This window comes from Silurus meridionalis, chromosome 29 (assembly GCF_014805685.1).
Source record: "Silurus meridionalis isolate SWU-2019-XX chromosome 29, ASM1480568v1, whole genome shotgun sequence".
Lineage (NCBI taxonomy): Eukaryota > Metazoa > Chordata > Actinopteri > Siluriformes > Siluridae > Silurus > Silurus meridionalis.
Window position 1 is genome coordinate 3673867 of NC_060912.1, and position 59545 is coordinate 3733411.

At 37.3% G+C, this 59545-nt stretch overlaps 1 protein-coding gene across 3 annotated transcripts; it reads left to right on the forward strand.

Moving 5' to 3' along the window:
- Positions 1 to 305: 305 nt before the first annotated feature.
- tuft1b (tuftelin 1b) lies at positions 306 to 57430 on the forward strand. Of its 3 annotated transcripts, XM_046844332.1 has the most exons (13): positions 306 to 398; positions 15306 to 15377; positions 31327 to 31401; positions 35932 to 36012; positions 36087 to 36173; positions 39414 to 39479; positions 41716 to 41805; positions 46976 to 47074; positions 48936 to 49153; positions 50940 to 51045; positions 51380 to 51463; positions 54317 to 54408; positions 56831 to 57430. In XM_046844332.1, the coding sequence occupies exons 1-13, from the start codon at positions 345 to 347 to the stop codon at positions 56901 to 56903; spliced, it is 1197 nt and encodes a 398-aa protein (XP_046700288.1). In that variant the 5' UTR covers positions 306 to 344; the 3' UTR covers positions 56904 to 57430. The 3 variants fall into 3 exon arrangements, with proteins under 3 accessions (XP_046700288.1, XP_046700289.1, XP_046700290.1); XM_046844333.1 differs by lacking the exon at positions 15306 to 15377; XM_046844334.1 differs by lacking the exons at positions 15306 to 15377; positions 31327 to 31401.
- Positions 57431 to 59545: the final 2115 nt, after the last annotated feature.

Sequence of the window (59545 nt, forward strand, 5' to 3'; positions counted from 1 at the left end):
TATTATCAGCACATTTAGCAGTTATACTAGTTACATTATGGAATTGATCCAAACGGGTCAAGGTCACAGAAAGTGAAAGGTCTTGAACTACTTTTTATTTGTGTTTTTTTGTTTGTTTGTTTGTTTGTTTGTTTATTTCTGGCATACAGGTTAGACAGGTTATATACAATTTGTATTACAGAAAAAAACATTTCACTGGGAGCTCCACGTCACTCCTGGGAGGCGGGGCGTGCAAGTGTGCAACGCAGTTTCTCAGCTGCAGCACACACACACACACACACACACACACACACATAGACAGCACAGCAGCTGAAGTGAGCAGTATTTGCTTGTGTGCTGTGCAGATGGAGGCTTCACACAGAGCACAGCAGGAGGTGAATAATGCTAAAAAGGAAATTGTAAGTATTTTTCCACTGTCTTCTTTTCAGCAGGATTTTCTCAGAATTCACTCAATAATAGACTTCAAGCTAAATTTGGATTAAAAAACCTCTAAATTGAATCTTCAGTGCAATGTAAAAGGATGACCAAGCATCTGAACTGATCCTTACTCTGATTTTTTCAGCTCATTTCAGATCTAATCATTATTACTGTTTATTATAAGGATGTATGCGTTGTTTGTGGATTTAGAGAGAGCGTACGACAGGGTGCCGAAATAGGAGTTGTGGTATTGTATAAGGAAGTCAGGTGTGAAGAGAAGTATGTGAGGTGGTGCAGGACATGTATGAGTACAGTGTGACAGCAGTGAAGTGTGCAGTAGGAACAACAGACTGGTTGAAGGTTGAGTTGGGACTGCATTAAGGATCGGCTCTGAGCCCTTTCCTGTTTGCAGTGGTGATGGACAGGTTGATGGACGAGGTCAGACAGGAGTCTCCGTGGATGTTTGGGGATGATATTGTGATTTGTGGTGAGAGTAGGGAGCAGGTGGAGAAGAGCCTGGAGAGGTGGAGGTACATGCTGGAGAGAAGGGGAATGAAAGTCAGTAGGAGTAAGACAGAGTACATGTGTGTGAATGAGAGGGAGGGCAGTGGAGGGTGCGGTTTCAGGGAGAAGAGGTGGAGAAGGTGGAGGAGTTTTTGTACATGGAGTCAACTGTGCAATGTAATGGAGAGTGTGTTAAAGCAAAATGAAGAAAAGTGTGCAGGCAGGGTGGAGTGGGTGGAAGGCCAAGGAGGTTTATAGATGTGGTGAGGGAAGACATGCAGGTAATTGGTTTAATAGAGGCAAATATAGAGGACAGGGACTGATGTTCCGCTGTGGCGAACCCTAATGGGAGAAGCTGAAAGAAGAAGAACATTATAAGGATGTGTGTGTGCTGTATATAGTGTGTCCTTATAACACTGTTCGATTCTCTCCATAACAACTAAGCCCTGTTCATTTTTCTCCTTAAATTTCACTTAATAAGCACAGAAGAAGCTTTTCCTCGAACACCTTTCATTTGAATAACTCCTAAATGACATGGGATTCGTGAGATACACGATATTCTTCTTTGTGTCTTCTTTTCTCTTCCCTTTTACACCCTTTCAGTGGTTTCTCACATTCTTTAGAGTCGAGGCTTTGAGGATCAGAAAACAGGGAACAGTTACTTTTATGGAAACAGTTGAAGGGTCTTTAAGAGTTTTAAGCAAACACAGCAGTGTCGGGCTGTGCATTTGGTACCTGGCCTTCAGTGAGGACGTACGTGACTTAATCCACCTCTTAATACCACCACTATCACGTTGAGATTATAGAAAGCATTAATACTATACAAAAACGCAATATAACAAAGCGTGGCATTACAGAGAGAGAGAAATTTCACATATGGAGGGTGAAAACCATTTTACTAAAGCAAGAAACCCAGTTAAGTCTCCGAACCTCTATACTACAACCTCAACTGTGCACCTACAACATCTGGAGCAGTTCAGTCAATATTTGTCTAATAACCTGACAAAAACATAAAACATTTTTATAAAATACAACCTACTCACCAGAGATGCAGACTCATAATCTGTAGCGCTCCTCAGTGGCTGTAATCCAGTGGTACCGCTCGTATTTACTGGTCTGGAGGTGAAGAACAAACCCTTTCCCGGGCTGAGACACACTAGCTAGCTTCGGGGTTGGCCGACCTCCTCACGATGTCTAGCTTTTCTGAAAAATGTATTTTTAAAGTATGTCCGAGAGCAAATCAATGTCTCTTTCTTTGTAGGAGTAAAAAGTTTAACTCAGATGTATTCATGTGTGCAGATCGCTATATGTTTTTTGCCAGTCATACTTGGCTGTAACAGTTTCCCTCTGACCAACCAATCAGAGGAGGGAAAAATGCTGACGCTGTTCTGGGCCAGCTAGCTGCCCTGTGAGGAGAATATGAAATCTGATTGGTTAAAGAAACAGAACCGTTGCTAATATTCTCTATGGCCAAAGAGCCAGCAGTATTAACTTTGAAGGCCCTGGGCAGATTAGATTGACATGGCAGCACATAGAGGCTGAAATCTGATTGGACAAAAAAATCCAACATCCACATCCACGTACTGGAAGCAGTGCAGCCAAGAGAAACGCTACGAAATAAAGAGCATAAACTTTTGGGAATAAATTAATACAATATTATGGAACAAATATTAGAATTTAGGTTGTAAATGTAGGTCTGTGCTTCTGATAGTGTTTAGGCAGCAGAGAAGGTTTTGCTGGCCCTGACCACACGCCACTGAAACACAGAGATCACATGGATTACATATCACAATTGATTAACTACAGCATAACCTGCAGACCTCTATCAGCTGGTGTTACAGAAAATGACCACCCACATCATACAGTATATACTCATGCTTGATTTATCCTATTTGAAAGATTGAAAAATGAAAGATTTAAATATAAAATCGAGTTTAAAATGAATTAAACACAACATACCTATGAATCAGAGCTAAATATTTGTCAAAAGCAGCTGCTTTATACTACTAAACACATTCACACTATGCATCGGAATAAACAGTATGTTGAAGATAAATCTAGTTAGCCTGCTCTCACACATCAGTACATGGACTGGCACAAAATTGATTAAATTCATTTTGATTTGTAGAGCACTTTTTAGCTTTACATAGATAAAGCAGTTATAATGTAAAAAAATAAATGAATATACACGTTTAGTGCGAAGAAGTTTGTTCCTTATAATTGTAAGTTTATCCCTAATGAGTGAGCCAGTGGTGACTGTGGCAGGGAAAATTTCCTGGAGATGGCATGAGGAAGGAAACTTGAGACATCCACCGCTGGCTTTGCACCCATTGCTTATAGGTGTGAATGTGTGCTTTCATGGTGGTAGGGTAGGTGGTGATAAGATGTTGGACTTCTGATCAAGAGGTCATGGGTTGAAATTCCAGCAGTCTTGAGCCCTTGAGCAAGGCCCTTAACCCTCAAAGCCAAATGCCATAAATGTAAATGGTGACCTGTTATTTACATATATAGCATCTATTCCATTCTATTCTAAAACCTGCATAGATTTAAGATTCACTGATTAGAATTAGCATAAACGTTGACATGGTGATTAATCAATTCAAAGAAGTGGGCATCAGATACAATTTGGCATTTGTATCACGCTATACCGTCTCTAATACATTTGCATTGGTAAAAAGTGATGTATTTATATATACAGTGAAGAAAATAAGTATTTGAACACCCTGCTATTTTGCAAGTTCTCCAGCTTAGAAATCAAGGAGGGGTCTGAAATTGTCATCGTAGGTGCATGTCCACTGTGAGAGACATAATCTAAAAAAAAAAAATCCAGAAATCACAATATATGATTTTTTAAATATTTATTTGTATGATACAGCTGCAAATAAGTATTTGAACACCTGAGAAAGTCAATGTTAATATTTGGTACAGTAGCCTTTGTTTGCAATTACAGAGGTCAAACGATTCCTGTAGTTTTTCACCAGGTTTGCACACACTGCAGGAGGGATTTTGGCCCACTCCTCCACACAGATCTTCTCTAGATCAGTCAGGTTTCTGGCCTGTCGCTGAGAAACATGGAGTTTGAGCTCCTCCAAAGATTCTCTATTGGGTTTAGGTCTGATGACTGGCTAGGCCACGCCAGAACCTTGAAATGCTTCTTACAGAGCCACTCCGCCACTCCTTGGTTATCCTGGCTGTGTGCTTCAGGTCATTGTCATGTTGGAAGACCCAGCCTCGACCCATCTTCAATGCTCTAACTGAGGGAAGGAGGTTGTTCCTCAAAATTTCGCAATACATGGCCCCGGTCATCCTCTCCTTAATACAGTGCAGTCGCCCTGTCCCATGTGCAGAAAAACACCCCCAAAGCATGATGCTACCACCCCCATGCTTCACAGTAGGGATGATGTTCTTGGGATGGTACTCATCATTCTTCTTCCTCCAAACACGTTTAGTGGTATTACGACCCAAAAGTTCTATTTTGGTCTCATCTGACCACATGACTTTCTCCCATGACTCCTCTGGATCATCCGAATGGTCATTGGCAAACTTAAGACGTGCCTGGACATGTGCTGGTTTAAGCAGGGGAACCTTCCGTGCCATGCATGATTTCAAACCATGACGTCTTAGTGTATTACCAACAGTAACCTTGGAAATGGTGGTCCCAGCTCTTTTCAGGTCATTGACCAGCTCCTTCCATGTAGTTCTGGGCTGATTTCTCACCTTAGGATCATGGAGACCCCACGAGGTGAGATCTTGCATGGAGCCCCAGTCCGAGGGAGATTGACAGTCATGTTTAGCTTCTTTCATTTTCGAATGATTGCTCCAACAGTGGACCTTTTTTCACCAAGCTGCCTGGCAATTTCCCCGTAGCCCTTTCCAGCCTTGTGAAGGTGTACAATTTTGTCTCTAGTGTCTTTGGACAGCTCTTTGGTCTTGGCCATGTTAGTAGTTGGATTCTTACTGATTGTATGGGGTGGACAGGTGTCTTTATGCAGCAAACGACCTCAAACAGGTGCATCTAATTTAGGATAATAAATGTAGTGGAGGTGGACATTTTAAAGGCAGACTAACAGGTCTTTAAAGGTTCAGAATTCTAGCTGATAGACAGGTGTTCAAATACTTATTTGCAGCTGTATCATACAAATAAATAGTTAAGATATCATATATTGTGATTTCTGGATTTTTTTTTTTAGATTATGTCTCTCACAGTGGACATGCACCTACGATGACAATTTCAGACCCCTCCATGAATTCTAAGTGGGAGAACTTGCAAAATAGCAGGGTGTTCAAATACTTATTTTCCTCACTGTAATTATCAGTAGCTGTACAATACTTTTATTGTTTAGAAAGTGACCAATAGTTTGTGACTATTATATGTAAACTGGGGAAGGGTTCTCCTCGCTAAACTGTTTCTCAAGTACGCACTGCTGATATGACGTATCACAACGCTACGGAGATCGAGGCGTGTCTTGAGAGTCACAAAGAATACAGATTAACATGGCAGAGGTAGAGCTGCATCTTAATGGAGACAGAACAGGAAAATATAAAGTTTTATTTAATCTTTTTTTCTTTTTTTTTTCCTGTTTACAAAGGCCTATTTGTGAAAGGGCCATGTGTTAGAGGTCAGAAGGCAATTAAGAAAATGTTTGATTTGCTGCCTGTCTGAACCACAGAAACAAAAGCGAACTATCTGTACCATTGTAAATTGTATAAAATCATATTTTTTTCATTGCGTCGCATTGAAATAAATCAAATCGGAATCGGATTGCAATGCATCGTAATGCGGGTGAATCACATCGGAGATGCTTCATATGTATATTTAATGTACCGTATTATTGGCTACGCTTCGAAATGCGAAATGCATCAGCCTCAGTAATGAAGATGCACATCCCTGGAATAGAGTGCTTGTCAGACTGAAGTGGAACCTGATGTGGTTTTCTGCTGTTTCACCCTACTGAAGGTTTTGCCTGTTGTTTATTCTGAGATGCCTTTCTACTTAACACAAATATAAAGAGTGATTATTAGATTTACATGCAGCCTTCCGATCAGCTCAGAGCAATCTGGCCATTTTTCTCTGGTCTCTTTCATCAGCATTTTGATCCACAGTACTGATGCTTACTGAATGCTTTCATTTTGTTTTTTGGAAACTACTGCATCTAAAATAAATGCTGGATATTCAGTTCTTTATGGGAACTTGTACAGTGTGCAAAGAACCTTAATAAAGAGCTGTATTGTTTAAACCAGAGGTCCCAAACCACAAGAATGTTCCTGGGAAAAAGTCTATAGATATGACTCTGTATTATTTATTGTACATTTTGCCCTATAAGAGACATTACCTAAACTTGTCAGAGTCTAATTATATATCTCAGACCTTCGGTCAGCCTTATGCTTCATTTCCTTTGTAGCAGCTTTAATTCAATCAGTCACATTGATCACAAGCAGAGCAGAGCCTAGAAATGAAATTGAAAAACTGATGTCTAATAATAGTTTTTTGCAATTACATTAAAAAAATCTGCTCACATAGATTATGTACATTATATGGACACACGTTTGTGGACACCTGGCTATAAGATTGGTATGTGCTTTTTGAACATTCCATTCCACATTTACACATACACAACATACCCGTTCTACATTTGCCATTAAAATAACCTCCATTATTTTGGTAAGATGTTCCACTAGATTTTGGATTGGGCTTGTGGATATTTGTGCTCCTTCAGGGTTCCACAAGGAAGCCTGGGATGCAGTTAGCATTCCAATTCATCCCAAAGGATTTTAATAGGGTTGAGGGCTCTGTAGCAGAAGATCTTCTAAACCACCCTATGTAAACCGTATCTTTAAGGAGCTGGTTTTATGCACAGGGGCATCATCATGCTGGAACAAGTCTAAGGCTTATAGCTCAAGTAAAGGAAAAAGGTTCATCCTACCAAATCCAAAGACTTTGTATAGAATTGTGTCTCCAACATTGTAGTAACAGTTTGGGGAAGAACCACATATGGCTGGAAAAGTCAGTGTCCAAATACACTGTATGTATAGTGTAGAGTACATTTGAAAGAAGAATTTGTTCAGTTATTTATGGTGGAATGCAAATAATATTTAACTTTTAGTTGCACACTGTCCTGCCTGCGTGGAATGACAACCACCTAGTCATTATTTATAATGACCGTGACATGCAAACGGGTTGTTCCTTTCGTCCATGTTGCTTTTGGAATTAGAATAAATAAATAGTTTCTTGCATGCTAAGCTCCTAACTATTACGACAGTGTTTTAGTGGCACATAAAAAAAAATAGAAAAATCTAAGATCACAAGATTAAAGTCGTAGCAATGATATAATAAAGTAGAAATATTTTTTCTTACAAAAATTACGAGAATAAATTCAAAATAGGTTGAGAATAAAGTCATAGAACTCGTTGTTTTCATAAAATGGATGGGGAGGATTTGGATAAATCCCACATTAGGTTGGGATTCTTTGTCTTTGGAACATCAGCAGTCATGTAGAAGAAACATTAGACAGAACTTGAGAAAATTGCCTCTTTTGTGCAGTCTGAAATGGTGAACAGTGGTCAGTTCCAAAGATAGTTATATCTGCGTGCTATTTGAAAAGGGAATGATGTTTCTCAAGAGACTAAGAGGATGATGATAAAAGAAATCGACCCTTAAAGAGTTGTGACTTCTTTCTCAAAATATTATGGCTTTATTCTTATATTGCAACGACTTTTATATCGTAAATTAAGATTTTTGGAAAATTTTGTACGTGACACTAAAACGCCATTGTATCTAACCATAACTGAGGATACACTGAGAAAAAATGCCTGAAAAAACAAAACAATAACGATATAATTCGATCATAATATATGCAAATCTACAGCGTAATTTCTTATATTATCGGAATGAATATTAATTGCAGGAGCTGTGTTACGCTGTGTTGTCCTGACGGTACAGAGACAATCGGTGTGCTCAAAAGGAATGATTTTTTTTTTTTTTGCGGATAAACATTCAGGCTTAAAGGCACATTCAAGGCATTTTTTTGACTGCATGCACATTAAAATGGAATGCAAACCTGTTCATCAGTCAGTGACATTTACACAAAAAACACTTGAGTGCATTAGTAGAGTACATTCAAATAATAATAAAAAAAAAGAAAAAAAAAAGATTTATAATAACTATTTTGTAAAATCTAAATTGTATGGATGAACATGTACTTCATGTCAGTATTTTCCCTCAAGCCATCATGTTTTCTCCTCAACACACTGAACTGTTCTGTACAAAACTCACACACTCAACTGTGTGTTACCGAACTGAACTCAATTCATTCCACCACCCATATTAGATTTACATTTAATCATATTAAACTGTTTACATGATGTTTTGCACCCCTTGAAATGCTGCTACTGCAGTTTTTGCACAACATTGTCTTCAAGTGTTTGTGTATCTCTCCCACACTGTCTTGAGTTGTTTGTCTGCACTGTGTTTTGTCTGCACTGTTTGCACTCGATTGCACGTGATGCACTTTTAAAGTGAGGACACTTACTTTAGTCCTTAGCTTTGTGTTCTACTATGTAGCTCTATTTTGTGTGATGAAGCACCAGGGTTCTGGAGGAACATTGTCTTATTTTAATGTGTACTACGTCAGCTATATATGGTAGAAATAACAATAAAAGCATCTTGACTTGACTTGAAGTATAAATCGAATCAGTTGTTTTAATTGTAATATGTCATTTAGGGTTTTTTTTATCATTTGTTTTTAGTATTTTTTGTTGTTAAACATAATAACATGCTAAACAAAATGTTGCAACTGGTATATAAGAAAACCTAGTCTTATCAATGTGGCTTGACTGTTCTTCAGAGTGGTGTCGAGAACATTACACAAACAGTAACAGTAAAAAAAAACAGTAGAAATCTCATCCACATACATTCTACTGATATTATCTATCTATCTATCTATCTATCTATCTATCTATCTATCTATCTATCTATCTATCTATCTATCTATCTATCTATCTATATGTCTGTCTGTCTGTCTGTCTGTCTGTATTTTGACAGACACATGCATGTTCCTTTTGCTTATATGCAATTAAGTACATACTGTAACAGTATTCATTTATCATACTGTCACCTTAGGCAATAACAGTAGGTTTTGGATCAAATATATGAAGCTCTGTAATGTTCCGCTTCACACGTTTCTGTTTATATTTGAGAACATTATATACATGTAGGTTAACCTTCCTCTTATTTTAGCTTTCTGTTACTATCTCTTATGTTAAGTCGGTTATGACCCATGTCTTAAATCAGCCCTAAAATACCCTCAAAACAATTATTTATCATCCAATATGTTTCTTACCTCTTGGTAAGGCTTCCTTATCCATGAAAAGATTGGTTTGAATATTTTTGGTGTGGCCCCCTGGGCCTTACTTTTGACAGTATACCTCTTATTTTCAGTCAAAAAAATGGTAAAAAAAAAAAAAAAAAGTGAACCTTAAGATAATTATTTTAATAAATAAAAGATTATGTTAACTGACTATTACTTAGAGTTATTAGAATACCTCTTAAACAAATTTCTTTTATTTATTTTTTTATTTGTAATATTAACTATAGTAACATCTATGGTGTTACAGATCAAGTTTGACCCATATATCTTTATATATTTATACTTCATGGAAAAGACAAAAAAATTGTCTTTTTCAAAAATAGAACTTTATTATATACAGTGAGGAAAATAAGTATTTGAACACCCTGCTATTTTGCAAGTTCTCCCACTTAGAAATCATGGCGGGGTCTGAAATTGTCATCGTAGGTGCATGTCCACTGTGAGAGACAGGAACCCTTTGACCTCTGTAATTGCAAACAAAGGCTACTGTACCAAATGTTAACATTGACTTTCTCAGGTGTTCAAATACTTATTTGCAGCTCTATCATGCAAATAAATAGTATAAAAATCATACATTGTGATTTCTGGATTTTCTTTTTTAGATTATATCATTGAGACCCCATGAGGTGAGATCTTACATGGAGCCCCAGTCCGAGGGAGATTGACAGTCATGTTTAGCTTCTTCCATTTTCTAATGATTGTTTCAACAGTGGACCCTTTTTCACCAAGCTGCTTGGCAATTTCCCCGTAGCCCTTTCCAGCCTTGTGGAGGTGTACAATTTTGTCTCTAGTGTCTTTGGACAGCTCTTTGGTCTTGGCCATGTTAGTAGTTGGATTCTTACTGATTGTATGGGGTGGACAGGTGTCTTTATGCAGCTAACGACCTCAAACAGCTGCATCTAATTTAGGATAATAAATGTAGTGGAGGTGGACATTTTAAAGGCAGACTAACAGGTCTTTGAGGGTCAGAATTCTAGCTGATAAACAGGTGTTCATATACTTATTTGCAGCTGTATCATACAAATAAATAGTTTAAAAATCATATATTGTGATTTCTGGATTTTTTGTTTTTTAGATTATGTCTCTCACAGTGGACATGCACCTACAATGACAATTTCAGACCTGTCCATGATTTCTAAGTGGGAGAACTTGCGAAATAGCAGGGTGTTCAAATACTTATTTTTCTCACTGTATATTACAAAATGAAAAGCAGAACAAGTAATAATACAAAGTGTAGTTTTGCAGGGTCAAACAAACAACAATTGTAATGGTATACAGCAGTGGAAAACTTGCAAGCTTGTGGGGTGTGTTGTTTACTACATCTTTAACATGTCTTTTATTGTCTTTAGTAGTTGCTATTAAGTGTGCTGATGATTGTGTTTGGGCTGTGTAATGCACATTGTTTTCAGGTGGTGATTCGTTTTGTCTTTGACAAAGCAGACGAGCATTTAACACTGCTGTTTCAGCAGGCAACACCTTTCCCTTTGCCTCCTTAAATGTAAGCGTAGGTTCAGCCAATATGTAGTGCTTTATCCACAACCCTGCATACGTCTAACTGATCTCCAAAAACGCAGTGCACAGACAAAAGTTGAAGCTCAGCAATATAGTTTGAGATGCTTTGATTAGGTTTCTGCTTACAATCGTGAAACTGAAAACGTTGGACGATATCTGATGGTGCTGGTTTGCAATGACGTTTAAGGCAGCTACAATGCTGGCATAATTCACCGCCGAGGGCTTTTTACACACACCTAAACTTCTACAAGGAACACCACCCACCATTGCACAACCTTTCCAGGAGTCCTAGTAACATCCTCCCAGTTCTCTTAAAGGAACCCCACCATTGCAATACTTAAACCAATACACTACAATTAATATAGACAGTCCCGGACGATTATTGATAAAACCCGCTGCTGTAGTCAACGTGAATGTACACTTAACACGGTAACGTGGCGAGGTGCTAATGCAGTGACTGAGGAAGATTTTAAAAGAGATAAGGTAATGATCTGAAATAGCTTCAGACTGTGGAATGGACTACTTTTTTATTTTTTTCAATCCAAATGTTAATAACAAATCAAGAGTGTGTCCACCACTAAGAGTGGGTCTTATAACATTCTGATTAATTCCAACTGAATCTAGATTGAACACAACTGCTGCTCTAAAGGAGTCTTCCTGATTATCAAAATGAATATTTAAGTCACCAACAATTACTGCTTTGTCTAAAGAAGGAGCAAGATTTGTGATGAAATCTGCAAATTCTATGAGAAAATCAGAGTAGGGCCCTGGGGGTCTATAAATAAAAAGTGTCCTGCTTTTGGACACTTTGGATATTTTATGGACACTTTGGATATTTTATGTTGGTGTAAAGAACTGCAAATGTTTTACATTTGTGTTTAGTTTTTTGTGTGAAGCTTAGATTATTATTATTATAAATAGCTGCGACTCCACCTCCTCTGCCATTTAGACGGGGTTGGTGTATGTAACTATACCCAGGAGAACTCGCTTTATTAAATGCTACATATTCATTCGGGTAAATTCACGTTTCTGTCAAACACATTATATTAAACTCCTGGTCAGTAATGATTTTGTTTATATTCTGCGCTTTTGGCGTGAGAGATCTAATATTTAACAATCCTATCTTTAGAGCAGAGGCGCTGGCTGTGCATTCAGTCCTATTTAATTTCATGTTTATTAAGGTTACTTAAACAGACTTTCTGACAATTTCTACATTTTGGTTTCGCTCGGGGGAAAGACACAGTCTTAATATGGTGGATCCTGAGTGACAACTTTTTTAGGTTTCTCAGCGGGTGCTTCATTCAAGAGAGCAAACCTTTTGGACAAATGAAGAGGAGAGGAATGGTGCTTACGTGGGTGAGCCTTAGAGGAGCCAACAGAAAGTAGAGAAAAAACTGTAAAAATGTAAACGCCGATACAAACACGAAAACGCAAACGAAAAATCAACAGTAAGCTATGTCACACGCAGTGGAGAGGAATAAGTGTAGCTGCTGTTCATAATATTAACAAGCACATGTTAATAATGGGCATTTGATCAGATGTACTGGAGCACAAGGTTATGATATGTGATGTGTGTTATGTGTAGTACTCACTAAAAAGATACGTCTTTAATCTCCGCTTAAACTGGGAGAGTGTGTCTGAGCCCCAGGAAAACTATTCCAAAGTTTACGAGCTAAATGTGAGAATGTTCTACCGCCATTAATGGACTTTGCTATTCTAGGAACTACTAGAAGTACAGAGTTTTGAGATCTGAGAGAGTGTAAATGATTGTAGCATATTAGAAGGATGGGAAGAAACATGAAAGCCAAACCATTTAGGGCTTTGTAAGTAAGTAGCAATAGTTTGTAGTCGATTCGAGACTTAAAAGGTAGCCAGTGTAGGGATGGTATGTTTGTTATATGGTGATATTTTCCATATCCACCATGTGAGAACTCAGAGGTTTGGCTGCTGCATTCTGGACTAACTGTAGTTTGTTTATTAATGATGCAGGACAACCACCTACTAATGTATTACAATAGTCCAGTCTGGAGGTCATAAGTGCATGGACGAGCTTTTCTGCATCAGATAGAGACAACGTTTCTTAGCTTAGCAATATTTCAAAGGTGGCAGAAGGCTGATTTGTAATATGGGTGATATGATTTTCAAAAGTTGCTGTCTAATAACTCCGAGGTCTTTTACCGTAAAGTAGTAGTTACCAGAGGTGGCAAAAGTACACACATCCATTACTTAAGTAGAAGTACAGATACTCATGTTTTAAAATACTCGGGTAAAAGTTGAAGTACTGATTATACCTTTTTACTTAAGTGAAAGTAAAGAAGTCTTGGCTCTGACATGTACTTAAGTAAAAAGTAGTTATTACTTCTACATGTTTTAGTTGTTTATTGGACCTCACATCATATTAATATTTGACAGACAGACAGATAAATAGTGTAGATAAATATAGATCATATTTACAGCATGTGATATATATGTAAGCATATGTACAGTGATTAAATATAAAGGCTATAACAGTGCAGAGACGTGTGGACATCATTAAGAGCCTTTGCTATGTTTCCACACGGACAGTTAATAAGGTGATACCGGAGAAAGTGCACCTCTTCAAGTCAAGAAGCTTTTATATATATATATATATATATATATATATATATATATATATATATATATATATATATATATATATATATATATATACAGTGCCCTCCACAATTATTGGCACACCTGTTTAAGATGTGGCCGTGGACTTCTAAAAATTCTCCTTTTTTTTAAAACAACATAGAACCCAAATGCAAAAAGAGAAAATCCAACCTTTATTTAAGTACATTACTTTGGTGGTAAAAAAAATCACACATTTAGAAAAAAAAAAAAAACTTGAAATCATGTGTGCCACAATTATTGGCACCCCTAACAATTCCTCTGAAAAATTAAATTTTTTTTTAAATATATATTTTTCTGTAGTTGCTAAGGTTGGTCAGGGTATCTAGGGACTTTTAATTAGTAATTCATGATTTCCTGTTTCCCTGGGGTATAAATATGACGTTACACAGAGGCCTAATTCTCTTACCCATTTGTCAACATGGCAAAGACAAGAGAACACACTATTCAAATAAGGCAGATGTGTGTCGACCTTCATAAGTCAGGCAATGGCTACAAGAAAATAGCCACTCGCCTTAACTTGCCGGTATCTACATTATGAGGAAAACCCACAAAACGCCCTCCAGAGGATGAATTGTGTAAAACATGAGGGATTTGGTGTTTCATTTGAGACTTTGTGCAAAAATAAAACAAAAGTTTACTGATTAAAATTATTTTTCGGTGGAGTTTATTTATTTATTTTATATCTAAGAAAGGAGGGACGTCGTGAATAAGTGTATGTTTTGCTGGAGGTTTTAATTTCGCCTCTTTATATTTAGTTATTTATTTATGTATTTATACTTTTTATAAAAATGGTAAAAACAGAAATGCGCGCTGAATTGATGGCATGTTAATAACATCTAGTGCCGTTTACAATCATTTTAATTTTGACATATATATATATATATATATATATATATATATATATATATATATATATATATATATATATATATATATATATATTAATACAAAACGAATTAAAAATGTTGTTACCTAATGAATGTATCCAGGCTGAAGATCCACATATAGAACACAAGCAGAGAAAAGATGATGATGATCATGAATGTGTCTGTTCTCTGTCATGTTTACATCACTGACTCCCTCTGTCTCATCCACATTAACCCCAAACTTCTTACTGCCTTCTGAAATGGATTTGGTCTCGGACATACTAAAAAATATTTAAAAAAAACTAGTTGCGGTTGTAGTGTAAAGGTTTGGATTTGTCTTAACTGGGTTTCTTGCTTTAGTAAAATGGTATTCACCCTCCATACGTGAAATTCCTCTCTCTCTCTGTTATATTGCATTTTTGTATAGTATTGATGGTTTCTGTAATTGCGATGTGATAGTGGTGGTATTAAGAGGTGTATTAAGTCGGGTAAGTCCTCACTGGAGGTCCAGATACCAAATGCACGGCCCGCCACTGGTTGAACATATATAAGGACACATAGATCACATGATTTTAAAAGAATTATTATGTCCGGTACAATGTGATAGAAGGGTATCTGCAGGGGTGAAAGGGAAAGTTTATAAGATGGTGGTCTAGAGACAGTGGCACTGACAAAAAAACAGATGCTGCGATTTCCAACAGGAGTGACGAGGATGGAGAGGATTAGAAATGAGTTTATTAGGCAGATTGTGAAACTTGACTTGAAGTTTAGAAGATAAGGTCAGAGAAGCTAAAATGAGATGTTTTGTTCATGTTAAGAGGAAGGACATATCGGTGGAGGAATGTTGAGGATGGAGGAAAAGGGGAAGGAGGAGGTTTATGGATGTAATGAGGGCATGTAGGTGCAGGTGGTTGGTTTGAAAGATGCAGAAGTAGTGGACAGAGTGGTATGAAGACGGATGATCAGCTGTGATGACCCCTAACAGGAGCAGCTGAAAGAAGAAGAAGAAAAAGAAGATGATGCAGATGATTCGGGAGCTCAACCTTTCTTTGTGAAGGTGGTGTTACAGTTGACATATCTGACCCATTCCATGTTTACTTAATTCATCTTTTTTTATATCATTGTTCAGAAAGCTAATCATACAGAATTTTAATTATTTTATTCCGCACTGCTTTTCACTATGCAAATAAATGCTTGCTTAACCTGACACTCTTCCACGTCAGAATGAAAGACAAACATCCATACATACACAAACACTCCACATGCTGCCAATGTCTCATTGTCATTTATGTTTTCTGTTTCGCATCCTTTCTTTTCTAAATAATGTATGCATGATTGTGAGTATATACACACACACACACACACACACACACACACACACACACACACACACATTACATGGACAAAAATATTGTGACATCTGACTTTTCCGGCCATATTTGGTTCTTCTTCCCCAAACTCTAAAAGTTCCCTTCACTTGAAATAGGAAACCCAAACCGGTTCCTGCATAACAATGTTTTTTGTGCACAAAGTCAGCTCCATGAAGATATGCTTTACTTGGGTTGGAGTGGAAGATCTTGAGTGGTCTGCTATAGAGCTCTATAACCCTATTGAATACGTCTGGGCTGCATTGGAACCCTCACCTCCTCCCACTAAATCAGTACCTGACTTTTCTAACACCCTGGTGGAACCACAAATCCCCACTCAGTATAGTGGAACATTTTCCCAGGGCAGTAAAGAGTCTTATAAAAGCAAATGTGGAATAGGATGTTCAAGAAGTACATAATTTTATGGTCAGGTGTCCACAAACTTTTATCTATATATTGTGCATCCTCAAGAGTGGAACAATATACCAAATGATATAGTCTTTTTGTATTAAATCCTGCAGTCAAGGAGACAGTGATGTACAGTATTATTCTTGGATTTTTGGTGTATTATTCTGTAGTCCAAACTTAAACATGAAGTCACTTGTGCAGGTTGAGACAGAAAAAAGCGTAAGAGAACTATTTTGATCTGATTGCTCAGGACTAAGATCATTGTGTTTATGTAAGTCGCTTGCCGTGGCTAGCCCTCACTCACTTCTGCATAATAAAGCACAAGACTTAAGCAAATCTTCAAATGAATACAAGCAAATTACAGTATTCACCCATTATCTATTTAATCTGGCACCAGACAGTGTTTTTTTTTCTTTCTTTCATTTAATAAGTGTCTTCAGGTGGGAGAGACTGTCTACAAGAAGGACAAATTAACAATGGTGTTGAAGAGAATAAAAACAAGAAAGCGATTTACTTCTGTTTATTTAATATAATTGCTTTTACTTGTCACATATACATTACAGCACAGTGAAATTCTTTCTGGCTCAGAAGCCGGGTCAGAGTGCAATGCAAGTTCAGCTATGATACGGGACCCCTGGAGCTCAGAGAGTTAAGGGTCTTGCTTAAAGGTCCAAGAAGGCAACTTGGCGATACCAGGGCTTGAACCTCTGACCTTCTGATCAGTAAAGTTCCCCCATAAAATATACCAGGAAGCTTCCCACCACTTCCCGCATATACCAGGAAGCTGGAAGCTGGGGTCAGAGCACATGGTCAGCCATTGTACAGCACCCCTGGAGCAGAGAGGGTTATGTACCTTGCTCAAGGGCTCAACAGTGGCAGCCTGGCAGTGGATTTACCACTGGAACACCACTGCCCTAATAAAGAGAATAATAAAGCAGGAATAAAGCAAGTTTAGTAGACCATCAGATTGGAGTTCCACCTCACCAGCCTGAAGATCCATAAAGTTTCCTTTTGAGTCTGGTTCCTTCAGGGTTTCTTCTTCATGTCATCTCAGGAAGTTTTTCTTCATCACAGTTGCCATTGGCTCCCTCATCGGGGATAAACTTACAAATTACAAAAACATGCAAAAACTTACAAAAACATGTTAACTTTTATTTTAATTAATTTTTATCAGTGGTGACAGAATGCAGTCGGGGTCATTTTCATTTAAATGGCATGAAAATAAAATAGACAAGAAAAAAAAAGACAGTAAAACAGCATCAATATTTAAAATTCCTGGCTCTTTATATTCCCATGGTAAATGTGTGTTTTCTTGTGTGGCTTTGGTTTTTAGGACTTTATAGTTGCTTTAGGGAAGATATGTGAAAAATTATGTGCTTAAATGGGTATGCTTAAATAAATTTTAACTCCACCCATTTACCCAAAGCTCCGCCCCAAAACAACATTACAATGACTGTCGTTCACCTGCTTGTATGCAAAATTACCATTCAAATTATAAAAGTAATTATAAATAATGTAGGCGTGGAGGGGTGTTGTGGGTGTGTGTCAATGAAATGACTGGCTGCTTTGAGACAATATTTGTTGTGAAAAGCGCTATAGAAATAAACTTGACTTGACTTGACTTGAGGACAATGCAAAAGAGGAAAAAAAAAACTGGACCAGATAACAGGTTTCCAAACTGCAATTTTTTTTTTTTAAATACACTTGTTCTTACATTATGGCTAATTTCTATACATTTTCATCTATTATCTGTACTAGTAAGAAATTAAATATATTAACTATTGCTATTGCCTTGTTGAGGGGAAAAAGTACAACTTTACACTCTCTCATTACAACTGAGGCGGTTTAATGCACCTTGTGTAACTCCGAGGCTGAAATCCAGCACTGCTCAGGCCCGACCTGAGAAGTAAATTCTGATTGAAACAAGTTTGTAATAAATGGATCAGGTGCAAATTACAAGGCAGTTTGACACCAGTTTAGTTTTGCATGTGTACATGTTCAGGAATATGCATTACGTGTTGTCTAATATTGTAATAAATAGTCATCTCAACAATTTAAGTGTATAGTGAGTGTACGCAGATATATCAGCGTTACCCTTCCATTCTGTTAAGGACAAATAGGAACATAGAACTGTAGGAAACATGGTAGCAGTGGTGCTTTCTGAGGACTTAGAGCATATACCCTGAATAGCCACAAAAGCCCTAAAGCTGCCTGAGAAGTATGATCAAGAAAAGTGAAAGCACAATATAAATAACACTGCAAGCAACAATTTACACAATTAGTTGTCAGCACTACTTCATATCAGTTGCAGTTCCATTTATAGTAGATGTACCATATAACATTATGTCTACCAAATAGCAATGCCAAGACAATGTATTGCCAGGTACACAGCTAGCTATAGGCATGTGGGCTATTTTTTTATTCAAGCATTCAGTCAGTCAGAATGTTCAATGTTTCTACTGGTTGCGAAAACATCTTTGAAGCCAACACGATTCCAATTTTTAAAAAAGTAGGACGTTGTGACTGATCTGTCATTGAAAAATCATTTAGTAATGATAAATGTACTGTTTATGCCTAAATACAAAGCTACAAAAAAACTACTCTTTCCTGTTTGATCAGAGCTGTAGGGCAATTATTGCATGTTATATGATGATTGACAGCAGTGTCTCCCTGGCAACATCAACAACTTGCTGGAAGCACAAATTCAGAGGTGGTAATTACATTTCGTTCAGTGAGAAAAGGTCTGATAAAGTGGTAGCTCAGTAGTTAAGGCTCTTTTCAAGAAGTTGGTGGTTGAAGCCCCACTATTGCCAAACTTCTGCTCTTGAGACTTTCAGCAAGGCCCTTAACCCTCTGTGCTCCAGGGGTGCTGTATCATGGCTGTATCGGTGGCCATCTTAACTTTTTTTCCATGCCACTCGGTATTTAAGCACATCAAAGACATTTACTCAGGTACAGATTACCTCACTATTCTCTGACAGAATAATCTTGCCTTGCATCGTGTTCTTCAATAGAATAATTCGTCCCTGTTCCTGCCAATGCCTATCGTCCTGACAGAATAATCTGGCCAAACGTGGACCACGCGGATGTACCAAACCATTGGGCTTGCCCCGCCTCAAACACAAGGGAGGAATACAATGTTTCTTGGTCAGGGTGAAATCAGAAGACTTAGAATTAGGAATTATTAAATTAGAAATTAGGAAATGCTGTTTGGTAGCCTTTACATCACCTGTAAAGAATACAGAAATACAGTCTTAGCAGTTCAAAGAAATGGAGAAAGCTGTGTGTTGCAGGGGTTTATTCACTAAATATGAATTATTGCTATGATATTCATAGAATATCATAGACTGTCTTTTACCTATCTGTCATCTGTATATACACTGTATAACTTTTGTACAGTTGTGCATACAATGTTCCTTTCTCATACTGTAAATTTATGTATCCCATATTTCTTTATATATTATGCCTTATACAAGTTAAAGGAGCACTGACCTCAAGCTTACTTTTGTTGTTTGGTTTGTGCAGCAAGATAACGATCCGAAACCCACCACCAAGTTCACTTCTGAATAGCTAAAATTAATTTGGAGTGGCCTAGTCAAAGTCCAGACTTAAATCCGATTGATATGCTGTAGCATAAACTTAAACAGGCCGTTCATGCTCAAAAACCCCCCAATGTGGCTGAATTAAAACAATTCTGTAAGGAAGAATGGGCCGAAATTCTAAAGGACTCAATGGCAGTTTATTAAACACTTAATTACAGTTGTTGCTGCCACACAACCAGTTATTAAGGTTTGGGGGGGAATTACTTTTCACATAGGGCATATCAGGTTTAGGCAGCTTTTTTTACTTAATAAATAAAATCATTAGTTAAACCTAGCATTTTTTATTTACTCTGGTTCTTTTTGTGTAATATTACTTACTATTAATTCAAATATTGGAAAAACTTACAAACAGGAAAATCTTTTTCACAACACTGTATATGTTTTTATTTGTACAGTTTGTGTCCTGAAGGGGGAGCTGTAAAAAGGGTTATGATTGAAGGCTGGGTTACAGTGTGACCTCGCCTCTGCCATGTAATATGATCGGTATTTACTTTGACACACAGAACATGCTCAGACTATCAGCAAGCAACATCCAGATGTCTAGTCTGAGGTAAGGTCCAAAACTCTACGTCTGCTGAGGCGGCCTTTGTTAAATAATAATTGAAGTTTAATTTATGCTTTTTTATGTCTATTATTCTGTGCGGATGTGGATGTGGGTCTACCTGAAGGATTTTATTAATATAAATGATTGATTACAGTTTTAATTAGTGTTCTGAAGCTCGTCTGTGAAGGACAGGAGTGTAGATGTTCTTTTTGTTTTAAAGCCGGTCTAGAATTTTAAAAAGGAACTACAACAAGAAGGCCAGGTAATCTAATGCTATCAGTGTGTGTGTGTGTGTGTGTTTGTGTGTGTGTGTGTGTGTGTGTGTGTGTGTGTGTGTGTGTAACAACAGCCTTATACCTATATCCAATCACATTACAAATATAACTGTTATGTACAGAGCAGCTATAATAATATTGATAATAATAATAATTATAATTATTATATAATATTCAGTTATAGAACATAGTTAAAAAAAACACATTTTATTAAAGCCATTAAACGCTTAGATAGAATGCGCATATATGTGTATATTGATAAATATTTTTGAGGATATTGATAATTGTTTTGAGGATATATCTATTGATAATGGATTGTTATTATTCTTTTTATTACTCTTTTGCTGAACAGATTGTGCTGTAAATGCTGAATAGATCTTCTTTTCATTCCATGAGGAATGTTCTCTGCCCTGACTTTGTATGTGCAGTGAATAAATATAAAGATTAGTCCGAACATAAATCCAATTACACTGGTGCAGGAAAAAGACTTGCTCAGCAATAGACTCATAGGAAAGGAATCATTCAGGACAAATTCATCCGAACACACAAAACATTATACGGCTTGTATTTTGCCTTTAAAAAAATACAATGTTTAATAGAAAATTAAACCTTAATTAATTGAGAATATCTGGAATGTTGCAAATTTTTTTATAATATTACAAAAGATGTAAACTAAATATGAAACCCATCTGTAGACATCATTATTTAAAGCATTAAATGCTCTCGTTATAATGGGAATCATTTTAATTGCATGTATTTTTTTAAGAAGAAGAATTATATGCCAATTGAACAAAAAAAAGTAATTTAAATGTATTAAAAATAAGTGTTTAATATAGGTTTCTGTGTAATATGATTGAATGTTTCTGTTTAATATATTATTCCTATTTTTGGTGCGTCATATAAAAGAAAATATTAGATTTATTCAAAATAATTGTACTAAATTTAAGTATTTTTACTTGCTGTTTGTATGTGGCACAGTCACAAGAATGTTTAATGATTAAATATTACTGGTAATTATAAAAGGAGAAAAAGCTGATGAGGAATACTGAAACGGAAAATAAAGTTAGGTGAAGCTGTGCTTTACATTTTTCTGCTACAGCAAACTTTTCAGTACAGACGTCTTTGTGTTCTCAGGAACAGAACCTGCAGACGTGTTTGGTTGTGTCAGAACAAGTAAAGCGAAGGACTGTTTATAGTTTTAATATTGAAAGTTATTAACAGGATTATATTTCTTTTAAAATTCCTCTAAAATTAGCAAAACATACGATGTATTGTTTTTTTTAATACATTTACATTTAGGGCAGTTAGCAGACGCCTTCATCCAGATGGACGTACAAAAGTGCTTTATCAATGAATAAATCAACACATATAAATACGTATTGTATTAGGATGGCATGTGGCCAGAAGCACTTATAGGTAAATTATTAAGGCTGAAGTTGAGCCTCATCACACCGTCATGTCTGATTGTTGTCGTATAAACTTGTACATTCAGCTCAATTCAGTTCTATTTCTAGAGCACTTTTAAAAGTAGATATTGTCCAAAAGCAGCTTTACAGAGTTAAAAAGGTTATAAAGTTGGAATGTATACATTTTAGTGCCTATACAGTACGTGTAAAACTGCCTCTAAGCAAGTTTGTTCCTTAAAAGTTTATCCCCAATGATTGAGCCAGTGGCAGCAGTAGAAGAAGCCTTGGGAGAAAGTTTGAGAAAAAACAGATTTAAAATGGAACCCGTCCACATCTGGGTGGCACCAAATGTCTATTCATTATAGTTCCCATCATTGTCGAGGTGTACTGTTTAGTAATGGGCGCTTAAATGCCAAACTGTTCGTGTAAACTGCGGTTCTAAAGCATTGTAGCAGGCTGTTGATATAAATTACAATCCAAATCCATCCTCGAAGTTCTTGAGTTGTTCAGTAACTTCATGGATCTTCAGGCTGTTAAGGTGGAACCATCCTCAGGTGCATAGAGTGTCTACAATTGAAGAGAACTCCATCCAGAGGTAGAGCATTGAGATGAATCAGGCAGATCCGAAGTAAAGAAAGGGACAGGAGCACTGGTCACTGGTGCTCACTGTTACTCTTTGTTTATCATTCCAATTTCCTTGATTCTGTTTTCTGCTTCGAACTGAAATCAGTTATGGTCTGCTTGATTGATGGTTGATTTCTCAGTGATATCAAACCTGTACTAATCCAGTACTCTGTAAGTTCACATTTCTTTTTACGGTGCAGTTCATTGCAGATCGCAGTGTGAAATCCTAATTTTCACCTGCTAGCAAGCATTAGCAAGCTCTTTAGCTTTTCCCATCATGGCTTTTGTCTCATGTACGACTGATGGTTCAATGTTTGGAATGAGGTTGTTAATATTAGGAAATTCCAAAATTCAATTTAGTTTTATTTATTAACAATGGACATTGTCCCAAAGCTTCACAGAAATAAACAGATTATGAATCTTCATTTTAGCTTCATAAATTAGTCCCTATAAATTGATCCCTATTGAGCGAGCCAAGGGCGGCAGAGGTGAGCGGAAAACTCCCTGAGATGGTATAAGGGAGAAAACTTGAGAGAAACCAGATATTAAATTGTAAATATGAAATGCATTTTTTTCTGAATATGTTCTTTCAAAAAACCATTATGTGTATACATCTGAAGAGGAGAATAAAAGCCCTAAAAGCTGCTGGGACATCCAAATACTCCCTATAAATCATTTCATTTATTGAAAGATTAAAGTTTTTTTTTTTTTTTTTTTAATAGAAACCTGTAATTTTGTTTACTTTAACAAAACGTTTTTCAAATCTGGATTTCATAGTTTGCTTTTAGGATTTTTCTTTTTCACTTCTAAACACCATGTACCATCAACCTCAACAAGTTACAACCCATGTGCTGTAAAGAAGCCGCGGATAATGAGAGCTCACACATAGATCCAGACTGAACATGATCGTAGGTCTTGACGGTTCTGTTTTTAGTGTGTAAGATTTCTTTGCTCTGGGGCAGCTAGTGAAAGTGTATCAGTGTGTGTATGAAGCATGTGTGCATGTACAGAGGTTTTCGTACAGGCAGGTAGAGGAATGACCTTGGGGGGTTCGTCTCTGTGACTTCTCAATGGGGAACTGAATTTTTGGTTAACTGCCATGTGAGTAAGTGAGTGAAAGAGTACATGCATTCGTCATTCCTTATCTCATGCTTTTGTCTGTGCACTTTTTTTTAACTAACACGAGCAACAAGTGGAACTGAATACAGTTAATTGTTCCCAGGTGTAAATAAGTTTTGTGCGTATGTGTGTGTGCTTATGCATGCATGTTACATGATATTGGATATTTGGATCCGCCCAATACATTTATTATAATATTTCAGTTGTATTATAATAATTATTTGATGCCACCACAGATAAAAGATGAGTTTATAAGAATCGGAAAAGCAAGTTGCAGCGTGTTTTGTACCAGCTCTTTGGGTGTGTTCACTCTCCCTCTTCATGGCTTATGGCTTCTATCTGACTGATGGGTCGATGAAATGTATAGCATCTGTAGGTTTTTCTGAACATTTAACACTCTTTCTATCCATCTCCTATCTTCCTATTCCTGCCCTTTTCTTTCTGGCTCCTCTTTTTACTATTGATGCAAACAAAAGATCAGCGATGTTCTCAATTCGTATGCGATTACAGGTTAGAAAGCCAATATGATATGCTTTATGTGCGATATTGTGTGTATACAAGGTAATGATTGTGGTTTAAGCATTGCACCTGTGTGTGTGTTCGTGTATGCACCCCCAGGCTGTTCTTCTTTGTCTTTGCCTCGCTCTCTGATCCGAACAAATGAAAGTACATCCTTTACATTCTGCCTGTCAGAACACCCAGTAAACAGAGCTGATAGTTTTTTTTACCTAGCACATTATTTTCCTAATAGTTCTGCTGTGACATGAACACACACGCATTCAATCACTTGTGTTAAAAAAAAGAAAAACATTTTGGAACACACCCTGCATAGGAAGCCAGTAAAATATTAGATCAGCTTTCACACACACACACACACACACACACACACACACACACACACACACACACACACACTCACTATAATTTTAGGGTCCACCATCCGCCAAATGGTTTTTGGGAGGATACACATATGCCAACAAACTTCACAAACACAAACCTAAGCTCAGGATTGAACCAACTTTCTTAGATACTGCAATCTACACTACATGACTAAAAGTTTGTGTTTCCCTGACCATAAGACCCCATTTGTCCTTGTTGAACATCTCATTCCAGATTTGTTCCTGCTTTGCTGTTATAGTATGAGGTGGTATCATAAAACGTACTTTATTCATCTATGTTTACACATCACCATCAAAAAAGTCCCCTTGTACAGCAATACAGCACTTCCAGCATTCCTACAACTTGTGGAATGTGTCCTGGAAGTGTTCTTTTCAAAGCTTGTCAAGCACCTCCTGCAATTTGTGCTGGATCTTTGCGGTGGTTTCAAATCAATGACCTTTCTAGTGAGCCAAATCTCTGGTAGGGTATTCAAATAAAAATTAATTGAATTGAATATCAAATGCCTCTGCCTCTGTGTCAGATTTGCACAGTTTTACGCCAGAATTTCACGTTTGCTCTTTGTTCTAACTTGTTGTCCATGATGAAATCACAGATATGTTAATGCACATAGTCAGAATAGCACCAGTTAGTACCATTAGTCTCGAAACCTTTTGATACCACCTCGTAATCTCCACTCTTCTGAGAAGGCTTTCTACTAGATTTTGGGGTATGGCTGTGGGGCATTGGGCTCATTCAGCTTATTAGTAAAATCAGGAATGGGAGCAGTATCTCAGTGGTTAAGGCTTTGGGTAAGTGATTGGAAGATCCGTGGTTTAAGCCTTAGTATTACCAGGCTGCCATTCTTGGGCCCTTGAGAAAGGCTCTTAAACTTCTATACTCCCTCTGCCTGAACCCAGCTTCCTATCATTGCTGGGGTAGTCAAAGAAAGAATTTCACTGTGCTGTAATGTACATGTGACAATTAAAAGCCTTCTAGTTTTTAGGGGGAGTGGTTAAGACATTGGACTTTGGATCTGAAAACACCAAGCTGCCACACCTGGGCACCTGAGTCGGACCTCTAAGCAAGAGGCCTTAACCCCTTAACTCCTTTATATGAATTAAATAAATGTAAGTCGCTCTGGATAAACATGCCTGCCAAAATGCTATTAATGCAAATGTGCTGTGAAGAGGTCTGGGGTGCGTTTGGTACCTGGGCCTTCAGTGGGGACGTACCCAACTTAATTCACCTCTTAATACCACCACTATCACATCGCTATTATAGAAACCATCAATACTATACAAAAACGCAACATAACAACACGCGGCATTACAGAGAGAGAGAGGAATTTTACATATGGAGGGTGAATACCATTTTACTAAAGCAGAAAAAGTTAAGTTAAGACTCCAAACCTCCACACTACAACCGAAACTGTCCACCTACATCATCTGGAGCAGTTTAGAATAAATTTTTGGTCTAAACATAACCATAAAAAATGTAAATAAAATACAACCCACTTACCAGAGATGCAGACTCATAATGTGCAGCGCTTCTCAGAGGCTGTAATCCAGTGGTACCGCTTGTATTCACTGGTCTGGAAGTGGTGAACAAACCCTTTCCCAGGCTGAGACACGCTAGCTAGCTTTGGGGTTGGCCAACCTCCTCACGATGTCTAGCTTTTCTTTAAAATGTATTTTTAAGTATGTCCGAGACTAAATCAATTTCTCTTCCTCTGTCAGCCATTGTGGGCATAAAAAGTCTAACTCAGATGTATTTATGTGTGCAGATCGCTACATGTGTTTGCCAGTCGAACTTGGCTGTAATAGTTTCTCCCTGACCAACCAATCAGATGACGGAAAAATGCTGACGCTATTCTGGGCCAGCTAACTGCCCTGTGAGGCGAATTTGAAATCTGATTGGTTAAAGAAACAGACCCATTGCTAAAATAGTCTAAGGTACATCGGCCAGCACTACAGATTCTGAAGGCCCTGGGCAGATTAGATTGACATGGTAGCACATAGAGGCTGAAATCTGATTGGACAAAAAATCTAATATCCACAAACACGTACTGAAAGCAGTGCAGCCAAGAGAAACACTACAAAATGGAGAGAATAAACTGCTGGGTCGGGTGCGGTAATTTTCCAGTTATTTGTTGGTGATTAGCCAATAGAATCTGTAAAGAAAAACATGGCGGATTGTGTATAAAAATAATTCATTCATGAAGTTCATATTTTGCTATAACAACACAGCCTGATGTATTATCTCAGTTATCACACAGTGATTTCCCAATAATTACAGTTTTCAAGGTATTAAAGCAACTCTTTTCATGTTTTAATGGTTCTTGTCAGATTTAATGCTGTTTGAGAGACAAGTTAGTTCCTGTTCTTAGTTTTATTTTATCTGCAATAATCACCCCTCAACTTGTCTTTTTAATTATATATTTTTTACAGAGAAGCCAGAAAGTCTTCTATTATGAGACTTTACAGTACCAGGAAACACATCAAAGCATTGTGACAGAAACAAGCTATTTTCATAGATGTTAAATAAATCTCTCCTAAAAACAGTTCAGTTCAATTAAAATTCTCGTACAGCACTATTATAACAGTTCATTGTCCAAAATCAGCTTTATAGAATTAAATATAAAGCCTGTAAAATGTGTGGAAACTAGTGTTTTATGGTTCCTGAGAGACACGTTCCTTTGCTTCTATACACCAAACTATGGCATTTAATGGTATAAAGATATTCTTTGACCATACAAATATATAAATGTACAGATGTTCAACCTTATTTTCAGTGAAACATCCTCCCTTAGCACAAATAACACTTTTTTTCTCCAAACATTTAGCTGAAATACTTTGCCGTGCCTCTTGTCAAATCTGCCAAAAGTGTTTTTCACAATTGAAGATTTGTTTCTTGCAATCAAGTTCATCCCAGAGCAGTTCAATAGGATTTAGGTGCAGTGACTGGGCATGATAGATACCACTCCAGGCTCAATGTCTTGTTGTATGGTTCAGTTAAGACAGAAATGCATGGTGTTGAAGTATGGAATGGTTGCCATGTTGGTTCCTTTTACCTGGAATTAGTCTCCAACCTTCCCTGCTCTAAAACAATTAAAATTCCACCTCCATGTTTGATTAGGGGTTGAGGAATTTTGCTTACGTCTTCTCTCTTGTTCTCCATCTTACAAGTTCTTCTGTTAGAGCTACAAATGTCCAATTCGGATTCATCTATCTAGAACTTTCTTCCACTTATTCACTTTCCAACTCTTGTGGTTGTGCCTTTTACTGAGGTTTTTGCATAGAAGGAACATGCACGTGTCTCAAAAACCATAACACTAAATGTTTCCAAACCTTTAACAGGCTCGGAAGATTCTATCATTGAGCAAGGCCCTTAACCCAAGTGGCTCTGGATTAGAGGGATCTGCCAAATGCCATTATTGTACGCATCTTGATTATACATTTTAGAGTCATAAAATACATCCATTTAAGTAGAAGCATTTAGGGATTAGGTTGTTGTGGTATTTGTTGCCATGCCTTTGACTGGCTCTTTTACCTTCTTGGATTATTAGTCATGTAGTGAAATTATACTTAACCTGTATTTCACTGTCACATGCCAGTCATCTCTCTAATCTGTGGAAGTGCTGCACTGGTTCCAGGGTGTAGACACTTAGTGTAGAATTACAGTTTGATTCTTTTTGAATATCTAACTTCCTTCATCTTTATTGTAATAAATGCCCCTAACAAATGGGCATTAAACAGTGTAAGGAAATGAAAACACACATGGATTAAAGGCAACGGTTTCTTTGGCCAGAGTACAGATTAGAGAGAATTCATTATCAGTGTACTGAAGCTGATATTTGTGTTGTAATCACCATTGAAATATGATTTCTTTTCTTTTCTTGTTTTAATCTGTACCTAATGCTGCATTTAGAGGTAGGATTATTTTAAACAGTATCCTATGTATAACCAAACTGTGTGTGTGCGTGTGTTTTGGTGATGCGTGGGTGTTTTCTTAGGAAGTTTGGTTTGGGAAACAATGAAACTGAAACGATTAAATGTAGTTAATGTGTAGATACATTTGGCTGATTAAGAAATAGTGGCATTCTTTGAAGTACATGTCAAAATTAATTCTTAAAAATATTTTTGCATTTGCTTTTTTTTGGGGGGATTTAATCCAAAAATGAAGTTTAAAGCTTAATCATGCAAAAAAAGAAGCCATATGATCCAGAAATGGCATAAATATCTCTGGGTAAGAAAGGTAATTCAAAATAGACTGAGGCAAAGTGGAATACTGTTTCTGTGGTCAAACAAATCGAGATTGAAATTCTTTTTGGAAACCAAACCTTTTTGGAAAAAAATCATTAGCGCACGGTTAAAAAAACCTGTATCTCTACTGAAATTAGTGCATTAGTGACTATGGCATGACAGGTTTTAAATCTGGAAAGGCTTCATCAATGCAGAAATGTATACACATGTCTGGGTGCTGAATTGGCCTGTCTGGAGTCTAGACCTTTCACCAAATGAAAACATTGGGACCAACATGAAACGAAAAATACGATAAAGAAGACCCAGGACTGTTATGCAGTTAGAATCCTGTATCGGACATAAATTTCCAGTAGTATACAGACTGTTAAAAGAAGAAAAAATGCTACACTGTGGTAGACATGGCCCTGACACGATTTTTTCAAACATTGCCAACATTTCAAAATGACTTTCTTTTACCTTACCTTATTCCTTATTATGTGCACTATGTATGTATATATATGTTTTCTATGTTCTACATAAACCTTCACATAAACCGAGAAATATTGGGTAATGAGATTTGCAAATCATTGCAATCTGTTTTTATTTACAGCTTACCTTTTTTTCAACTTTTTCGGAATTGCTGTTATACTACATAATCGTGAAAAACACATTGCATCAGCCTTTATAAAGACTAAACTAACCAAACCAGAAAGCTGTTAGATTCCCTTTTGCTGCGTAGATTTGGATGCTGCGCTCCATTGGAAAAGCGGACATGAGGTATTACAGGGAAACAATAGGAAAATGTTCTACATGGGAAGATATATTTGCATTAACGTCAGCATGAATCATTCTGAATGCCAGGCAGGTAATGAGCGATCTCGAATGAGAATGCACACGCTGAGCTTCCTACATAATGCTGTTATGGAGATCTCCCATCTGTATAGTGGTACTGGTTTGCTGAGCAAAGGCTAAGAGTATTTATTAGGATTTATTAGGATGAGAAAATTTTTTAGAAAGATTTCAGTTGTATATAAACACATACACAAAAACACAACATTGAATGATCTTTGAATGACAAAGCTAATGACTGAATATTCATTTAAGTTTTATAACTAAACTTTTATAAAGGAAAAAAATGTTGATGGGTTGTTTTTTGTGTGATATTTATAGAAAGAGACTTGGCTGCAGCTGCTTTGTAGCAATTTAAGCGCCTTGCAAATTTCCCTAGCAAAGCAGAAACGTCATTTGAAAGTGGAGTGATCCAGTAAGAAAGAAAGAGAAAGAATACCGCTATGACTGTCCAAAAAGGCCTTGCGTGATAATTTCTTTCATGTTTTCTCATGATTGACTTAATTTTTTTGTGATCTCAACATAACAAAAGTTGTTTATCATGACTTAATTTCCTCGAATGGTTATGGTTATTATTATAAGATGCTGCCTTTAAAACATGTTTTTATGCCGAATACACAGACAAACTAAGTCATGAGGAAACAGCTTTGGTTATGTCGAGATCACAAGAAAATAAAGTCGTAATAAAGAGAAAACAACCCGGTATGTGGAGATCATCATAAAACGAAAGAAAAATATATTGTAATGCATGGCTTCTTAGGACTTCCGTAGCGATCAAATTTCTTCAGTAATTCTGAAAATGTCCGTCTCTAAATGTTTGGATTTGTGTAAAACTTCACAGGTTTGTTGAATCCCAGTTCTCACAGAAGCCAAGCTGCACGATTCAAACTAAATCACGAGGCAACAGCTTTGGTTATGTCGAGATCACAAGTAAATTAAGTCATGATAAAAATTGCACAACTCGGTATGTCGAGATAAACAGAAAACGAAAGAAAAATATATTGTAATGCATGGCTTCTTAGGACTTCTGTAGCTATCAGATTTCTTCCGTAATGCTCTTCTCTAAATGTTTGGGTCTGTGTAAAACATCACACATCACCGCTGCACGATTCATTTATCACGGAGGGATGTATAAAGTGTACAACAGTACATGGCATGGAAGGAGTGGTTTTGCATGTTTGGACTAAAGAAAAACAGTCGAGGCATCCCAGACATCCGAGTTACTATGAGAGATTTATTGGGCCTTTCAGACATTCCAAAACTTTTGTGTCCACCTTCTGACACACCTGGCCAACAAAGCTGTAAAAAATACATCTGCAGCTTGAGAACTGTTTTTGCTACATTTTTCAGACGACTTCTTTCGTGCCTGTTTTGGTGTCTACAGTGTTGTTGTATAAACCTAACAAACATATTTTAAGACGTTTTTTTGCAAACAACAGACCAGTTTTGTTTGAATGCATGGATGAGCCCTCAGACTGGTCAGGCAGGATGATGGCATGGTGGTTGTTTTTGACTTCCTCCACTATAAACTAATAGAAATCCCACTAGAAATGTGATAACGCAGTGGGATGATTATATCTGAAATAAAGCCGATGCTATGATATACCTGATAGAAGCTATTGTTGTGAAATTTATCAGATGATCAAATGAGGAATGAATGATTTCTATTTCCCGTCTACTCTTCTATCACAGGGCATCTTTAAGCTCACAGTGCACAACCACAACCAGAATCTAGCCGCCGAGACGCTAAATGATATCACCAACAAGGTAATTCTACATGTGAATACACATTTAGAAGCGAAATACAAAGGGAGTCCCTGTACTTCATTACAGACATGAGGGTGATGGAGAAGTTAAAGCTCGTTTGATTCACATGCATAATACTGAAGGCCAAACTCTAGAGCCGTATTATAGGAAATGTGTATCAACATCGTTTAAGTGACAGGAAAAATGATTTGACATGAAAACTACAGTATATATTTGTTGCTCATAGGTGTAAAATGACCACACCGAGTATATCAGATCACACAGAGTAACTGCTACTTGTTGAGGAATTGAATGGCCTACACATTAAGCATTTTCAGCTCATTAAGGAAAATACAGAACATTGCAATTTGAGATATGGACAGAAATTCTGGGACACCTGACTTTCCCAGCCACAGCATTAGGCACACTAATTGTATATGATGTATTTGGATGTGGTAACATAAAATTGTTTGGAAGTCAGGTGTGTCAAAAAAATATGTGAGGGTGGTGCAGGACATGTACGAGTGACAGCAGTAAAGTGTGCAGTAGGAACGACAGACTGGTTTAAGGTGGAGGTTCAGCTGCATCAAGGATCAACTCTGAGCTCTTTCCTGTTTGCAGTGGCAATGGACATGTTGACAGATGAGGTCAGACAGGAGTCTCCATGGACTATAATGTTTGCGGATGATATTGTTATTTGTGGTGAGAGTAGGGAGCAGTTTGAGAAGAGCTTGGAGAGGTGGAGGTACGTGCTGGAGAGAAGGAGAATGAAAGTCAGTAGGAGTAAGACAGAGTACATGTGTGTGAATGAGAGTTCTAGTGGAACATCTTCCCAGAAGAGTGGACTCAGTGTGAAATGGGATGTCTAAAAAAGCAAATAAAAACATATGCTCACGTGTCCACAAACTTTTTTTTACCAGTTTAGTCAATTAGTTCTGTTATAACAGGAGTTGCTGTGCAAATCAGGATTGACGTACACACCACCTGAGCCTGGCCTTCTTCACTCAGCTGCATTCGTCCTGTTTGTCTTCTTATGTCATAAATAGATGGATTTCTAATGCTGTCATTGTAATAAAACAATCAGATTTCATTACAGTTTCCCAGTTGCTTTTAAGCATTTTCTCGATTCTTCCTTAATGTTTGCAAACCAGTAAGTGCATTTCACAAAACAATGTGTACAAAGAGCGTGGTAGTCGTGGTATCAGTATGACGCTGCACAGTTTCAGGATTTCTTGATATAAACTATTATTTTGACTGAAAATACACAAAATTTGACTTCTTTCTGTACGACATCTATGAATTTCAGCAGCACAAATTCATTTATTTAATTGCATATTTGATTCACACTTTTACTGTACAAGTGTTTGTTTCTTAGTTGTTCATCCATTTTCAGAATTTATAATTCCTTCCTCTGTCTGTATTCACTCTCCAATTAAAGGTTCACAAGATTCACCTTTGACCTGTTTTAGAGAACTGGTTGATTATTGGTTGATCTGATGCCGTTCACTCGCCTTCATTAGTGACATTCAAGATTCATCTGCACAATTCATCAATTCAACACATTTACAAGAAAAAAAAAGACAGATGATGACAACTGGTTTAATCATTTTGCATTCAATGACGTATACAATGAACTGATGCTGAGATGTTTTGGGGTTAAAACTATTCAGGTGAAACCAGTATAATATATTTTGATCAACATGAACATAAACAACTGATAATGTAGGAAACAGCAGACACTTGTACACAATCGATTAAATGAATGTACAAAAGCATTCGCAATTTGATCAAAACAACAAGAAATGTTTTTATGATGAGCACAAATGACTAAATGATGTGGAGTTTGAACAAGTAGTTTTGAGAATTTCATTTCTGATCTGAGAAATGCTCCAAAGCAACTGAGAAAACTGTAAAAATAAAAGTCATAATGTTGCTAAATACACAGCTTTTTTAATTTGACAGTGTAAACAACAAATCAAGAGCCCAAGTAGGATGCATATGGATTCCCCAAATCTTTTAATACACTTTTTTTAAAGCTATAAAAAAATATTTACTGCACATTATTCCATGATGCTCTAGTTCAAGTTCATTTAGAATTAATTAAGAACAATTACAAGGACTATGCACTAAGTTTAAGTAAGAGAGAGAGAGAGAGAGAGAGAGAGAGAGAGATCACTGCTATGACTAAATACACATTAGACCAAGGCTTTTATATGTAAAACTATAGCAGTGGTCCCAACCCTCGGGCTGTGGACCGGCACCGGCCCGTGGGTCGATTGGTACCGGGCCTCACAGAAAGAATACATAACTTATTTCCGTTTTATTTATTATCTGATTCTGAACAATGTTTTATTTTGGAAAATAACCGGATTATCTCTGCCACATCTGTCTATGACTCACTCTTGATGCATGTGAAAATGCCTTGGTCACATGTCTTACCTCCATCCACTACCTTCTTAAAGGAGCTGCTCCGGCCGCTAACATGTAATACATTATAGCTAAATTCACACCCCCAAGCGAGCAAAATGAACAAAAAAACAACACAGTGGATTCACGTTTATTATTATATTTGGAAAATGCCAGTTTTTATAGTTGTATAATTTTATTTTGTTGTATTTATCCGCCACACCTTAAAGGCCGGTCTGTGAAAATATTGTCTGACATTAAACCGGTCCGTGGAGCAAAAAAAGGTTGGGGACCGCTGATCTAAAGGCAGCATCATCGCAGCATCATGGATGATCAAATTCGCTTTTACTTTGATCAGAGACTCACTTAAACTGAAATAACTTTGTGTCTGTCAGTGATTGACAACTTACACATGAGTGTTCTACACTTGAGAAGGGGGATAAATGAAGTACTGATCACGAGGAAACAATATTTTTGCACGCAGGTGTTTTAGTGCCACGTAAAAAAGCACTACGAGAATATAGTCGAAATTATGAGAATAAAGTCATAGACTTGGATTGGAGACTTAGAGACTTTATTGTCATTGTAGTGATACAAAAGAATAAACAAAATATAATTGCGCTAAAACATAATATGACTATGTACATTGAAATGTATGTGCAGTGGGACGTGGTGCAAACAGTGGAGTGCAAACAGGATTATAAGAAAAAGGCTACAGCTCTGGGGAAGAAGCTGTTCCTTTGTCTGTTGGTGTGTGTCCTAATTGTGTCTGGGTCTTTTGCCCGATGGGAGGGGCATAAACAGTCTGTGATGCTCTCTACCGTGCCCCTGTAGAAATTCACTTAGAGCTGAAAGGGTACTTTGGCCTTCTTGAGATTTCTTTACTAAGTAGGAGGTGTTAACGGTCCACGTTATATCCTTTGTGATGTGCAGATCCTGGAATTTGACGTCTTTAACGTCTAGATCAGTGGAGATGTTGGCTTTGATTTGGGAAAGGACAAGCCTCTCAAAGCACTTTATAATAATTGGTGTCAGAGCGATAGGGTGGTAGTCATATAGACACCTTACTGTTATTCTTTTCAGCGCAGGAACAATAGTGGTGGATTTGAGGCGTGTAGGGACTGAAGCTGGCTGCAGGGTCAGGTTAAAGATATTGGTGAATACCCCAGCTAGTTGGTCAGCACATGACTTTAGGGTGCGGCCTGGCACCATCTCTGGTCCTGCCGCTTTGTTGATGTTGATCTTTCTTAGAGTGGATCTCACCTGACACTCTGGGTGGTGGTGCTGGGTGAGTTTTCACTCTGCTGGTGTGGTTGTCAAAGCGAGCGAAGAACTGATTCAGGGCATCAGGAAGTGTGGCGTAATTGCAGATTGTAAAGTCGTAGCACTATGAGAATAAAGTAAAGTTGAGAATAAAGTCAAAATTACGAGAATTAAGTCAAAATTATGAGAATAAAGTCATAGCACTATGAGAATAAAGTCGAAATTACGAGAATAAAGTCCTAGCAGCATCGCACAAAAGAGACAATATCTGTCTCAAATCGACAGTTACGGCTACATGCTATTTGAAGATAATATGTCGTTTCTTAAGAGGATAATACACCATCGTATTTTTGTGACCTTAGAGGGAACTATTGCTCGAATATGTAAATTTGTCTTTTCTGAACAGTTTAATTAGCCTTTTTTTCTTTAGCGAACACTGTGAACATTTAATGAACAGTGGCCACTGATGTTAGTTGCATAGTCAACTTTTCTAGGTCATAAATTTTAAGCTGCATTTAAGCAATAGTGCCCTCTAACAAAAAAAAAAAACGATGGTCACAAAATCTGTTGTAACACGCCACATGGCAGTACTTCACTGCTACAACTTTTTTATTCTCGTATTGCTATGACTTTTCTCGTTAATTTTGTAAAACGGTGTCATAATGTTTGTTATGTCAAGCTCATGAGAAAATTCAGTTGTGATAATAAAAAAACAACTTTGGTTATGGCGAGAAAATTATGTTGTGATCACGAGAAACTTGTGATCTTCACAAGAAAACTCTTTTTTGTTGACTTTTTTTTCCAATACCTTATTGATATCTATAACACACAACACAAAATGCATGGTTTTCTGTCCTACTGCAACTAATGATTTGCATTCAGCCTGCAGTGGTTTGCGGAAAGCAGTGCCAGATAAAGCCAGATTCCAGCACACATTTTGGAGAGAAGATTGAAGTGATCAAGGTTAGTTTCAGTAAACGTGCTCTCTCTTATTATTAACTCGATTATTTGTGCTTCACTGTTGTATTGTATTGTAGGTGTATCTTGAACGAGGCAGACAAGAGCAGGACAAAGAACAACCGAGTGTCACAATGCTGACTGATGAGGTTTCACAAATACAGGAGGTCAGTACTGTACATCGTTATTATTATTACATATCGACATTCATACACATTCACTCTGAGGTGGAACTTGGTCCAGTGACAAAAATGGTAATAGATCCCCTACGATTGAATTCAACAGTATTACAACAACAAAAAAAAACAATATTTGCAAAGTTTCTGCTTTTTGAGAACAGTTCATAATAAAACAATTATGTAGAATATGTTCATCCATCAGGTTAGTGTAGAAGGTTAAACTGAAGAACAATGAAGATGGATTTAGACTGTGATTAATACAAACAAGTTGCTACAATGGCCTATAACAGTTGCCATTAACAGTTTTGCATTTATGCGTGAAAGTTAAACGTCACCAATTCCAATATGACTTGAGTAAATGTCTTAGTGTATCTGATTTTTTACATTATTTGACTTGTATTAAACTTGGGCTCAAAAATGCACTAGTCCTCAAAACCAACAAACATGTTAGTGGAAAGCCAAAACAGCTGATTTGTGAGGTTTTATTTTTGAAAACATTTACGATCAACATGCCAGAATGAAACAAATATCAAACATGCCGGTCAAAAAAAAAAGGCAAAGTAGTAAAGCAATCTTTTAAAAGGGGATCTTCAATTCCTTCAATTTAAAAGGGGATCTTCAATCTTTTAAAAGGGGATCTTCAATTGAGTACCTGAAAAGTAATTGATTTTCCAAAACTTGTTTATTTAAGTTCACTTAACTTGGTGCTCATGTAGACTGTACTTAAATTGTTAAGTTCATCTAACTTGGTGTTTTATAATTTGCGCATAAACTATTAAGTTCACTTACTTACATATTTAAGTCAACTTAAAAATTAAACTGAAATTGCAAATGATTATAAATTGAATTGACTAATATCATTGTTCTTTTGACTGTTAAAGCTTTATTCAGTCCAAAAAACACATTGAGCATCATATTGAATGTATTTATTGTGCAAAATTGTTTAAACATTAAAACATTTAAATTTCAATGAATGAAACAGAACTGGTCACAGCCACACTGTACAAAAATGTACAGATAATATAAATTACATTTCAGTTTAAATTTCAAAAACATACTGTATCAGAAAACATCCAGGTCACAGCCACAGTCTACAACACTGTACAGGTGGTAACAATATCCCACAGTAACTGCTGCACAACATCACTGCTAAAACTTTGTGCACTTAAACAACTAAACATTTTTTATTAACAAAAAAGCTGGTTTGCCAAAGACTGTACTTTGGGCTTGAGGGCATTCTGTCCCATTGACATCAGTACAGGCTGTATGAGATCAAATGTGTTTGCGAGTGATTTGGGGTAATTCAGGTCTAATTTCCACATGTTCTTGTTTCACCTGCAATATGAAAACAATTGAAAATATAAAAACAATTGACAGTCAGTGACAAAACATCATAAAGAAAATTATATTTTATTATAATTAATAATATTAGAAATGAATGTTATTAATAAAACCAGCCTAAACCAGCAAATACGTGTAGGTAAACAGATAGACAATTAATTATTGATGATAAATGTGAAGATGGACTGCTGAAGAACACTTTTTTCTTCCTAAAAACACACGATTAACTAAGGTATAAAGAATTTACATCTTACAAGTCAAATTCAGTTTCTCAATATGATTTCTAAAATAATGTTCACAAAATTGATAGCGATGTTAGCAAACACAACGTGTCTGAAAGATTTGTAATGATGACTGGGCGGTTCTCTTATTACCAGGCAGAACTCCTTAAATAACCAATCACCATCAAGGGAGAACAGAGTGACTATTTTTATGAATCAGGATTTTGAGTTCATAACAGTCTAAATTTTAAGTTGAAGTATTTTGCGGCTAAGTAAGTTAATCTAACTTATATTTTTGAGTTATGGTTAGAAAATACAAAATTTCAAGTAGTGTTAACTCAAGATTACTTGATTATTTACATAATGACAGAATTAGGGTTTACAGTGTAGAAGAACATTTAGTATTTAATGGACAAATAAAATGAAAATAAATCATTTTATATAAAGTAGTAAAAAAATATTTAGAGCTGACTGATTGGATGCACCTTCTGTCTCAGAGAGGGGCGATATTTTTTTATTCAACTTCAACAAAAGCTGGTTGTCAAAGTTTTTTACATTTTTTCGAGCTCTTTTTTGAATGAAAATGAGGCCAGCGGTGATAAAAATTCACTCACAGGCAGCAGATGCAGGTAGAGGAGTGTTGTGCCTTAATGACTTCTTTAACAGAGGTGCAAAATGTAATTGGTAGCAGTCATTGTCCATTAAAATATAGTGAAGTTAAAAGTCATAAATGTAGTTAAGTAGAAAGTAAAAATTGCTTTGATACTCAGTAAACTAGAAAGTAAAAAATTACTTAACTAAAGAAATGGAGTACAGTTACTCAAATACACCACTGACATTCGGGTTCCCTTTAGAGTCTGGTTCCTTTAAAGGATACTTTCCTATTCCAGTTCATGACGGGTTTTCTTGCCATTGTCACCATAGGCTCACTTATTAGAAATAAATATATGGGAACGAATTTATAACGGTAAAATTTACATTCATAATCAATTTATTTCTGTCTCTTTGGCACAATGTCCACTGTTAAAAGGTTGGACAGACAATAAAGCCAAGAACATGATTATAGTTTAGACCAAAGTTTGTGCTGTTAGATAAAGAAGACAGAAGAAAACAAATCACTACTAAAGCAGTATTTGATCTGTTTGGTTGATATGATCACACTGTACCTTCAGAGTTCATTTAAACATGTAATAATATTAAACATTTTGTTAAAAAATGACCTGCTTCCATGAACATTACAATAATTCAAATCCCCATGCTGTTCATTTCATATGTGTTCCATTAGCACAATCAACATGGACCACTATATTGCAACCCTGCATCTTTTGACTTATTCGGAAAAAATTATCATTTGCACTGCATCACTTACATTATTATTTGCACTGCCTCCCATTACATCCCCTGAACAAACTGTATGGTTAATGTTTATTATATTATTTTCCTAGTTTTTGGTAGTTTTTCATATTTTTAAAGCAGACAAATTCCTTGTACATGTGAACAATGATACTTAACAATAAAGATGATTTTGAATAGACAAACATAATCATTTACTATATATCTAGCAGAATAGGACAAAAATGAACCTTTGGATTTGAATGTGTGTATGTGTGTGTGTGTGTGTGTGTGTGTGTGTGTGTGTGTGTGTATATCTTTTGTACACTGGAAGGTGAGATACTGCCTGAAGACTCTGAGGGAACAGATGGCGGCCCGACAACATAATAGCAATAACAAGGTAGTGAATTTCACTGTTTCATGCTCCTTCTCTTGTGAATAAAAGTCAGAACCATCCCCATGCGAGTGGTAGCTCAGTGGTTAAGGCTCTAGGTTTTTGAATGGAAGGTTGGGGGTTCGAGACAACTTTTTACTTTCACTGATTAATTTTGTTACACACATATCTATACTTTCTACTTCTTACATTTTCAAACCAGGTTTATTACTTTAGTTTCAATCAATATGGTGAAATGTAATTTTTTTTTTATTGCGAGCCATTTTCAGCCCATCAACCCATTTCCTGTCATTTTCGGCATTTTCAATCCACTAGTGTATAATTTTCTGGCTTTCACACATTATTAACGTGTTAACGCAAATTTATTTTCACATCACAGACTTTATTAATGCACGACTGATGCAGTGTGCATTTCTGTTTGACCATTTTTATTACAAATATAAATAAATAAATATAAAAGAGGTGAAATCAAAACCTTCAGCACAACACACGTTTATTCACAACGTCCTTCCTTTACTCAGATATCAAAATAAAAAAATTTATAATCTCCACAGAATTTTTTTAATCACCTGCACAGTGTTCACAACAAAACACTGTGCTTTTGCAAAATAAAGAAAACAGCCAGGGGGCACTTTCTGTCATCTCTCTTTACAGACACATAAATAAAACAACCTAAATCTCAGTGAATATTTGCCTCCCAGACATAATAAATATATGAATAGAATGCTTGAAATGTCCCTTTTAAACGAACAAATCGAAAAAACATAGCAAAGGTCTCATCTGGTGTCCTGATGAATTACGTACCATAATTACTTAAAAAAATGACAAGAATATTTTGTCTTTTGTCTTTTGAGTTTGGCTTTACTAATAATAAAAATACATTTGCATCCATATTTGTCCATGCTCATGTTGATCAGAGTATTGAAAACCTGAAATGTATTCATTTAAGGTACATTTAAAATAGATTAAAATGTTCGATAAAGTTGCGATAAATCGTGATTTAACTCATGACAATCATGCAATTAATTGCGATTACATATTTTAATCGATTGACAGCCCTAATATTAATATAATGTGACATCCAGTTACCAGCGTGACACTAAAACATGTAGTAGTAATGGCTACTTTTTACTTAAGTACATGGTAAAACCCCCACTCTTCTTTGATTTAACTTGAGAAACAAAGTGTCTGCCCTGTAGTGACCTTTGAAATGGCCCCATGCCTTATATGGAAAGACTTTGTTTAATTTCTTAAATCGAGATCCAGTGGTGGCTTTTCAAATTCTATATTTATTTTTTTAGTCAAGTCCTTTCAAATTGTTTGTCTAAATGTCAACCACTGTAGGTGTCCATCAAAAACGATGGGGAAACGTTTTCTTGGTCTGAGGTCAATGAATAAATAGCTATATTAGGCATCAAATTCTATTGTACAATAAATTGGATTGTTTCTTGTTGTACTATAAGTTTCCCTGAACTACTGAACAACTTTAACATTAAATGTATACATTAGTTAAGCAGTCATTGTTTCTGTTTATTTATTTACTGATTAAATTATAAATTAAAGAACCGTGGTAATGTTTGGAATCATGCAACATTATTTTGATTACATTTTTGGTTCGCTCATCGGGAAAAACTTAAGAAAATGCTATAAAGCAATTATAAATGCAAATATGCATTATGTCCAATTAAAAGTTTTATTTATTTTAAATTAAACTACATTAAACCTCCTGAGCATATGCACAGTAAACATAAATGTAAGGTGTAAATGTATATATGGGCATATACTGCACGTGCATATGCGTGTATGGATGTAGATGTACGTGTGTTTATATATAAGTTCAGTTATTCGGTTATTATAATGTTGGACATGTATCTGATGGAAATGTAATGTCTCTTATTCCTTGGATAAAATGTGAATGAAAATAAATAAATAAACTACAGTAAAAGTACATAAAGAGAATAACACAACGAGGCATTTTTTGCCGTGAAACACAGCAACAGTAGTCTCAGGGATTATTAAAAATCATGGCTACTATTTTGGTGTAGGACATAACCAAATGATCATTAATGTCATACAAACATTTTGCTGTAATATTTCAATTTGGTTGGAATTTTTATGTTTTAATAATGATACAATAAACACAACATTTATATTGAAGTTACATTCCTGTATATTGTAGCTCAAATGGAACAAAATGGTTGAACAGCAAAAATAAACAAAAATTATTTGTTTTACATTCTAGAGTCCGGCGAATGGGATCCGAGTGAATATACCCACCAACAAATCCCCCGTCTCCAACGCCAGTGTGGATGCTTTAGTCCCTGAGAGCCAGGTAAACAAGTATTTCATCTATTACATTAAGGAAACTACACTACATAGCCAAAAATTTGTCTCTATGTGTTTGTTAAACGTCCTGTTTCATATTTATTTTTACTTTGCTGTGTGGATTTGTGTTTATTCATTTACAAGATCATTAGTGAATTTAGGCATTGGAATTAAGGGGTTTGTGTATTTTATGCCTTCATTGTGTCCTACCTGAATCAATCCATCTTTTAATACTATTTACTACCATATTTATGATGTCATGGCTATAATTACTTAAGATTATACAATATAGAATGTATAATTCTATATACACTACATTGCCAAAAGTATTGGGTCACCTGCGCTTTCCTGCTATATGTGGTTCTTTTCCAAACTGCTTCCACAAAGCTGGAGGCACTCAATTGTACCTTTAGATGCACTATAATAAAATTATGCATTCATTTGAACTTGGAAACTCAAACCTGTTCCAGCATGGCAGTGCCCCTGTGCACAAAGTGAGCTCCTTGAAGATCTGGTTTACATGCTTTGGAGAGGAAGATCTTGAGTGGCCTGCTATAAAGCTCTGATCTCATCCCTACTGAACACCTTTGGAATGAATTGGAACGCTGACTGAACCTCAGGCCTCCTTACCTACATCAGTACCTGCCTTTTGTAACACCCTTGTGGTTGATGAACACAGATATCCATAAGCAAACTCTAAAAATCTAGTGGAACATCTTCCCAGAAGAGTGGAGGAAATTATAAGTTGCTCATCAGTGACAAACTTACTTACAAAGAACATACAGTTGTGTTCAAAATTATTCAATCCCCAATGCTGTAAATGGTTTTAGGGAATTTAGTGTACATTTGTAATTGTATTCAGAATGAAATCCTACAAGGACTTCTTAAAGAACCATATGCAACTAAAATGACATCAATTAGTTTTGTAATACAGTAGTAAATGTTTCTTTTGTGAATTCTTCATTGACATAATTATTCAACCCCTTAAAGACTACCACTCTGAAGAACAGAGGTTCAATGAAGTGTTTTCAATCAGGTATTGAAAACACCTGTGGATATCAGGGAGCAGCAATAAAGCCTAATAAGCACCAATTAGGCAGCTTTAAAATGACTGTGATACTCAGCTCCTTCTAGACATTTACTGGTGTGGTTACAAACATGGTGAGGTCAAGAGAATGGTCCAGGAAGACAAGAGAACAGGTGATTACTCTTCACAGGAAGGGCAATGGCTATAAGAAGATTGCAAAGATGTTAAACATACCAAGAGACACCATAGGAAGCATCATTCGCAAATTCAAGGCAAAGGGCACTGTTGAAACGCTACCTGGTCGTGGCAGAAAGAAGATGCTGACTTCGACTGCTGTGCGCTACCTGAAGCGTAGAGTGGAGAAAAGTCCCCGTGTGACTGCTGAGGAACTGAGAAAAGATTTGTCAGATGTGGGTACTGAAGTTTCTGCTCAGACAATACGGCGCACCCTGCGTAATGAAGGCCTCCATGCCAGAACTCCCAGGCGCACCCCCTTGCTGTCCCCAAAGAATAAGAAGAGTCGACTGCAGTATGCCAAAAGTCATGTGGACAAACCACAGAAGTTTTGGGATAGTGTTCTGTGGACTGATGAAACAAAATTAGAACTGTTTGGGCCCATGGATCAACGCTATGTTTGGAGGAGGAAGAACAAGGCCTATGAAGAAAAGAACACCTTGCCTACTGTGAAGCATGGCGGGGGGTCAATCATGCTTTGGGGCTGTTTTGCTTCTGCAGGTACTGGGAAGCTTCAGCGTGTGCAAGGTACCATGAATTCTCTTCAGTACCAGGAGATATTGGATGACAATGTGATGCAGTCCGTCACAAACCTGAGGCTTGGAAGGCGTTGGACCTTTCAACAGGACAATGATCCCAAGCATACCTCCAAGTCCACTAGAGCATGGTTGCAGATTAAAGGCTGGAACATTTTAAAGTGGCCATCGCAGTCACCAGACTTAAATCCGATTGAGAACCTCTGGTGGGACTTAAAGAAAGCAGTTGCAGTGCGCAAGCCTAAGAATGTGACTGAACTGGAGGCTTTTGCCCATGATGAATGGGCGAAGATACCCGTAGATCGCTGCAAGACACTTGTGTCAAGCTATGCTTCATGTTTAAAAGCTGTTATTACTGTAAAAGGATGTTGTACTAAGTACTAAGATTGAATGTCACTTGGGGGTTGAATAAAACTGATAATGATGTGAGCTCAGAAAAGACATTTGTGGTTATTTCATTATAAATGTTATGTTATATTTGTCTGACCTACACGTGCCTCTTTGATTTAATTGTAAGCAGGATGACTGAATGATCATAATCAATGTCAAACCGACCAAAACAATCAATTTCAGTGGGGGTTGAATAATTTTGAACACAACTGTATTTACTTTTAATCACCACATTATCTGTGTAAAGCTGCTTTGAAACAATATTCATTGTTAAAAGCGCTATACAAATAAAAATGAATGGAATTGAATTGAATAAGAGCAAATTGGGACTAAATGTGGAATGCAATGCCCAAAAATTACATACCAGACCAAGTCACCCAATACTTTTGGCAATATAGTGTCTCATACAGTGAAATTTATTGGCATTACTAAAGCAAGAAACACAATTCAACAATTCAACAAGTCAACTAGTTTAACAATTCAACTGGTGCTTTCTCTGACCTGAAAATGCTGTCATGATTGGACGCCTTCTAGATGGCCTCATTAGACTTTGCCAACTTGAAATGTGATTAGTTAAAGCAACAGCTTCAAGCAACTTGTACAGTACTCAATTCTATTCAGTACACATTCACGGACAAAAAATATATTAAAACGTAAGTCAGTGATTTTGAGCAATATCTTTCTGGTAACAGACTGAAAAGGAGCCACATACTGTATGGTAGCAGGTGTTATTTAAATGAACCTTCTGTGAACCTCTGTGTTTATTTCACAGTCAGGCTTTGTGTCTTTTACTCACACACACATTTCTGTGAGCACTCGGCACAAATTTTCACGCTGCACTGAGAAGTCACACCTCTGATGTTCTGAGAATCAACACTAGCCAATGCTGCATTTAGCTGCAAGAACATGCACACACACACACACATACACACACACAGCATTTTCCCTGTGTTATGACATTCTGAAAATCCAGGCTGCTGCATGGAAACACTGGAAGCGTTCACCGACTTGATAATCCAGTTTCATCTGATATTATTAGCACTAGTTTGTATACTCCTTCATTACACACTTCTCCTTGCCTTCAGGTGTGTCCTGTTCTGCCTCTCTGGGATTGCAGATGTACAGTTTGCTAGCCTGAGAAAGGGGCAAGAACCAGGATTTTGTCACTCCCTTGCATTCTCTCTCTCTTTCACGAAATAGTTCTTCTAAACACAATGATCTCCAGATCTCCAGTGGGAAGAAATGGCACGTCACCGTTATCGGTTATATTCCAAGATTAATGATGAATATGGCACCGTTTTGCAAATTCTATCACGCATGTGACACGATATGCCATGCATTTTTGGACCTGGCCTAGGGATGAGTAATTCAATACTAGCATGAGTAATGAAAAGGTTGAGGCGCCTACTTGTAATGTGGTATTCAATTTACTGCCAGCTCAGAATATTCAGGGAATAACACGCAAACGTTTTACTCGAGCGCAAGGAATGGTTTTAGACGGTACCTTTACATTTATTTACATTTATTCATTTGGCCAACGCTGTTGTCCAAAGGGACTTCTGTTTATCATAAGATGGCAATAAACAAGAGAAGTGCCCACAGTACAAGGATTTCAGTTATCATTAAAAATAGTAAAAGCTAGAACAAGAAGGGACCAAGGATAGGTGGTGGTTAGATGCTCAAGAAAAATACGAGTTTTTCAGATGTTTCTTGAAGATTGCAAGGGATTTGGTTTTCCGCCGTGCTGTAAATGTTCTTCGTTACTGTACTAGTTTCACTGAGTATCAAAGATATAAGCAACTTTTATTCTCTACTCAACTACATTTTATGATTCACTTAATAATTTATGATTTTATCCTGCAGAAGATGTGATATCGTCATCGTCATTTTATTTGTCAATTGAATACTAAAGTTTCTTCTACTTTGTGACACGATACTGTCACTGTATTTGTTAATTGAAAATCTTGTTTTGAAAGATAGCTTTACTACTTTGTCCTTTTTTGACCCATCTTTGTTTTATTCTGCCATGTTGAAGATGCTGTTGTGTTGATGGTTAATGCAGTGTTGAGGTGTACAATTTGATAATAAATAAAACCTCACAAATCAGCTGTTTTTGGCTTATCAGTAATATGAGTGTTGGAGTTGAGGACTAGTGCATCTTTTACCCTACGTTCAATATGTACTGTTAAATCAGATACTTGAAGACTTTTATTGGAATTGGACTTTAACTTGTAATGGAGTATGTTTTGGTTTAAGGGATCTCTACTTTTACTCAAGTATGATTTTTAGGTACTCTTTACACATCTGGTTATCCGGATAGAATTCAGTGGGTCATTTCACCAACAGGGTATGAAAGAAAATGTCGTTGAGGTTGATTTTGTGTTTCTCAATGATGGGACCACTTGCTGCCTCTTATTTACCCACCGCAAGCTTCTAAATTGATTGTAGACGCCACTCTAGAAACCAATGTCTTGAACTTGATGTGAGCTCGGCTGGAAGCGAAAGAGAAAGCTAACAAGCTGTGAGCTTTCTTGGGCTAATTGAAAACAAGACGTTCTGCTGCATTCTAAATAATTTGCAGAAAGCTGGGAAGTCGTAGCTCATTGGATAAAGCTGCTAGAATCTGATCAGTATCTCATATGTTTAAATTCCTGCACCACCAAGCTGCTACCGCTAGGCCCTTGAGCATGGCCCCTAACCCTCAGTTACTCATCTGTGTAAGTGGGATAACTGTAAGTTGCTCTGGATAAGGGTAACTTCCAAATGCAATAAATGTAGGTCTGGTTGCACATGAAAGTCCAGCCAGAAGAGCATTACAATAGCCAAGATATGAATAGGGCCTGGATGAGAAGCTGGGTAGCATGCCCTGTTAGGAGGGGTCTGATATTCATGATGGGGTGTTTTAGGCTCAAGACTGAAAAGTCACATTCAAACTTTTTTTTTTTAAACAAATAAATAAATACCTTTTTTGTTTTGTCTGCCTCTATCAGGAGGAGGAGTGTGTGAGGTTGAGAGAGATGACCAAACACCTGTATGCGCAGCTACAGGAGGTAGAAAAGAGACACCAGGAAGAAAAAGAGGCATTAAAGGTTAGTGACACACACACACACACACACACACACACACACACACACACACACACACACAATCTATGATATACAGTATCAGGATGGCCTAAATATGACTGTTCCTGTCATCCGCAAATAATCATATCATCCTTGTCAACCAACAATCCAGCTGCATCTGGATAACCAAAACATCTCTTTCTCCAAATGTTGCCATTTTGATTTACTGATGATATTGAACAATAATATAATATATATTCAATTCAATTCATTTTTTATTTGTATAGCACTTTTAACAATGAACATTGTCTCAAAGCAGCTTTACACGGATAATGTGGTGATAAAAAATAAATATGTTCTTTATAAGTGTAACTTTGTCCCTGATGACTGTGGCTAGAAAAACTCCCTGAGATGACATAAGATAGAAACCTTGAGAGGAACCAGACTCAAAAGGGAACCCATCCTCATCTGGGTTGCACCGAATATCCATTTAGTGCAGATAAACGATGTTGCGGGGTGCAGTGATGATGATCAGAAGCAAACTGTAGTCCTGAGTCAGTGTAGCAGACTGTTAACATTAACTACAGTCCTAAACCACCCTCAAAGCTCTCGTTCTTACTCCGGAATTTCATGGAACCACCCAAGGTGTTGATGAGAAACCGTCCCCAGCTGCACAGAGTGGCCTCCAATCGAAGAGAACACCATCCAGGACTGGACGAAGTGGGAAGATCCACGAAGGGGGGGAGGGGCTGGAAAAGTGGTCACTGGAACCTCAGGAGCATGTTTAACTTGACCGAAAAAGAGAGAGGGAGAAAGAGAGAGAGAGAGAAGAGGGTGACAGGAAGAGAAGGATATGGATTATTATGTGTCCCTATTGTTGTATAAAAGTTATTGTCACTGTGTAGTTGGGACTTTGGTAAGACTCGCTATGGCAGCATAGCTAAAAGGGAGAACCAGAAGGTAACACCGACATGAGGGATCACTGGGATAAGAGACGACCCACCACACCACCGTCAACAAACCTGAGCGAACGTGTGAAAATCTACTGATAAAAGACTTGACTTAATAAATACATTTTCAACCTCGACTTGAAAACCAAGACTGTGTCTGAGTCCCGAACACTGGCTGGAAGGCTTCCATAACTGTGGGCTTTATAAGAGAAAGATCTGCCCTTGCTGTAGTCTTCATTATTTGAGGTACCAACAAATAGCCTGCACCTTTTGATCTAAGTAGAGCGTGGAGGATTATATTGGTACAGAAGTTCACTCAGATACTGTGGCATGAGACCGTTAAGCGCTTTATAAGTCAGTAGTAGTATTTTATAAACAATGTGAATGTCATAACCATTCGGTAGTTCATGCATGATGATCGTCGGAGAACAATCCGCATGATCTCACTTCCGCACCCACTCTACTCGCCAGATTTGGCTTCTGCAGATTTCACTGTCTTCCTGAAGATGAAGATGAAGCTCAAAGGTTGCCGTTTTGAAACCGTTGCTGAGATCTGGCGTGAATCGCAAAAGGTGCCTGACACACTTCGAAAAGAAGACGTCCAGGACACATTCCTGAAGTGGCAGGAACACTGAGAACGCTGTATTGATGTGCAAGGGGACTATTTTGAATGTGATACTGTGTAAACCTTGATAAATAAAGTACTTTCTTGTAAACAGAGCTCGTTTAGAAACTTTTTGATGCCACCTCAATTTACATTATCAGGAAGATATAAAGGTCCTGCTAAACCACACTGTTAATGGTTGGATTTTGTGCCCTAGTGTCCCTTTGTCTCTTTTATGATGCAATTTGCTAGTCCGCTGTCCCAAATGACACCTTCTTGTCCAACGGTTCTTAAAAAGGACTAATTTTGGATGCATCCTTAATCCTTTCAGGCAGAGAATAGAGAGTACTTGCGGCATCTGGAGGAGCAAAACGAGCATCTGCAGCAGGCCCAGAAGCAGGCTGAGGGACAGGGCAAACGCATTGAGGAGCTGCAGACGCTTCTAGGAAATCTCAAGCTCGAGAATGCCAGTCTTCATGACCAGATGGCTGCAGGCGAGGCTGAACTTCAGGAACTCAGAGCACTGAAAAATGGGGAAGATGGGAAAAGGTGAGAGGAATGAGCATAAAAATGGCCTACAAAAGAAAAGGCAAAGTAAGATACAGTGCAATTTATACTCTGCTGCTTTGCCAGGGTTATTTGATCAGCGTTAGAGTTCCATCTGATTGAGTCTGATTGAGATAACAGAGTATGTTTATTTGTCTTCTTTTTTGGGTGCTGAGCTATTTAGTATATACAGTGTGAAAAAGTGTTTGCCCCCTTCCTAAATTCTTATTGTTTTGCATGTTGGTCACACTTTAATGTTTTAGATCATCAAACTAATTTAAATATTAGTAAAAGATAACACAAGTGAACACAACATGCAGTTTTTAAATGAAAGTTTTTATTAGTGAGGGAAAACAAAATCCAAAACTACATGGCCCTGTGTGAAAAAGTGTTTGCCCGCTGTTAAAACTGTGGTTTATCACACCTGAGTTCAATTTCTCTAACCACACCCAGGCCTGATTACTGCCACACCTACCACATCAAGAAATCTCTTAAATAGGACCTGCCTGACACAGTGAAGTAAACCAAAAGATCCTCAAAAGCTAGACATCATGCCGAGATCCAAAGATTTTCAGACACAATTGAGAAAGAAATTAATTAAGATCTATCAGTGTGGAAAAGGTTATAAAGCCGTTTCTAAAGCTTTGGGACGCCAGAGAACCACAGTGAGAGAAATTATTCACAAATGGCAAAAACATGGAGCACCTCCCCAGGAGTGGCCGGCCGACAAAAATTACCCCAAGAGCACAGCGACGACTCATCCAAGAGGTCACAAAGACCCCACGACAACATCCAAAGACCTGCCGGCCTCACTTGCCTCAGTGAAGGTCAGTGTTCATGACTCTACCATAAGAATGAGACTGGGCTAAAATGGTCTGCATGGCAGAGTTCCAAGATGAAAACTGCTGCTGAGCTAAAAGAACATAAAGGCCAGAAAACATCTTGATGATCCCAAAGACTTTTGGGAAAATACACTGTGGACTGACGAGACAAAAGTTAAACTTTTTGGAAGGTGTGTGTCTCATTACGTCTGGTGTAAAACTAAAACCGCATTTCAGAAAAAGAACACCATACCAACAGTAAAGTATGGTGGTCTTAGTGTGATGGTCTGGGGCTGTTTTGCTGCTTCAGGACCTGGAAGACTTGCTGTAATAAATGGAACCATGAATTCTGCTGTTTACCAAAAAATCCTGAAGGAGAATGTCCAGCCATCTGTTCGTGACCTCAAGCTGAAGCAAACTTGCAGGACAATGATCCAAAACACACCAGCAAGTCCACCTTAGAATGGCTGAAGAAAAACAAAATGAAGATTTTGGAGTGGCCTAGTCAAAGTCCTGACCTGAATCCTATTGAGATGCTGTGGCATGACCTTAAAAAGGCGGGGTTATGCTCGAAAACCCTCCAATGTGGCTGAATTACAACAATTCTTCATAGATGAGTGACCAAAATTCCTCCACAGCGCTGTAACAGAATTGCAGAAAAGTTATCGCAAACGCTTGAATGCAGTTGTTGCTGCTAAGGGTGGCCCAACCAGTTATTAAGTTTAGGGGCAAACACTTTTTCACACAGGGCCATGTAGTTTTGGATTTAGTTTTCCCTCAATAATAAAAACCTTCATTTAAAAACTGCATGTTGTGTTCACGTGTTATCTTTTACTAATGTTTAAATTAGTTTGATGATCTGAAACAAGTGTAACGAACATGCAAAAAAATAAGAAATCAGGAAGGGGGCAAACACTTTTTCACACCACTGTGTGTATATGTGTATGTGTTTGTGTGTGTATATCTAGATGTAAGCAACTGGAGATAGAGCAGGCTGTTCTAAAGCAGAAAATCCATCAACTCGACGACATGCTGAAGAGCCAGCAGAGGAAAGTGCGACACATGATTGAGCAGGTGACACTGACACACATTTTTACACACACACACTCACATTACATAATGCAGCTTGCATATTCATGTTAACAGAGGCTCAGAGTAATGAATGAAATACATCTTATCATAATTAGTGGAGTAAATCATTTTGCTTGCTTCTCATCTATCTATCATCTATATAACGAGGGCAACTACACAGATTCATACACAGATTCTAGAATCTATTTAGAAACACTACATACATGGGGTTGTACATTATTATATACACAGCATATAACGTGTGTGTGTGTGTGTGTGTGTGTGTGTGTGTGTGTGGTTAATGCTTACCATAAACATTGTAAATATATTGCTTCAGCTTCAGAACTCACGGACCATGATGGAGGAGAGGGAGCGTCTGATTGGTGATCTTGAGGAGAGAGTGGCTTTTCTGGAGGCAGAGGTTGGTTTCTGTGCTGGTGTGGAAATATGTAATATGTGTAATAATTCATTACAGTGTTTCCCAATTCACCCCCCACCACCACCCAGAAAATTCTCAAGGAGAAGTTGAAGTGAAGACATTCAAAATCAACATCAGAATGAGTTTTATTTGTCAAGTATGCCTGAACACAAGAGGTTACCAGTAGTTCACGTAAAAAACACGTACACGCAAAAAGTATTCGAAGAACAAAAAAGCGAGGAAAAGAAAAAAGCGAGGAATAGCCGTATTATCGCAAGAAGATGAAAGACACTCTTGTCCATATACCGTATTTACACCACCTCATACATAAGAAGAGAAATTTTAATACATTCCGCCGTGAGAAACCAAACGTATATGGACAACTAACCATCAATACTCAGATTTGTAGTACCTTGAAGAAGGGAGTCCATTTGAGAACTGAGGGGCCGGATATAATTATAGCATTTTGAATAGTTGTATGTGTCAAACGACTATACAGGTTTATACGACTATACAGGTTTATATGACTGTACAGGACTATACAAACGACTATACAGGTCTATACAAACGACTATACAGGTGTATATGACTATACAGGTGTATATGACTATACAGGTCTATACAAACGACTATACAGGTTTTTACGACTATACAGGTTTATATGACTGTACAGGACTATAGAAACGACTATACAGGTCTATACAAACGACTATACAGGTGTATATGACTATACAGGTCTATACAAACGACTATACAGGTTTTTACAACTATACAGGACTATACAAACGACTATACAGGTCTATACAAACGACTATACAGGTTTTTACAACTATACAGGACTATACAAACGACTATACAGGTCTATACAAACGACTATACAGGTCTATACAAACGACTATACAGGTTTATACGACTATACAGGTTTATATGACTGTACAGGACTATACAAACGACTATACAGGTCTATACAAACGACTATACAGGTTTATACGACTATACAGGTTTATATGACTGTACAGGACTATACAAACGACTATACAGGTCTATACAAACGACTATACAGGTGTATATGACTATACAGGTCTATACAAACGACTATACAGGTTTTTACGACTATACAGGACTATACAAACGACTATACAGGACTATACAAACGACTATACAGGTTTATACGACTATACAGGACTATACAAACGACTATACAGGACTATACAAACGACTATACAGGTTTATACGACTATACAGGACTATACAAACGACCATACAGGACTATACAAACATACAGGTTTACTGGCGGAGCTATTTTGTGTTTTGTCCTGCACAGGCTTCTGTTTTCTTTGCACTGTTTGCACCAGGTTGCACATATGCACTTTATGTGGCGAGGACACTTACTAGTCCTTAGCCCTGTGTTTTCTGTTAGCTATATATATGGTTAAAATGACAAAACCTTTTTGACTTGAAACATTGTGCCAGCAGAAGAACCATACATTATGAGTATTGATGGTTAGTTGTCCATATACATTCGGCCATTTAAAATGGGTGATGGCATTAAATGAGCCAAACAGCTAAATCTCTGCTTGGATTCTCAGGGCAGAATGTAATAAAAATTTCTCTCCTAAGGTATGAGGTGGTGTAAATACGGTATATGGACAAGAGTGTCCAGGTTCATATACACTGTTTGAACATCCTATTCCACATTTAATCCCCATTTACTGCTATAATAACCTCCATTCATCTGAGATGTTCCACTAGATTTTACGACGTGCTTGTGAAGATTTGTGCTCATTCAACCACAAGGGTGTTCATAAAGTCACATTCAGAAACAGTCAGGTACTGATGTGAGGTGATGTGAGGAGGTCTGGGTTGCAGTCAGCACTCAAGTACATCCCAATAGTGTTCAATAGGGTTGAGGTCAGAACTCTATAGCAGGAGATCTTCCATTCCAAACCATGTTAAGCATATCTTCATGAAGCTGTTATCCTAATATTTTTGTCCATGTAGTATCACATACGGAAATCTAACATATAGCAATATATGCAATGTACATTTATTGCATACATTTTCATGTTTGTATTTCACAGAAATACAAATATATGTTAAATACTTGTACAATTAGTGCAGCATATATTTCAAAATGTTAAAAGAGTCAAAAAAGCAAGCAGCAGGACATAATGCAGTACGACAATTGTTTAAAACCTGTGTGCAACAAGTAATAGGGTACAAAGGAAACTAATCAAACATTAATATAATGCAACAATACACTGCAACATTAAACATTTTCACATTTTCAAAGTAACATTGTGATATTGCATGGTATAGTAATCAATTTGCTCTTTTTCCTGATCTGGAACTTGATGTGGAATCAAAATTGTTGGAATAATGTTACTTCCAAAACTCACATACCTAAAAGTAAAAAAGAGATCATCTGTCTCCATAACCCCCTGTCCTCTACATCTGCCTCTTTCAACCCAACTACCTGCATGTCTTCACTCACCACATCCATAAACCTCCTCCTTGGCCTTCCTCTTTTCCTCCTTCCTGGTGGCTCAGTATTGAGCATTCTCCTCCTGATATACCTCATGTCCCTCCTCTGCACATGTCCAAACCATCTCAATTTCACCTCCCTCACCGTGTCTCCAAAAACGTCCTACATGTGCTGTCCCTCTAATAAACTCATTTTTAATCCTGTCCATCGTCATCACTCCCAACATAAACCTCAACATCTTCAGCTCTGCTACCTCCAGCTCCACCTCCTGTCTTTTACTCAATACATAGTGTGATAGATACTCTTCTATCACACTTTACCGTTCTTGCTTTATTGGACAAAAATAAACTTCCTTTCTTCCTTCCTTACAGAACCGAGAGATGCGGGACCAGATCGAGTTTTGTCCGGACGAACAGACACTGAACTCTTTCCAGTCTGAGAAGGAAGCTCAGATTGTTTACAGGTGAGCCTCACACACATACCAACTTCGCAGCCCTAGTTAGCCAAAAGATCTATTGTTAGCAAACAAACATGAAACAGACTTAAGTGGATGTTATGATTCTGACTGATACGTATTTTTTCTGCATTACGCAAAACATGTTTGCGTAAATGCTTAGGATTGAGACGTTATCTCATTACACTGTATGATTTCTGAGTGACCCCTGAGTTAATCTTGGGTTACTGTATGAGCAACATTTTCACACATGGGTTTCCTCTGGGGTTCTCAGTTTCCTCCAACCGCCAAGAAACATGATGCGAGGTTGATCGGTGACATTATGTTGTAGGCGTGTGCGTGCGTGCGTGCGTGAGTGTTCGTGCGTATGTGTGTGTGTGTGCATATGTGTGTGTGTGTGTGTGTGTGTGTGTGTGTGAGTGATGTATTGGTGCCTTGTACAGGGTGGATTCCCATCTCACACCCAGTGTTTATGAGATCATCATTCCTCAGGGCTTAGTTAAATATATAAATCGGGTAAAAGTACAGAGGGGGAATTATTACATTATTAAATCTGTGGTAATCTCTTGTTATTGGTGAGTAAATTCTGTAACAGAGGGTGCTGACCCTATATATCCCACCATAACTGGACAGGATGTCTCAACGGAGATATTGCATAAAATGATCTTAAAAATCTGTCATATAGTATTGGTAGGCTTTTGCCTGCCAACGCTGGAACTTCTACTACTACAGACTAATCCTTCCATCCTCAGCATGTGACTGGTGTTTTTTTTGTGTGTGTTAAAAAACAACACAGACCATCGATTAGTCATACGCAGACTTCCTGACTAAATCTCTATGGCTGATGTCACGTCTCAAAAGTCTTGTAGCAAAAAAACAGTAAAATGACTGGACATTTTTTTAGTTATTTGTTATTTCTGATCGATTGAAAAAGCAATTTCCTAAAAATACTATTTTATTAATAAAAGAGAAAATAGTATGAGATACATTTTACAACAATTCCGTAAAAAATTATTCAAATAAGTAAATAAATATCTAATAAAACCAGATCTAACTTTCTCTTTATGCATGTTCCTTTGGTTTCTATGAAACAAACCATGTCATTTAAAGATATAAAGATTTAATTTGACCAAACATAAATACTGTAAATGTACAGATGTTCAACTTGATTTAAATTAAAAAATCTTTCCTTTGTCGTGTTTCTTGTAAAACCTGTTAAAGGTGTTCTTCACTAGATAGAGATTTTTTTCTGAGCTTGCAATTCAGTTCATCCCAGAGCAGTTCAATAGGATTAAGATGCCGTAACTGAGCAGGCCATCCGAATCAATCAGAACACTTTATGGATCTCACAGGGAAATTGTTTAGGTTGTCGCGTATCCCAGTTTTTCTGGAAGCTGGGGTCAAAGCTCAGGGTTGGCCATGGTACAGCATCCCTGGAGCAGATAGGTTTAAGTGCCTTGCTCAAGGGCCCACCAGTGGCAGCTTGGTGGTGCAGGGGCTTGAACCCCCAACCTTAAAGCCTTCACCATTAGACCACCACAGTGTTATGATGAATAACACTCCAGCCGACTGTTTGCTCTCTAAAACATGCTTACAGAGTTTGGGCTTACACTTCAGGTCATTGTTTTGTTGTATGGTGAAGTCCTTTCCAATTAGCGACAGTCCAGACAGAAATGTATCGTGTCAAATTATGGAATTGTAGCCATGTTGGTTCAGTTTTTCTTTCAACCAGAATAAGTCTCCAGCATTTTATGCTCCAGATCAGGCCCAATCCATTAAGCTTCCACCTCCATGTTTGCCTATGGGGGTGAGACAGTCTGCTGACATCATCTCTCCTGCTCTACGTCTTATATAATTCTCCTGTTAGAGGCTAAAATATCCAATTTGGACCCATCTGTCCACAAACGTTTCTTCCAGTCATTCACTGTCTAATTCTTGCATGTTTTTGCCTTTTACCAAGTTTGTTGAATAGGAGCAAAAAGAACATGCATGTGTCACAAAACTGAAAGGAAGTTTTGACATGTTTATCTGACTGCTTTCAAACTTTCATCATATATGATCAACTCTATAGATCCACCCTGTTCATGCCTACAGTGACATTTAAAAATGCCTTAACAGTAACCTGAATCCTCTGGACAGCCTTATAAATCCTGTGTCCAGCATTACAAAGGCATCTCTGCATGTTTTCATTTTATGTCAACTTAGTGATCTCTAAATGCAGCAAGGTGCAAGTCTTAACTCAAGAAAATGAGTGCAAAAAAAATGGCCAGAATATATACAAGATAACAAATAGAATAGATAATCGAAAAATGTACTTTAAACATACCATTTTAAACAACTAGCCAGCAGACCAACATTTCAACCATTTTTTACATGTTGAATGTGCAACATTTTATGTTTTTAATGCGAAAATTATTTTTCTGGTTTGCAGCAAGCCTTTGATACCAACGAGTCCCGGAAACAAGCCTCTGCCTTTCATCAAAGTGATTGAGATCAAGTCCTGAGCAGATACAAAGAGGATCCAATGTAATCCATTTTTTTTCATGTAAAATCAGCTACAGATATGGAAAGCAATCTTATTTAAAAAAAATTAACATCTAATCTTTTAAGTAAAATTAATACTAATAATTAAAAATGGCTTATTTGTTTGAATTATAGCATAGTTTGTTGCACACATGATCACTGATCAGATATAAAATAAGGGCCACTGGTGAAAATGAGGTATTTTGATTTTCATTACTGCATGGTCATCAACATTAAAAGCAACCACAGCAGGCCCGGGTGTTGTATAGATACTATGTAAATAGTGTGTGTGCGTGTGTGTATACAGTATGTCTGTAATAATGCTGGCTAATCAAGTGCTAGACACAACTATTCTGCCAGTTCCCAAATAAAATGTGAAACATAAACACCTCCTGCTGTTAATAGAAGCTGTATAGTTCAAATTTTGATAAATATTATGATGTAGTTCTCTATTTATATCATGACATTTGTGGGTCTAAATAAAGTCACATGAAAGTTATATACAGTACAGATTGCTCAGTGTCTTTCCTATAGCATAACCTTTGGGTGGTATTGGTGAGAATTGGTAGCTCAATGGTTAAGGCTGTGGAATACGGACTGGAAGGTTGGGGGTTTAAGCTGCCACTGTTGGGCTCTTTGATTTGTTACAGTGGTGCTGTATCGTGGCTGACCCTGGACTATGACCCCAGTACTAACAAGCTGGGATGTCCGAAGATACATTTCACTGTTGTAGTGTACATTAGATGTGCATCTCTAAAACTGAGGCCAAAGCGATATGCATGAATGTTATGCAATTTAATATGGTACAGATTTTATTTATTTGGTTCAGTCATCAATTAACTTAAGTGCCTTCTGACTTCTAACACATGACCCTTTGTAAAGCGGCCTTTGTAAAAAAAAAAAATAGGCCTTTGTAAAAAGGGGAAAAAAAAAAGATGATGCAGCTCTACCTCTGCCATGTTAATCTGTATTCGATGTGACTCTCAGGACCAGCCTCGGTCTCCTTGGTGATTTGATGCATCATATTCACATAGCAGCAGCAGCGATGAGAGAAAAACAGTTTAGTGAGAAAAAATGTTATCTTTAACATTATAGTTGATAAAAAAACACCCTTTTCCATAACTTCAGTCACAATGTAAATCATTAGTTATTTTTTTTAACAGCCTTTTTTTCTTTTAATCCAGTCCACTGAAGCACTTCATTCAATATCAGGGAAAACCAAAACATTCATACAGATGCAAACAACAAAAACAAATATTTTGTTTCGGGTGGCACTAAAAGAAGTGTTTTAGTCGTTTGATGTGAAGTTCAACCCACACAGTATGGGGCATATCGCAGTCATTTCTGGACTGCCTGATTATATTTATATTGGGAACGCTTTCCCAAACCAATCTGCACAGTCAGAGCATCTAAAACAAATCAAAACAAAAGCAGGATAAAAAATGTATGCAAATGAATACATTAATGGAGGTACTGGAAGAGGTGAATATTGGCTGGAGTAAGATGGATTTTGGGGAATACAAAATAAAGGAAAATCATTAATAGAAATGACTCACCAAATATACACATATTCAAAAAGTCTTTGAATGTCTCGACTCCTCTTTAACCTTCTTCCCAGCCTAATTTATAGAGGATGCCAGCTCATTTGAGATTGCACAGGAAAGCATGTGACGAACCCTCATATCCAGTGAGGTTTCTCCAATTATGCTGAAGCGTCTCATCAGTCATACAAAATATTTACACAAAGCGAAGAGAACAGAGCTCTAACCGTCATTTGCTTTGCTTCGCTGTAAAATCTCTTCTGCTCTCTCAAGCTCATCAGTATTGTGCAGAGGGACTGAGACAGGAAAAGGTGGCATAGGTTGCTTACAAGACGGCAAGGACTGTCTGAACAATTCCTGATATTCAATTCAATTCAATTCATTTTATTTGTATAGCACTTTTAACAATGAATATTGTTTCAAAGCAGCTTTACACAGAAAATGTGGTGATTAAAAGTGAATATGTTCTTTATAAGTAAGTTTGTCCCTGATGAGCGAGCCGGTGGCGACTGTGTAAAAGAAAAACTCCCTGAGATGGCATAAGGAAGAAACCTTGAGAGGAACCAGACTCAAGAGGGAACCCATCCTCATCTGGGTTGCACCGAATGTCCATTTATAGCAGATATATGATGTTGCGGGGTGCAGTGATGAGGATCAGAAGCAAGACTGTTGACATTAACTACAGTCCAATCCATCCTCAAAGCGCCCGTTCTGGAATTTCATGGAACCACCCAAGGCATTAATGAGAAACCGTCCCAAGCGGCACAGAGTGGCCTCCAGTCGAAAAGAACACTATCCAGAGGCAGGCCTGGACGAAATTATATTCATCTCAGAGTACTTTGACTTCTTTTACAAGTTCTGTGACAGTATGACAACACATGACATATATTTTTTAAATGCTGTTGAAGGAAACTAGACAATATCTCACTTGTCTTTCATTAATTATCTTGCAGAATATCTTACATGCATAATTTGATTGCTTGCAATTGTTCAGGCAGGTTTATGTTTTTTAAAAGTGACACTATTCCCTTTGCCAAGCCAAAATGATAATACTCCCCACTCTTCATCTTTATCTTGGACAC

Excerpts from the sequence above, each read along its gene's own strand:
- tuft1b (XM_046844332.1), top strand. The coding sequence starts at position 345 with ATGGAGGCTTCACACAGAGCACAGCAGGAGGTGAATAATGCTAAAAAG. Across the intron at positions 15,378-31,326 it reads CTCAACCTTTCTTTGTGAAG|GGCATCTTTAAGCTCACAGT; the intron begins GTGGTGTTACAG and ends CTTCTATCACAG. Across the intron at positions 31,402-35,931 it reads TAAATGATATCACCAACAAG|CCTGCAGTGGTTTGCGGAAA; the intron begins GTAATTCTACAT and ends ATTTGCATTCAG.